The sequence below is a fragment of the Pistacia vera genome, unplaced genomic scaffold (assembly GCF_008641045.1).
Source record: "Pistacia vera cultivar Batoury unplaced genomic scaffold, PisVer_v2 Contig935, whole genome shotgun sequence".
Taxonomy (NCBI): Eukaryota; Viridiplantae; Streptophyta; class Magnoliopsida; order Sapindales; family Anacardiaceae; genus Pistacia; species Pistacia vera.
Genome location: NW_022196818.1, coordinates 190675 through 262763, shown reverse-complemented (window position 1 = coordinate 262763; position 72089 = coordinate 190675). Strand labels below are relative to the sequence as shown.

Below are 72089 nucleotides of genomic sequence, written 5' to 3'. Positions count from 1 at the left end.
AATCCTGATCTTGGGTTGCGATTTGTAAATATTTCCACATATTCGATGAAAAACCCTACAATCCGGTGTCACGTGGTTGGTACAACCACATTCTCTTTGCCATGTTTCAATCCCGGCGTGAGTTTCATGACAAGAGGTCGTCACGAATAACTATTCTCCCTCTTGATTTTGTTGTTGGTTTTCGACCACTTGAGCTTGTTGTTGAGGTTGGTTTGCATTATTCTTGCAAACCTTCTCAATATGGCCAAACTGCTTACACAACCTACACTGAATGTTAGGCCTGATCCAACATTTATTCTCAGCATGGTTTTTCTTCTTCCAATGGGGACATGGTGGATATCCCTTCATCCTACCATTCTTGCCTCATTGGTTGTTTGCCTTTTTTTTCCCCTTTCTATCTCCAGCAGGCTTTTTGTATCCTCTCTGAACTACTTTCCCTTTATACGAAGCCATCATGGCTCCTTCACTGCTATCCTCTTAACGCAATTGCCTTCTTTGTTCTTGAGCTTGTTGGGCATGGACAAGCTCAGTAAGGGTAATCTGGGACAGATCTTTTGAGTCTTCTAGGGATGAGATTTTTGCCTCAAACCTCTCTAGTAAACTCACCAACACTGTAATGACTCTCTCTCTAGCTAGTATACTCGTAAAATAAACAGTAAAACTCACTAAATATATATGTTTCAAAAATATACATGTAGATGAGTATAAAATAATGGGCCCAATTTTTCTTTATATATACAAAACTATACATAATGTAAATAAATTTCTCAAGAAGCTTGACAGTGTTGCCCGACCCTTCTGCATCCTGACATTCTAAGTGACCGCATCTCATCTACTACCTGCAAAAACATTGAAAACAGCAGGGTGAGCACTAATTGCTCCGTAAGTAAACCCATTATGCTACCCTTCTATCTCCGTTGCTCATATTCTGAATTCTTTCCTTACATCACACTTCTCTCTTCTTCTCTATTCTTTTCTATTCTTTCTCTCTGTTCTTTCTCTATTCTTTTCCTGTTCTATTTCTCTGTTCTTTCTCTATTCTTTTTTCTCACTTACTAACATGTAAGCACAATTGGAGAAACTAATTCTGAATAATATGAATGCCATAATGCATGTGCATAAATGCATAAAGAATGCAATTTCTTTTCTGTTTTCTGATTCTCTTCTTTCTATCTATTCTGTTCTTTCTTTCTGTGTTCTATTCTTTATTTCTATCTGTTCAGTTCTTTCGTTCTGTGTTCTACTCTTTCTTTCTTTCGTTCTATTCTTTCTCTCTATTCTTTCTTTCTTTTCTTTCTTTCTATGCCAATTGGACTCAGTTGAGGCATGGATTCGGAACCCTGGCCATGTGAGTGGGACAGTTCTCATCTACATGCACTTCTATCAGACTGTACAACTCTTCTTTCTGATTCTAAGGCCGCTCACTAAAGGCGACGTGTATGTAGGTAAATTATGTTGGTACAGTTCTCATCCACATGCACTTCTAACGAACTATATACTTACTTCTTTATGATTCTAAGGCCGTTCACTGAAGGCGGCGTGTATGTGGGACAATTCTTCTCTGTCACTCATGGGTTTCCCATTGCAACAACCTTCTCTTCTCTTATCTTTTTACAATTAATTCTTTTCTTTCTTTTTCTTTATTCTTTACTATTCTCATCCATGTGTATGTGCATGGAACTATGCTCATTCTTTGTTATTCTTTCTAAATGGAAATGTGAGGATGTGAGAATGCATTATGGCATATAAAAATATCATTAGAGAACTAGTATTGTTCTACCAACAACATTCCCATACTTGAAATCAATCATAAATTAATAAACTAAAAAATATTTTGAGGTAGTCATTCTGCACAGGTCATATTCAAGAAGGCATATCTCGAGGTATATACATCGTATTGCTACAATCTTGATCTCGTTTTAGAGCTTAGAGACAGGGCTACAACTTTTATGTTCAAGTATCAACCCAGTTCAATCGGTTACATGCCCAAAAATCACTCAGAAGGTCATGGCTGTGACAGGGCAACCATGGTAACATGTTTTCTCTTAGGATTTTCATCAAACAAATTGCATGCATACTCAAAACTCTTTTTGGCTACACTTCTACTTCTTTCTCAAGCCACCAATACTTGGAGCAAAACTCCATTAAATCAACACTAAACCTGTCCAGGAAACTACACTCTATAAAGTCTACTCAAACCCTTTCTAAATTCAACCAAACTTCCATCAATCACCATATAGGCAAAGTCTACATTCTCATGGCTGAATTTTAATCATCATCAAGTATCACTCTCATCAAAACTTCTCAAAAATATAAGCACATACATACATGTACAAATCTCTACAAACTTACTCAAATCAAACTTAGGGTTAGATTTACTTGCCTTAATCTTGGGTAGTTCCATACTAGAAACTCTCTCTTTGGGTAGATCTCCTCTTCTTCTTAAACCCTAAGCATATAACTATAAGAATTCAACACTTTGAGAATTAATCTCACATCATATTGCAAGAACTCTTACGTTTGGATGCTTAGGATTGAGTATCTACCAAAATCCAACCAAAAATCCTCTCAATTGCCTTGGAAATTTGATGAAGAAATGAGAAATTTGGAGATGAAAGTGGCGTGTGGGGGAGTAGAGAATGATAGAGTTTTAAAAAATGAACTCAAACTATCTCATTTATTGCTTCTACTTTCCCATTTTGCTCTTGCACTTTCTATGAAATTCCATCTATGTCCCTTGGTCAATTACAATAATGCCTTCATTTTTATTAACTTCTCCATGAAATTATATCTCTTTTCACTCCCCAGTTTTTCAACTAATTATGAGTGAAAAGACCATTTTACCCTTAATGAAATTTTAAGGCATTTTCTTCACACTTGTTCAAGATACCTTTAACAAAATTCAACTAAGGGTATTAGGGAATACGTAAAGCTACGTACCTCAATGTGGGCATTACAAGTCCCCCCCCCCCCCCAAGAATTTCATCCTCGAAATTCAAACGAACAACTCAGGGTGGCGGTTCCGTATATCTTGCTCTACCTCCCATGTTGCTTCTTCTACCTTATGATTCCTCCATAGGACTTTTACTAGTGGAATACTTTTGCTTCGGAGCTCTTTAATCTTTCTGTTTAAGATCTGTACTTATTGCTCCTCATAAACGAGATTCTCTTCTATGTCCACTTCTTCTACTTTTAGTATATGGGAGGGATCACAGACATACCTTCGAAGCATTGATACATGAGAACTATTGTGCACTCTATCCATATTTGGTTGTAGCACCAATTTGTAAGCTACCTTTTCCACTCGTTGTAGCACTTCAAAGGACCAATGTATCTAGGTGCTAGTTTTCCTTTATCACCAAATCGCGTTACCCGCTTGTAGGGGGAAATCTTAATGAACACTTTATCACCCACTTCAAATTCTACATCCTTTCTCTTTTATTCCGCATAGCTCTTTTGTCTATCTTGAGCTTGCTTCATTTTATGCTTGATCAGCTGGACATCTTTTATCATTTTCTGAGTCATCTCTGGCCCAAGAGCTGTATGTAACTCATCTTTCTCTCCTATCTCGTCCCAGTGTAATGGAGATCTACACCATCTACCATACAAGGCTTCATAAGGAGCCATCTTAATTGTAGACTGATAACTGTTAATATAGGCAAACTCCACTAAAGGTAACATCTCATGCTATATATAGCATGCTCTCAACATATCCTCAGTCTGACCATCTATCTGAGGATGATATGTTGTACTAAAGGCCAATTTGGTACCCAAGTTTCTCTGTAAACCGGTCCAGAAAGCAGACACAAATCTAGAATCTATATCTGATACTATTGTCTTGAGCAAACCATGGAGTCTAACTATTTCCCTGACATAAATCTGAGCCAGCTGCTCTGAGGTAGTCCTTTACTCGAAGAAAATAGGCTGACTTCGTTAATCTGTCTACTATCACCCATTTTGCATTATACCCCTTCTAAGCTCTTGGAAGGCCTGTAATAAAATCCATTGATATACTTTCCCATTTCCATTAAGGCATGCTAAGTGGCTGAAGCAAACTTGATGGTCTTTGGTGTTCTGCTTTCACCTATTGACAAACTAAGCACTTAGCCACATAATCTCCAATATCTTTCTTCATACTTGGCCACCAATAACTTTTCTTTAAATCTTGATACATCTTGGTTCCTCCAGGATGAGCAGTGCATGGTGTTTTGTAAAACCCCTCCCTAGCCGAGTATTTCCTAAGTATCCCTTGGTCATTGAGAACCTAGAAAACGCACGCCTAGGAAAGAAGTTTATTTTAAAATCCTATTTAAAGAATAAACTTGTAGTTTAAAAATATATCTATTTTTATTTTAGTTTAATTTCTAAATTATAATAAGTTTATTGTAGAAGTCAAAAATATAGTTTCCTTTCTTGGAGTACATTATAAAATTCATAGTAGTACTTACGAGAACATACACACTTTTACAAAATTTACTAGCAAAACCATTCAATAGTCATAAATAAAACATCCCTTCATGCTCATAGCGTCCCTCAGAATCCTCTCCCAGCTTCATGCCTTAATCCTTACCTGCAAAACATTTTAAAACATTTCGTGGGGTGAGCGCTAATCACTCAGTAAGGAATATGGCCATTTAAAAACTATTAAGGTTCATTATACAAGTATATTACTTAGGACCTTCCCTACCTACAAAACATAACCTTCATTCTTTGACATAACAAGTTCATAAAACATATCATACACTTTGGACTTTTCTCATAAACATAAGTCATAACATAACCATACATAATATAACATAGAACATATATGACTTATGAAATATTCATGTACATGGCATGCTTATTTCTTTTGTCTTTATACTTGATGGTTTCATTAGTCTTTGTTATCCGATCGGATTCATTTAAACCATTACCTTGTTCTTGGTCGTCACCTCAAAGGACTCATGGTTTCCATAAGAATTCCATTCCTCTGATCTTGGTTTATACCTCAAGAGACTCATGGAATTCATTCTTTAACATTTCATAAATTTTTCATAAGACAACTAAATAAGCTATATGCATTACCATTATGAATGCAAACACATGGACCAACATCTCCCATGCTCAATCTGACTATATTCTCCTACTAAACTTCTTAACTTAATTCATTCAATTTCTCATACAATACAAGGAATTTCAGTAGTAAGATTATTCAGGGGTTTATTAGAATTAGAAACAATTGGGAATTTCCATGAAGAAGGTGAATGCCATATAGTTTGTCACTTTTCAAGCAATTTTTCCCTTATCTTCCAGCTCGAATTGATTTTTGGCTAAAACATACAAGTTTTAGGTATATTTCTCCAGTTTTTAACACTTCAAGAATCAACTCAATCGACTTCTATAACTTCATTTATGACCGATTCAGTGAAGCATGTACAGTATAAGTCCTAAAAAGCCAAATCCGAATTCTATTCATTTTAACCATGTCACCTTCATTTGCACATTCACATCATTTGCCATGTCATTCTAAGTATAAAAGGCCATAAAAACCTCCCTTTTTACAGAACCAAAAAGTGCCAAAACATTATCCAACTACAAATCTCTTAATTGACATAATCATCCTCCATATGCACACATACACCAATCAACACACCCATTTAAACAATCCATAACCAAAACATAGCATCACACTCATATTAACATAAATAAATGTAAGTTCCATAAAACACTTAACAATTAAGAAATCCCATTAGGTAAATGACTAACTTACCCTTGGTGCACTTTTATGGATACTTATTACATATGGATTTGTATGAAAAGACCATTATACCCTTGGTTACCGTTTATGCCATTTAACCATATCAATCAACTTTGTGACCATTCTACCCTCATTTCTCTTCAATGACATCACCCCTTACACTTTATAATGGCCACATCTCGAAATACATGTAAATTGACCATTTTACCCTTCCATTAAAAAAAAAAAAATAAATAAAAAGGTAAATTTCATACCTTAGGGCATCGGAATAATAACGCGAGGTTTACATGTTTCATGAGCCTTTGCAAAAATCTTCTTCTTCAACTCAACATCTTCGGGCATACATATATGATTCTGAAAATGAAGGACACCATCTAACAGGTGAAATTCTGATATCTTGCCCTCAAGCACTTGCTAACTTATTTTCTGACACCACTCATCAACAAGTTGGTTTTCTTTAATCTTTTCCAGCAAAGTAGGCTAAATTTCTAACCTGGTAAGCCTTCCCGGTATCACCTCTATCTGTTCCTTTACTAGCTATAACCATCTCCTTTGCCTCATATTCAGCTCCCTTTGGGTGAAGAAGTACTTCAAGCTCTTATGATCCGTATAAATGTTGCTCTTTGCTCTATACAAATAATGCCTCCATATTTTTAGTGCAAAAACTACAGCAGTCAACTCTAGATCATGTGTAGGGCATCTCGTCTCATACTCTTTCAACTGCCAAGAAGCATAAGCTATTACCATACCCAACTGCATCAATACTGCACCAAGTCCCTGAAATGAGGATAGGAGTTGTGGTCAATCTTCTCTTTAACTTTTGAAAACTGTCTTCACAGACATCTAACCATATGAAAGGAGCCCTTTGTTTGGTAAGAGTTGTAAGCGACTTAGCTAACTGAGCAAACCCTGCTACAAACCGCTTAGAGTAGCTTACTAGCCCCAAGATGTCTTTGGCTTTTGCCATAATAGAATTGCTCTCACCTTACTCGGATCCACTGAGATACCTTCCTTTGAAACAGTATGGCCCAAGAAGATAACTTGATCTAGCCAAAACTCACACTTGGAAAATTTGGCAAATAGCTTTTTATCTCTCAATCGTTGTAGCACAAATCTTAGGTGTTCTTCATGCTCCTCTTTTGTCTTACAATACCCAGGATGCCATTAATAAACACCACTATAAATCGATCAAGACAATCCTAGAACACTCGGTTCATTAAGTCCATAAAGACTGCTGGGACATTGGTTAACCCAAAAGGCATTACCACAAACTCATAATGACCATCTCTAGTCCGGAAAACAATCTTGGCAATACCTTGCTCTACAACTCTTACTTGGTGATAACCCGACCCCAAATCAATCTGTGAAAACACAGCTGCTCCTTGCAACTGTTCGAACAATTCATCTAGGTGAGGTAACGGGTACTTATTATTCACTTTCACTTTATTCAACTCTCTATAACCTACACACATCCGTGAGGATCCATCTTTCTTCTTTACAAATAAAATTAGAGCACCCCAACGAGAATGGCTAGGGAAAATAAAACCCTTGTTGAAGAGTTCTTGAGTTGCTTTTTCAATTCTTGAAGCTCAGCTAGGGCCATCCAGTAAGGGGCTTTAGAAATTGGTGTTGTCCCTGGTGCCAATTCAATGCTGAATTCTACTTCTCTTTCCAGAGGTAAACCCGACAAAACTTTCGGAAATACATCTAAAAACTCTCGGACTATTGGCACAATCTAAATCTCTGGTTGTGGGACATCACTACTATGCACTACATGAGCAAAATACCTCGAGCACCCTTTTCTTGGCATCTTTCTAGCCTTTACACTGATAATTAACATACTAACATCAAGATTAAATCTTTCTTTCTTATTCTGGCAATAAATCTCTACTCCAAATCTCCCTAGGAAATCCATGCCCAAAATAACATTAAAATCGGGCATATCAAACATTATCAAATCCACTAGCAACTCCCTTCCAAGGATCACTGTGGACTCCCCTAGAAGCATCTCCTTAGTTACCATACTAACACCATCTAGTAACTCTTTCTTAATGGAATAGTTCTTGGCCTTTTATTCTGCCAAACCCACATGTTCTTCTTGGGTTGAAATCTTTTCTTATTTCTCACCTCTCTATTATTGGGGGCATCATCTTTAACAGTGTTGTCATATGCTCCACGGACCTAAACCACTTTTCTACCACTCAAGGGTCCGTCGTACCCTTGAATGTTGATGGCTGATGTTGACTAGGCAACCCATATATCAGCTCAATACGATTCTGCACTATCGGGGGTACCGGCCTCTCTCTCTCTCTCCTCTCTGGGGATCAGTATCTCAACTCTCTCCAGTATCGAGCCTCCCTGAGTCTCAACCAAGAGTTACTGTATAATTACGGATCCTTGCTTCATTGAGGACAGGGGAAGTAAATTTTGATGGGTTTGAAGGTTCACCCATACTCATTGCCTTCTTACTGCCTGCTCGAGTTCTACGTCTCATCTACATAACACCGACACTTTTAATCAACGCAATGAACCCATCTACTACAAGTAAGGAAAGAAATAACTTACAGCGGTTGGCTACGGAACATCAATGCAGCGAGAGAGGCACACTGTCAAATCCCAAAATCGTTGCTCTGATACCAAAAATGTAATGACTCTTTCTCTAGCTAGTATACTCGTAAAATAAACAGTAACACTCGCTAAATATATATGTTACGAAAATATACATGTAGATGAGTATAAACTAATGGGCCCAATTTTTCTTTATATATACAAAACTAGATATAGTGTAAATAAATTTCCAAAGAAGCTCGACAGTGTTGCCGACCCTTCCGCATCCTGACATTCCAAGTGATCGCATCTCATCTACCACCTGCAAAAGCATTAAAAACAATGGGGTGAGCACTAATTGCTTAGTAAGTAAACCCACTATGCTACCCTTCTATCTCTGTTGCTCATATTCTGAATTCTTTCCTTACATCACACTTTTCTCTTCTTCTCTGTTCTTTTCTATTCTTTCTCTCTATTCTTTCTCTATTCTTTTCCTGTTCTATTTCTCTGTTCTTTCTCTATTCTTTTTTCTCACTTACTAACATGTAAGCACAATTGGAGAAACTAATTCTGAATAATATGAATGCCATAATGCATGTGCATAAATGTATAAAGAATGCAATTTCCTTTATGTTTTCTGATTCTCTTCTATCTATCTATTTTGTTCTTTCTTTCTGTGTTCTATTCTTTCTTTCTATCTGTTCTGTTCTTTCTTTATGTGTTCTACTCTTTCTTTCGTTCTATTCTTTATTTCTTTCTTTCTATTCTTTCTTTCTGTCTATTCTTTCTTTCTTTTCTTTCTTTCTATGCCGATTGGACTCGATTGAGGCATGGATTCGGAACTCTGGCCATGTGAGTGGGTATAATCCTCATCTACATGCACTTCTATCGGACTGTACAACTCTTCTTTCTGATTCTGAGGCCACACACTAAAGGTGGCGTGCATGTAGGTAAATTATGTTGGTACAATTCTCATCCACATACACTTCTAACGAGTTGTACACTTACTTCTTTCTGATTCTGAGGCTGCTCACTGAAGGCAGCGTGTATGTGGGACAATTCTTCTCTGTCACTCACGGGTTCCCCATTGCAAAAACCTTCTCTTCTCTTGTCTTTTTACAATTAATTCTTTTCTTTCTTTTTCTTTATTCTTTACTATTCTCATCCATGTGTATGTGCATGGAACTATGCTCATTCTTTGATATTCTTTCTAAATGCAAATGTGAGGATGTGAGAATGCATTATGGCATATAAAAATATCATTAGAGAACTAGTATTGTTCTACCAACAACATTCCCATACTTGAAATCAATCATAGATTATTAGACAAAAAAATATTTTGAGGTAGTCATTCTGCATAGGTCATATTCAAGAAGGCATATCTCGAGGTATATACATCATATTGCTACAATCTTGGTCTCTTTTTAAAGCTTAGAGACAGGGCTACAACTTTTATGATCAAGTATCAACCCAATTCAATTGGTGAGATGCCCAAAAATCACTCAAAAGGTCACGACTGTGACAGGGCAACCATGGTAACATGTTTTCTCTTTGGATTTTCATCAAACAAATTGCATGCATACTCAAAACTCTATTTGGCTACACTTCTACTTATTTCTCAAGCCACCAATACTTGGAGAAAAACTCCATTAAATCAACACTAAACCTGTCCATGAAACTACACTCCATAAAGTCTACTCAAACTCTTTCTAAATTCAACAAAATTTCCATCAATCACCATATAGGCAAAGTCTACATTCTCATGGCTGAATTTTAATTATCATCAAGTATCACTCTCATCAAAACTTCTCAAAAACATAAGCACATACATACATGTACAAATCTCTACAAACTTACTCAAATCAAACATAGGGTTGGATTTACTTACCTTGATCTGGGGTAGTTCCACACTAGAAACTCTCTCTTTGGGTAGATCTCCTCGTCTTCTTAAACCCTAAGCATATAACTATCAGAATTCAACACTTTAAAAATTAATCTCACATCATATTGCAAGAACTCTTACCTTTGGATGCTTAGGATTGAATATCTACCAAAATCCAACCAAAAATCCTCTCAATTGCCTTGGAAAAGAGTTAAGCCATGTGTAGCGTACTGCATCGTTTAATATAATGTTATATTGTATTGGATAGTAACATATTATATGAGATATAGTAGTATGTTTGGTGCATCATTATATTGTATTAATTAATCTTTATTTTATCAATAAAAATTTTAACAAGTATTTAGTGAAATTTAATAATTCATTTAAAATTTAACTGTGCCCCTTTAAACTTAATTAGTTATCAATAGTTATTGAAAAGAATTAAAAATAATTATTTATAAACTATAAGAATTAAAAAATATATAATTATAAAAAAAAAAATTATTAAGTTATTTTAACTAAAAAATATTTATATATTTAAAATAAAAATTTTAAGTAATTAATTAATTTATTAAAATAAGTAAATTTTGCATTAAATACTTATATATTGCATTAGCTAATACAAGACAAAGATTCTACTCGATATTGTATAATATTATTATTTATTACTATATATTACTCTAATTTTATATTTCTAATTAGATGAAATGTTCTCTAACCTAAATTTTAAAGCTATGATGGTAAAGGGCTATAGATATAAAAAAAGTTGACATTATGAAAATATTTTCAAATATTTATAAACACTTTTTTTGGGGAAATTTTATATTGTTTACTTGAAGATTTCTTTTCCCCTTTTGTATTAGTTATATAACATTTGAATTTGAAGTACATTTGTTTAAAGGTATTTGATGAATACATCTCAAAATACACAACTTTAAGTAGGCATGGCAATGGGGCGGGGCAAGGCGATGGCCTTATTCACCGTACCTATCCCCGCCCTCAAAATCACTCCCCACTCCTGCCTCATCCCTGTTATGGGGATGACAAGAATTCCCTTTCCCCGCCCCATGGGGAATGTTGGAGGCCCGTCCCTGCCCCGTTAATTTTACATAAACATAAATTAATTTGAGTATTACCAAACACAATAGTTAATTCTTGTCCATATGACAAACACTTAAATTAATCGTTTAAACATAATTAATTTCACATAAACATAATTTTGAGCATTTCCCTGGATTTTCCTTACGAAAACATAATATGTGTTTATATAAGTAGGATAATTGTGTAGAAATACATGGGTATTAGTGAAAAGTAAATATATATATATATTATATATGGAGCAGGGCGAGGGAAAGACATCATCCACCCCCGACCCATCCCTAGGGACGAGGATTAAAACACCCCTCACTCCCGCCCCTATCCCCGAAAAAACCGGGGCTTCCTTGCCCCATATGGGGTAGGGCGAGACGGGTCCCTGAAATTCTGGGGAGCATTGCCATGCCTAACTTTAAGAGAATTGCTTGAATGGAAAGCAAGATACAAATAATATTATTAGGGTCATCAGAGATCCTAATTGGTTTATATCTACATTAAAAAATTTGGTTTCATTGAAATATCAGTATCAATGAATAAATCAATTGACTCTGATCACTTTGATGTCAAAGGTATCATCTCAATCATTAAATAAAAAATTAAAATAAATTCTAACATTGGCACATGATGATGTAGTAGATGTGGGCAAGGCCTAGGCCTAAGCGATCCCGAGCCTCGGCCCTCAAGGATTGGGCCCAAATTGGGACCGGTCCTTGAGGGCCCAAGCCCAAATCCTAAGGATTGGTCTCGGGCCCATAAGATTTCTCAGGGATTGGACTGGTCCTAGGGCTGGTCATGGACCCATAAAACCAGTCCTCGGACCAGTCCTATGGGCCTAGAAAATTTTATTTAGCCCCCCAAAATTTTTATATCTTTGGCTAAATAGAAAATTATGTAAGGGGGTTCATGTAATTTTTCAAGGGGTGATTTGTAAATATTTTAGTTAATTTGTAAATAAATATAAATGAATGGTTTTAATTTAAAGAGATAAATTAATTTTAGCTTCGCAATGTGACAATTTAATTTGAACTTAAACAATTAAAATAAATATAATGGATGAATAAATATATGTTCACAATGTGTAAATTTAATTTAAAATTAAACAAATAAACAATATAATAAATTTTTTTTACTAAATTATAAATTTATATCATCTAAATTTGTGTTTCTAAAGAGGTCAAGTAGTTTGAGATCTTTAGGGTTGTACTGTAGTCTTCTGTTTGCATGAGTCCAATCTCGTAAACATGTAATGACTTCAACCATCTCATTGGTTAAAGAGCATCTTCTGTCTTCAATAATGTGGCCATTGATGGAGAATGTTGACTTGGATGCAATTGTGGAAACTGGCACACATAAAATGTCATGTGCCATTTAGGCTACAATGGGGAATCGACTTGCATGTTGGCTCCAGCATTGAAGCACATCCATCTAGCGTTTCTCCTTTTTGGTCATGTAGGACATGTCCATTTGTAGATACCGTTGTAGCTCATTTGGTCCATGTCTGTACACGTTGGAGCTGCTACATTCACCACCACCACCACCACCACCACCACCACCAGTACTAAGTTCCATATATGTCCAAATGCTCGATCCCTATTGATAAATGTCTTCATCAGCTTCCTGCTGATCGTTTCTAGTGAGCGTTCCACTGTACCTACTCTGATATAAAGGAAAAAGGCTTTCTAATTTTCTGTTAAATTTTGTCAAATAAGAACTGTAGTCATGTCCTAAATGTTGGCCTATCTCAGTAACTATACAATTAAATATGTTTAATTTAAACCTAGGATCCACAATAAGACCTAATCCATATAAGAATGGAATATCTAACCAATATTTCCGATATTTTGCTTCCATTTCTAAAACAATTGAACTTAAGTCTGGATTATATCTATGTCTAGCAAAAGTTTTACAAATTTGAAGTAAAATATCTAATGCTAAATTAGTAGTAGGATAATAAATACCACTTAATGTATTAGGCGGAATCATAAAACTTTAAGAAATAAATGAAAAAGACTGCAAACTATCCAATCGAAATCGTTGATGACTTCGTGCACATAGTTCTTCCTACTGGTGAACTCGGTAATTCGCGTTGTAGTTGGCATAGCTCTTTGCAGCATCAAGTACGTGGAGTTCCAACGAACAAGCATGTTGCAACATAGCTTCTTTGGTTGAACAGGCAGCTCCTCTTGGAGACAATATTTGACATACTCATTCCATCTTGTATTGCTACCGGCAATGAATCAAATAGCCGCGTGCACCCTATCAATCCTCACGTGTATAGCTTCTAAACATGCTTTAGCAATCAAATTGATGATGTGGCAAGCACATCTCTAGTGAAAAAAATTGCCTTCACTAAAGGTGGAACATTTGGGCCGGGTTAGGCGGGTCAACACTAACCTGGCTCGTAAAAATGTGGGTTAAACCCAGACCGCCATCAGGTTGACCCTAACCCGATAGCAACCCCCGGGTGGGCCGCGTTGCATAATGGCAACCCGCAACCCAGTGGGTTGCTATTTTGTCTCTTTTGCAAGAGACTCGCCAACCCACCGGGTTGGCTGTTGTAACCCAGTAGGTTGTAACGGCCGCCCCACCGAGTTGCAATAGCCAACCCGATGGGTTGGCCAAAAATTAAAGTTTTATTTTATTTTTCAAATGACCCCTTTACCCTTGAAATATAACTGTTTTATAGCCGTTAGAGGGGTATTTTTCGTCATTTTTCTTTCCCATTTTTTCCTATAAATTGGCCCTAAACTCTCACATTTTTCTCACAACTCAAATTCTCTCATTCTCTCATATTCTCTAATCTCTAATCTCTCAATTATTCATTTATTCTCTTCATTCTTTGTTATCAATTTGCTCTTATTTTAATTTTTATTAGTTTTTGCGATTTTTAATTCATATTTCCAATTTTCCAAATTCCAATTTCCATATTCCAATTCTCTTTCTTTAATTTTTATTTCTTCTACATCAAATTTTTTTTTTTCAACTACAATGGATAGATATTTCTCTCCCATCAATTACAATGATGATGGAAACTAATATCCTAGTCCTACTCCTGCTGATTTTACTAACATAAATGCAGGAGGAGATTCAAATAGTCCCGCTTTCCCATTCTCAGAATCCGATACACCTCAAAATATGCCCCCGATTCCAACAGCTCCTGGTGGTTCTAGAAGTCGTCCTCGTAATCATTGTACTTATCCAACTTCATCTCAAGCTGAGGAGGGATCATCAACTATCATCGAAAGCGAAGACAGACACACATCAGACGTTTGGGCGCATTTCGACAAGTTTTACAAGACAGAAAATGGCGTTCAAGTCAAAAGCGAGATGCAAATACTGTGGAAATATTTATAAAGCTGATTCAGGTAATGGTACTAGTACTTTAAAAAGGCATGCTAATAAACATATTAATCAACATGGAAATAGAGAAAGCAATCAAACTCAAATAACTAATATAGGTACTAATTGGCGTTATAATTCTGATGTATATAGGGAACAATTAGCTTTATATATTGCTGCAACTGATCAACCTATTAATATGGCTGAAGATAAATATTTTGAAAGATTTGTTCAAAATTCATTTTTTCCAGGATTTAAAAGTTATTCTAAAACTGCAACTAGAAATGATTTAATAAAATTGTTTAAAAAAATGAAATTAGAATTAAAAAATAAATTTCATACTTNGTAAAGTGATAAGTTTAACTTTAGATAATGCAAGTTCTAATAGTAAAGCTATAGATTATTTTCAAAGTAATTATCCTTTATATAACAATTTGAAGTTTTTTCACCAACGTTATGCATGCCATGTTATTAATTTAATTGTGAAAAGTGGTATGAAAACAATTAAAGAAAATATTAATAGAATTAGAGATTGTTTAGCTTGGATTACTAGTAATAATAAAAGAAATGCTGAATTTCAAGACGCTTGTATAAAATCAAATATGTTTCCTAGAATTTTTGCATTAGACATGCCTGTTAGATGGAATAGTACTTATTTAATGCTTGATTTATGTTTACTTTATGCTAATATAATTAGTTATTTTGTAGCAAATAATAGGAGTCCTCATTATTTGGTAGAAAATGATTGGCAAATAGCTAAATTATTTTATTCTTTTCTTAAAACTTTTTACCAATCTACTTTACAACTTTCTGGTGTCTATTATCCTACTAGTCTATTGGTAATACATACAATTATAAAAATTTTCGAGTTATTTATAAAAAACAAAGACAATATAATTTTAAATGCACCAATAAAGGCAATGGAATTTTTTTTTTTTAAATATTGGAAATCCATTCCTTTTCTTTATTGTTTAGGTGCTATATTTGATCCTAGAATTAAATTAGCAGGTTTAGAAAATGGTTTTGATAATTTATGGGAAAATTTACAAACCAAAGTATATGCCAATCAAATAGGAGAGGTAAAAATATACTTTTCGAAGTATATTTCCAGTATGAAAACAGGTATGGGAACCCGCAAAGAGGCAAAACATTCAGGGAAGCTGCATCAGAAGAAACAAATGAAGACTTCTACTCTTGGGGTGCACTGAATAGGCCGAGTAATAGTTATCATCATATAATATATATATATATTATATATATATATATAATAGATATATATATATATAATATATATATTATATATATATATAATATAATTATATATATATATATATATATAAAATCCCACCTTAAATAATTTATGTTAATAAAGAGTCAGAAATTAGACATCTAATCTGTCTTATATAAATGAAACTAAAATTAATTAAAAAATAATAAATAATCGATTGTTAAGAACAATTCTCCTAAAGCTTAAGAACAATTATTTAATTAAAAGAAATTAAGTAATGAATAAGGGTATTTTAGACTTTTATAGAATCCTTCAAATAGTGGTTAATTGACAAGGACTAGAGGTGGAACATTTGGCTAGGTTATGGTTGACTATAAAGAAGCGAGTTGAACCCGGACCGTCAAGATGGCGGTCTGGGTTGAACCTAACCCGCAGCAACCCTCAGGAGGTCGGGTTGCACAATGGCAACCCCAACCCGACGGGTTATGTTTTGTCTCTTTTGCAAGAGACCCCAACCGGCGGGTTGGCTGTTGTCACTGGCGGGTTGACTGCTATGGAATAACGGTTGCAACCTGGCGGGTTGGCCCAAAAAATAAAAAAAATTGTTTTATTTTTTAAATTACCCCTTTACCCTTGAAATATAACCGTTGGAGGGGTCTTTTTCGTCATTTTTCTTTCCCATTTTTTTCCTATAATTTTGGCCCTAAACTCTCAACTTTTCTCACAACTCAAATTCTCTCATTCTCTCATATTCTAATCTCTAATCTCTCAATTATTTGTTATCTCTTAATCTCTTTGTTATCAATTGCTCGTATTTTAATTTTTATTAGTTTTTTGCAATTTTAATTCATATTTCTATTTTCCAAATTCCAATTCTCCTTCTTTAATTTTTATTTCTTCTACATCAATTTTTCTTTTCATTGCAATGGATAGATATTTCTCTCCCATCAATTATAATGATGAAGGAAACTACTATCTAGTCCTAATCCCGCTGATTTTACTAACATAAATGCAAGAGGAGATTCATAGTCCCGCTTTCCCATTCTCAGAATCGCTACACCTCAAAATGCCCCTGATTCCAACAGCTCCTGGTGGTTCTAGAAATCGTCCTCGTAATCGTCGTGCTCGTCCAACTTCATCTCAAGCTGAGGCGGGATCATCAACTGTCGTCGAAAGCAAAGACAGACACATCAGACGTTTGGGCACATTTCGACAAGTTTTACGAGACAGAAAATGACGTTCAAGTCAGAAAGCGAGATGCAAATACTGTGGAAATATTTATAAAGCTGATTCAGGTAATGGTACTAGTACTTTAAAAATCATGCTAATAAACATATTAATCACATGGAATAGAGAAAGCAATCAAACTCAAATAACTAATATGTTACTAATGCGTTTATAATTCTGATGTATTAGGGAACAGTTAGCTTTATATATTGCTCAACTGATCAACCCTATTAATATGGCTGAAGAATAATATTTTGAAAGATTTGTTCAAAATTCATTTTTTCCAGGATTTAAAAGTTATTCTAAATTGCAACTAGAAATGATTTAATAAAATTGTTTAAAAAAATGAAATCAGAATTAAAAATAAAATACATACTTGTATGTCAGTGTGACTCTAATGCCGATATTTGGGTGGTAAGCTAACAAAATTATATTTGTGTGACTAGTCATTATTTTGATAATGAATGTAAATTAAATAAATCTTATTAGGATTTAGATTAAGGATGTTGATCATATGGTGAACAAATTTATAATAAATTGTTAAAGTTTTAGAAGATTATGATGTTGTTAGTACAGTGAAAGAGATGAAAATGGTGTAATCACTGGCTTCACTATCCATCAGAGAGAAGGAATCTCTGAGAGCAAAGCCTCATACTTAAACTAATGAGTTGGAGATGAAGAAAAAGAAGACGAAGCTGAAATGGCGATGGAAGTGGAGGAAGCACAACCTAATGGTTGCAGCTATTTATTTGTTCACCCGTGGCCTAGTTCTGGTTCGTTTATTACAGATTTACCCTTGGTTTTTTATTATTATTAGTATTATTATAGGAAAAATTAATCCGCAAATAAAGAGCATCTTTAATGTACTTTTTTATTTTAAAGAATATTTTCATCAATTTCTAAATATAAAAAACAAAATTTTTATTCAAATCTAATTTACTCTTTAAATTTAATAAAAATATTTTTTATTTTAAAAAAAAAACTTAATAAGAGAGAGAATTAATAAATAAAATACATAAAAACTTGTAGTTTATTAATTAAAATTATGATAGAGATTGAAATTTGACTCTGTAGATGTGGAGAGTCAAACTCACTCTTTAATTTATATTTAAAAGATAAAAAATCTATTGAACGCTTATTTTTATAGATAAACTCTTTATAATAAAAAGTTTGAATCATATAATGAGTTCTTGCATGCAGCAAATGATGTAAAATTCTGTCAATAAAGTGATTGAGAGTGTAGAATAATTGTTAATAAAGTAGCTAAATATTATTTAAAGGGTCTTATTAAATAATAAGTGGGGTTTTAACAACATCGCTCTTTAAAATAAAATTTCGTGAATTTCATTACTCTTTAAAGAATTCAAATGCATACACACAAGAAAATATACACAATTCTAGGATCTTTGAAAAATAAAGGATCTCAATATTTATACAAAAAATAAATAAATAACCATTTGCACGTGTAAATTGTAACGCCCCACTTGAGGTACGTAGTTAATGCTTAATTTTTTGCTCTTTTTGAGTTGATTCATTATTATTTGGTTGGCTTTTGAGTGATATGTTGAACACTTGCCTTGATACTAGTTGAAAATAGAAGAAGTTTAGTGTTTCAGTCTTCGCCGCGGCGAAGAGGTGTTGTAGCCACAGGGAAGCTGCTGGACAGTTTCGCCTCGGCGAAAAAGGATTCCTCGCCGCGGCGACGTGCCAACCAAAATGTTTGTTAAGTTTTAGATATTTTCTTCCCTAAGGGCAATTTGACCAATCTACCCCTAATTAGCAGGAAAAATGGGGAGTAAAATGTAAGGAATTTTCATAGAGAATATGTTGTTATAGGGGTGTGTTTGTAATGAATCAAAGGATATAGATAGAATTCCCAAAGAAGAGTAAGGGCAAAATGGGAATGCTTGTGTATAAATTTCATTAAAAGGAATTAAGTCATTGCAAACCCTTCATTCTTCTTCTTCATCGCCACTCTCCTCTCTTGCTTCCTCTCAANTAATTTCTTATTTTATTTTTTAATAAATGAATAAATTTGATTATTCTTATATTACAATTTTAATGTATTAAAATTGAATTAATATTTGGAATGTTAACAAAAAAAAATTAATTTAATTTAATTATTGATATTTGAAAAGAAATTAACAATTAACTAAAAAAAATTACATTTATTCATTTATAAATTGTTAATTATTCATTTGAAAAGTTAATTAAACATTTAAACTTAAACAAAATAAAACAAAATAAAACAAAAAAAATCAAAAAGCGGGTTAACCCGGCCCAACCTGCGGCCTAACCTGCGGCCTAACCCGGCAAGTTAGGGTTGGGCCAGCCAATTCCCAAACATTGGCGGGCCTAACCCGGCCTGCTAATGTTTATTGGGTGGGTCAGGACTGACCCACCATTATCAGCAACCCACCGCGGGCTGGGTCGGGTCGGGCCGGGTGGGTTGCTTTTCCACTTCTAACAAGGACATAAGGTTGCATTTACTTTCTAGACTGGATGGGAGAATAGGTTTGGGAAAGAGAAAGGGAATGTATTAAGGAATAAAATATCATTATACTATTTACTAGATGAAATAAAATAAAATTTATGATTTTTGGATAAAAATATCCTCAAAATTAATTGATTATATATGTATGTTTTATCACATAATAAAATCTATTAAAAATTAATTAGACAAAAATTACTCCATGATTTAAAATTTTTCGTAAAATAATTAAATTAAAATTAAAGTTCAAAATAAAAATAAAAATAAAATAATATTTATATTTAAATATAATTTAAAACTTTTCTTACGGGTCAACGCAATGGACAACAACTAAACTTTACATATTGAAATCACTATTGGCGTATGAATGATCAACAATCGACAATTTGTCTATTTGGTAGGTTATAATTGTCGAAAATCATTATGCATGATGTCACTTTAACGATCGAAATTTGCCTAGATCGACAAATCACATAGCGGCTAATCCTTATGTGCCAATGGTGATGTCAACAATATGATTTCAACGACAATCATACTGACGACAATGGTGATGGTTGACTGACGGATTGTAATCGGTTGTAAAATAATAAGTTATCTCAATTATTAATATTAAATTAATTATTTTAGGGATAAAGTGGGAAATAAGATTTGAAATAGGGTCAAAGTAGGTTTTTGCCCACATAGTTGGTAGAATTCCCCCCTTAAATCTATTGAAGTAAACAAGGGATTGAAGTAATAAAGGGAATGGAGTTTCCCTTATATATTCTTCGAAATAAATATGGTCTAAGTTCTATTTAAAATTTTAATAAATCTTATTTTTATTTAGGCCAAACTTCATGACCAAACTGTAATTAACTCATTTTAGGAGCATATAATTTCATGTAGCCTAACATTGGAGTCGGCGGCCCACGTGTAAATTAAATACAGCCAATAATGGTTGGCAGCGCAAAAGTTTAAACCATTCAAGTAGCACTAAAAGTCTAAACCCCATGAAAGTTACACAAAAATTATTCTAATTGTACTCACTACACTTGTCACATTACATTATTATTACAATCAAATGTTGTTTACTTCTAAGTTCATGTACTTTATAATTATTTAAGAATAAGGTTTTATCATGGGTGGGGTTATGAATTTATAGATTCTATTAATTTTGTTATATATGTGCATGGTATTTGGTTTCGGTTTATAAACTTTGAGTCATCTTCTTTACTAAGCAATCGTGTTTTGTGGGGAAAACATAAACGTAAAACTTAGAAGTTTTGAGTAAATAAATAATATTTTTTTTTATTGGATTCAGACGGTTACATATTTCAATAATACTAGACATGCAAACAACTCTTATAAATTTTTTTATATAAATGGATATAATATAAAATGAATGAAAGAGTAAATACAAAATATCAAATTTATTATATTCACTCTTTCGTTTATTTTCTGCTATATCAGTTTGTATAGAAATCTTTATAAAATTTGTTTGTATGTAGTTTTTTTTTTTTTCTGTGATCAGGAGTGTCCAGACCAGCTTGCGTACACCTCAACATATTTTACTTTATTACTCTACATATTTTAGTTTATTTCAGATAAGTTTTACACTAAAAGGAACTTTTAATTAGAATTTAAGGAACGTTTATTGATAATTATACATGTTGTTTTATATCTACTAGAAGAAACTCCAAATTTAGGGTTTTCACATAATTTTTTCTCGAATTTAAAAGAGTTTATTACAGGGATATTCTTGTTTATTTTAAAATTTTGACTTAGGTCCTTTCACATACAGGGTTGAGAAACATTAGTAGTAAACAACGCTTAAAAAACTGAAAAAAAAAAAAAAAAAAAGTTAATTTTGCAAGCATTCATTATTATTGAAAAGTATTATAACTTTTAAAATAAAAAAAAAAACGCACATGATTATGAAAAAACCCCCGATAAAAATACATAATACTAATTACCTCTAGGTAGCTTAGCGTTTCGTTTGAGACTATTGAATGTATTACTCAAAAGGTCTTGAGTTCGAATCCCCACAACTATTAATTAGAGGTAATCACTGGAGGCTTATCTGACCGTTAACTTCAGGGTTCCAGAAGACTAATTGAGATACGTATAAACTGACTCGAATATCTTCATATACCAAAAAAAAAAAAAAAAAAAAAAAATACAGAATACCTTATAGTAACAACGAAAGCGTCGTTATTAAGCAAATTCACATAAATGGAATCAACCTTTTAAAAAAAATCATTGATTGAAACTGTGGTATGAAAAAATAAACTTTATTTCTGTTTTGCACTAAACTAATAGTAGCTATTAGATTTGACACATAGAAATTGGATTGATGTGGCTAAATTGATTGAAACCTTTTACCTCAACATACTTGAAAAAGAGTAAAATAAATAAATAAAAAATTTAAAATTACAAAAAGGGTATTTCTTAAAATATCCAAAATTGGAAAGAAAAAAATAAAGTTAACTTAAAAAATGCATGTTTGGTAAATGGAGTATTAATTAAAAAAATTGAAAAAGAAATTAAATCAAAGTCGTTTGAAGCTTTTACAATTAGGGCAGCCAGTCGTTTTCTCGTTGAATAAACTTTATAATAAAAATAAGAATCATTGGTATTTTAATGAACATGTGCAATTATTTAAAAGCTTACTTTAAAAGTACAACATGTCTAAGCGAAAAGAACTGCCCACCAAAGAAATTTACAAACTACTTCTACATTTCATCACATCATCCCACTTGTTTATTTATGTCACTATTATTGACCTTCTTAAAAAACTATTAAGGGGTCCGTTCCATTTGTGATCCAATTTTTTTTTTTTTAAAATTATAATATAATTCCAATTAATATTTAAAAATGTATTTGCTGTAATACTTAAAAATTGTTTTCAAATTAAAAAATATAAAATGATGTGAAAATTGATTTCGGAAATATTTCTACTCATTTACACCGAATGTATTTTCATGAGACTTGTTGTGTCATTTGTTTTTAAAAACTAAAAACTGTATTTAAATTATATATTAAATAGGTCCTAAATGTTTAGTGAATTCTATTTGATTAAAACTTATAAAAGTATGTTTTATTAAAGCAAATCCTATTAGAATATAGATCTATATGTTTGGTACAACTTATTCCCTTAAAGCTTTTACAAGAAGAAGATTATTAAATAACAAATAGATATATGCACTCGAGAGTAATGTTACTACCAATTAACTATCTTTGAGTGGCTAAGTGGTTCGATAGAGACTTTTAGGTGCATTACTCAAGAGATCCCTGAGTTCGAGTCCCTCCTCAGTTGTTAATATAGGTAACCATTAGAGCTTTTACCTAGCTAATAGTTTCAGGATCCCGAAAGATTAATTGATGTGCGTAAGCTAACTCGGACACTTCCAGTCATTTAAAAAAAAAAAAAAAAAAAAAAAGGGTTACTACCAATTTATATCATTAGAACAATTCAAAATGTAACAGGCGAAATTCAATTATAAAATTATATAGTAATCTTATCTTAGTATAATATTGTTATAACATGAATGGTAATCTACCACGTTATATTTTCTTTATTGAAATTTGAATGTCCAATAAGAAAATCCTTAATATAATGGTGGCATATTGTGTTATTATAATCTTCCTTGATGTAGTTTATTTATTATAGAGTAACGCCATTTACCCACCCAAGGTTTGGTGAATTTGCAAGTTCCCACCCCTGGTTTCATAAATTATAGATTCACACTCTTAAATTGACACCGTTAGTTTTCTCTCAAAATAACCCCCACATCTCAAATTTCTCTCAAATAACCCCCACAGGAGATCCCAGCCAAGCCAAAAATCTGACCTGATTCTGACACCAGTGGACCTCCTTGACACTACCATCAGTACCCCCTTATCCTCTTCACCAAAACTCCTAACTTTTCCACCTGAATGCACCCTGGCGAGGAACTGAAATTTGGTTGGAAAGGCGCGACAACACGTGAAAACCTAAGGGAGAGGCGGTAGTGATTGGCCGGCAATTGCGATCGGCGACGTTAGGGGTTTTGGTAGGGAGAAGTCGATGATGCTATTGGTGTGTCAGTGGTGGTTTTCGGTGCCAGGACCTGCCAGAATTTGGATGAAACCCATGATTGAAACTAAGGGTGGATGTTGGTGATTGGGGGGTTCAATCAGGCGAGGAGATTAGGGGTTTTGATATAAGGGTTGAAGGGATTGTAATGGTGGTGTCGGGAGGGGTTGACTGCTCCGACAATAGGCCAAAATGACCTAAAATCGCTAGTAGGGTGAATTTGAGAAGTGAAGGGTTATTTTGAAATTTTTATCTTTTGAAATGACCACTTTACCCTTTTAACCGTTAGATTAAACAATTTTCTATTAATTTAAAGGCGAGAATATGGAATTTATGAAACCAGGGGTGGGAACTTGCAGGTTCGCCAAACCTTGGGTGGGAAAATGTTGTTTACTCTTTGTTATACTATTTGATGTTATTAATTTCAAATTCAATATTACTTATGGTTACTAAGTTGGCTTTAAATACAATTACCTTCTAATTGTTTATCTAAATTTTATGTTTATATCAATGAATAACTAGTTATATAGATAGTATATTTAAGTTAAAAAATTAAATTATTATATGATTTAGGCTATTGGATACTAATATTAAAACCTTGTATTTGTACATAAATTTATTACTAATCATTCATGGAAATTAAAGATGTTGATGCTGGATTTTGACACCAACTATTCGCATGTGCAAAGTGCCAAGTGAACTTAGAAATTACACGTGAACTGGAAAATGAAACAAATAAAAGGGAGACAATTTTTAAAGTGGTTCGGATGCTCAAAGCGAATCCTACGTGCTATCTTTTTATTTATGGAAGAGTATAATCAAGTCCCATGCAGCGATCTAAGAGAACAGAAATACAGAGAGGGAGAGAGAAAGTTTATGTTATCAAAACTAGAATCCTAAAAAATGAGAGAGGAGCTCTTTATTTATGGTACGAGGTTTCTAGGTAATGATTATGGGTCTGCCAGCGGACAGGTGCCGTGCAGTTCCTACCCTGCTCCTTATTGGCCGGTTGCACGGAAGATATCCTTAAATCACGTAGGGCTTGGGCAAGTGGGTGACTCCCAGCCACTCACTCGCCAGGCCTTTACCTGCCAAGCAGATGACAACCTTACTCCTTTGTACTTGGACGACGTGGCAATGCAATGCCTTCTTGAATTCTAATTGGCCCTTGCTGACGTAAGCCCTGATTTTTTAGGCATAACAGAAGTCCCACCGTTCTTAAGGTTCAAGGCTTGAACTTTGAGAACTTCATGATTATGCTATGATTTGGCTCATCTCGAGGATTGCTTGCTCGAGCTGCAAGTGGAGGACAATTGAAATAACACGAAGTTCACGATTTTACTTGACCGGCGAACTGAGTGGAGGTTGCGACGTGGGCTTGGCGAACTTCACAAGCGACTTGAGATGATCATTCCCTAAAGGTTCAGCGACCTAGGGTCAGATCCTGCTCAGTGTTATACCAACATGCTTCAGACTTTGCTCATCGCCCTCGACCTAAAAACACTTAGAAAATTCTTGCCGAAAATCGGAGGTTACTTCGTTTCGAGCTCAATACACGAAGAAGAATGTTTCATTCAAACGACCTCTTCAGATTATCCGTTGCGCTTGACAGTTGGCCTGTTCAATAAAGTAAGATTTATCTGACAGACGTCTCTTTGCATAATAAGTGCCAGCCATGAGCATCAAATGCAAGCCATGCTGAAACGACATTCTCTTTTAAAGCATTAAATGTGGATGAGGGCGCATTCAATGCGATGAAGATAAACATGCCGACATTTGGTTTCTCCAACAGAGGGAAATATCAATTGATCTTCATGAAGCATGAAGGTTACTCTTCAGGAGGATTGGCGACACATAGTCGCATCCAACAACTAGGAACGCGTCTCGTCCAAATGTCGCTTGCAAAGAAAACCAAGCGTCGCCTTCTTCCCTATAAAAACCCAACTCCACTTCATGATTTTCACATAACTCAAATCTTCAGAGGAAAAAACAGAGTTTTTTACACTAAAAAAACCAGTTCATCATTCTTCCAGTTGATGCGCACTCGCCGTTACGACAGAACGTTCATCCCCAGTAACCAGGAGGTAAGGAATACTCTTCTTTTTCTTCTTTTCATTCTTGTTAAAAACTCGATTTTTTCACAGCAAAGGTGGGTTTGAACGACTTGAAAATTTTTTATGATGCACACCCTTTGGTAGTGTCCAACAAGGAACGCTCTTGAAAATCGAAATCCTAGAGCACAAATCTTTAGGAACCCATTCTCAAGGATGTTTAGGGTTTTTAGGGGCTAAGGAAGGAAAATTAGGGTTTTTTCTTACCATTTCAAGTAATCGTACGAAACACTATGTACGGAGACTGAGTCACCTCTTAGTGTCACAGATTTTCAGAATTTTAGGGCAATGGACGCTTCGGAGATGAGAACAGCTGCTGGAACCAGCTCGCAGCCCCCGAGCACCTCGACGGGTCTCACATAGGTAATGCTATCAGCAGCCACTGTGGATGAGATTCAAAAGGTGGTAAACCAGTTTGTAATCAACATAAACGTTTACCAGCATAGAAAGCACACCACTCAGGACTCTCTAGAGGGAATGGCTGCGATCTTAGAGTCAATCTTCAATTGCAGGGTGACAATACCTTTTCACCCCTTCACCAGATCGATCCTCGATCACTTCAAGGTCGCGCCATTCCAACTAACACCCAATGCGTAAATGATAGCGATTACTATGTATATCGCATACCGTGAACATGAATTCGACGAGTTAACAATGTTGGAACTTGCATGCGCTTACTACTTGAAGAAAAGCAAGGGCAATGATTCCTTCTATCTCTCGAAGCAATCTACGATCGAGGGAGGGATATTTGGTTACCCCAACAACGTTAGGCTTATGACACCAAATATTTCTTCTTCTAGTATGATGGTGTTTGTAAATTTAGGGAGCCGAGTAGGTTTTTCCTTTTTGTTTTCCAAACTGATTATCATTTCTTTTAATTCTCTTTTGGTAGTTAAGACTGGTGGAATTTTTCTTTTTCATAGAGAACAAAACGATCAAGTTGTCGGCTCTAGCAGATATTAGTTGTATCAAAGCGTTTGGTCATTTACCCGATCAGAGTCGCGATGCAAAACTGCTCGTGACCACTGCCAACCTGCGAAAGTATGGATTCTTCAGCCTCAAGACAGCTTTAGAAGCTCCAGCTCATAAGTATTTTCATATCCTGAAGAACTTTTAGCTTTGCACCAAGGATGGACTAGTATTCGTCTGGAAGTTTGGAGATGTCCATCTCAGGGTTCCTCAGCCGCAAGTTGTAAATGGCTTGTATTGCCTAGTGAGCAGCCGTCTTCTCGAGCTCAAGGTTTTGTCACTTCATTTGCTCAGTCAATGAAGCAACTCGCCCTTGAGGTGGACCGGCAGCTTCAGGTCTGCCTCCATCGCCCTCTTCTGCTTCTCAGAGTTCTCCCATAGCCGAGCCCGACTCTCCTTCACCGTCTTTGCGCGATTGATGCTCACCTTCAGCTCTTTCTCTCTTTCGCTCAGCTCCTTAGTGAGTCTTGCTACCGTCTGTTGAAACTTTTTGTTATCCATATCCCTCTTCTCGAGCTCGACCTTCTGAAAGTTTGGAGCTTGAAGTGCAGAATCTCTCTTTACCAAGTGCTGATTCGCCTGGATGTGGGCCGCTTTAGCCTCCGCATCCATGGTCGCGAGGTCTTGCTTCAGCTCGGCATTCTCCTCCTTCAGCTCGTGGAGATTGTCTACAGAGTCCATATCGATCTTCTACTGAGCTACGGTCAGGGTGATCAGCTCTCTATTTATTAAAAAAGGTTTCTAGGTAATGATTATGGGTCTGCCAGCGGGTACGTGCTATGCAGTTCCTACCCTGCTCCTCATTGGTTGGTTGCATGGAAGATATCCTTAAATCGCGCAGGGCTTGGGCAAGTGGGTGACTCTCAGCCATTTACTCGCCAGGCCTTTACCTGCCAAGCAGATTACAGCCTTACTCTTTCTATCCTTGGATGATATGGCAGTGCCTGGACAACACAATGCCTTCCTGAATTCTGATTGGTCCTTGCTGATATAAGTTTGCGTCAGCTTTGATTTTTTAGACATAACAAAAGAGTTGATATTATAAAAACATTCTAAATTTCTCTTTCGAAACTATTAAAGTATAAATATTGAGTTATCATATATAATCTTTAAATATCAAGATATAACCCAAAATTTGGGTCGTATCTCAACATCTTCTAATATTCAAAATCTATTTTAAAAGTTAAAAAATACGAAAGATAAGGGAAAAGGACCCTTGTTCATTTTCAAATTTGAAATGATTGTATCATAAAACTGTTTTTAGAAACATTTAAATTAAACATATTTTGTTAGAATTTCTTGTTTTTATTACTAAAAAAAAAAAAAAAAAGATTTAAAATTAAAATCAAACCGATGAGCGCACAAACACACACACACACACACACACACATATATACGTAAATATAATATCTCACCAGGCAAGTATTCACTGAGTATCTTATAGAGAGAATCTAGAGAATTGCTAGCTTAAAAAAAATGTTCATCTAAAATTTATATCCTTAATCTAGTTATAACATACTATTACACAATGATATTTCTCACATATATAAATCTACATTAAAATTTTTCACTGAGACAGTATGTGCAATCCTCTCACTAGCTTGACATCTCCCGAGCACTATAATCTAATACCTGCAAAAATAAGGGAAGCAAAGGGGTGAGCTATAAATGCTCAGTAAGTAAACCAAATCTAACTATGCTCTTACTCCGCTATCCCCGTTTTCGCTGTACTGCTTCTAAATTTCTGTTTGCTTTCTCTCATTAGTCTCAGGCGTACTACTTAGCAGTCTTCTATTTTTCTCAAATCTTTCTAAATCCTTCTAATGCTTTGCTATTCTTTATCATTTTATTTCTTTTCTGTACTAGATTATAACTTTATGTTTCTTTCTTTACTCAACACATCGCTAAGTTTCCTTGCTATTTATCATGTTTCTAATTTCTGTTCTTTTCTAGCATATATCTAATTTCTGTTCTTTTCTTATATATCTCTAGTTTCTTTTCTATTCTCATAGGCTTCTATTTTTTTTTCTTCTCTATTCTCATGGGTTTCTATTTTATTTTCTTCTCTATTCTCATGAGTTTCTATTTTCTTTTCTTCTCTATTTTCAAGGGCTTCTATTTTCTTTTCTTGGCTATTCTCATGAGCTTCTATTTTCTTTTCTTCTCTATTCTCATGAGCTTCTATTTTCTTTTCTTGGTTGGTCAGACACGCAATAATAAAACAAACTCTTTAATCTATGTATAAATGCATAAGATGCAATGCACATAAAATGTCTAATTCATATGCAAGTGATCATGTTCGTATTCTTTCTGAAAATTCTTTTCTAATTCTTTCTGAAATTCGTTTCCTTTCTTTTTGTTTTCTATTTCTTATCCTATTTTTCTTTCTTTTTGAAATTCTTTCTGTTTTTTATTTTTTATTCTATTTTTCTTTCTTTCTAAAACTCTTTTTGTTTTCTGTTCTGGTTTGTCGATCGAACTAGGCTAGGGTATGGATTTGGAACCTGGCCATGTGAGCGTATTCTGAAATTCTTTCTAGGTACAGTCCTCATCCATATGCACTTCATTGATGTTGGCGTGCATGTGGAAAACTTCTACATCTTTGTCACCACTAGCTAATGCAGCGAATGCTCATAGGTTCCTCATCGCAACAGCCCTCTGAAAACATGATCTGTAAACCTGCAAAATAACTAGCTAGACATTTTCCAATAATTTTAAATTTTTTGAAATATATGCTATGCTATGTCATGCATTTATATGCTGTCTATGCGTGATCCCCACATACGTGCCTGACTCTGGCATGCATTTTATTAATTCTAAGGCTTTTATTTCTATTCTTTTCTGGAAAGCCCAAAGTTCTATTCTAGCAACACACTTAACTTAAACATTTTCTATTTTATTCTTTATTTCTGAATTCTATGCATCGTGTGTACATACGTGATTCTATAAGTTCTACATAATTCTGTAATTTTTCAATTCTATCATGCTATGTAAAATGTACACGTACACAAGTACATTATCTCTCACAAATTCTACTCTTCTATAATTCTATTAGTGAGATATTAAAACGACACAATTCAACTAGGGAATGAATTCTACATTTTGGGCAATCTAATTTCTTATATAAAAAGCTATGCCACAACTTAGGTATCAAGTCTACTAACTCGCCCAATTATGCCACTAGATTTTCTCAAACTTATATGTCACATAATCATGTCATTAAACAACTCTCTAATATTTTTTTAATGTAACAAACATGCCTTGTACAACTTTCTAAATACAACTCTTAATGCAGTAAATTTGTGTTCTCTTACATGACCGTCAACTTCAATTGTTATACATGCCCTTCTTTCTTTTGACTACATTCTGTACATTAATCTATATTGTCATATTAATCATTGTAAATTCAATCTAACATATGGGCACAACATATATACTTTGGCTAAATTCTAATTTCTTTCTAACATTCTTAACTAAACTTTCGGCCAATACAAAATATTTTCAAGATCTTCTAGCAAATTCTATAGCTTGTAATATATAATAAGGCATGAAAACTATACTCATATCAATCAATTTCTAAAATTGTCATGTATTTATTATTTAATACATAAATTAAACTTCTATTTCTTTGATGTTTCTTTGATATTTATACTTGGAAAAACTTTTCTATTCTTTATACAATAAAATCACTTATTACATATTGTTTATAACTAATCTCAAAACAAGAAACAACAATATACTCATTTGGCCAAGCCATTCTTTGAATGATCTTTCTAATTTCAAGCATACAAGCTTGACAATTTATGGTGCATATTGTAATATTATAATATAATCACCCATCTTTTATTATCATCAATACTACACTATTGCAACAATTTAATATGCAATCCTTGCCATCATTTTTCTAAAGTCATAAGTTTCAAAACTCATAATTCAATGACTAAATACAATATGCCATTCAAACTAATGCTAAAAATTCAAGCAACTTGAACCATGCACTAAAGGCCATTCCTTTCATTGAACTAACATAACCAAGTGTTATTCTAAATTTTGGCATAACAAAATGCACTCTTGAATACTAAAACTTACACTTGGTTAAACTTAACATAACCTTTCAACTCTAATTCTTTCCTTTCTGAAACAATTTCTTCAACAAGATTTAACAAACTCATACATGCATTTCTCTTTGAATTTTCATCAAACAATTCACATGCATATGCAAATACTTGATTGGCCACACTTCCACATCTCTCCAAATCCACCAAAATTGGAGCAAAAACTCACCAAACTTAACTTCAATTCTGGCCGGATTCAACACTTCCAAATTCTAACATCAACACTTCAAAATATCATCCAAAGTTCAACCAAAACATCACATCTACATAACTACTCATCTTGGCTGAACTTCTACACATTATTCTCCATCAAACAAGCATCTAAATAGCCAATACTTCTTATCATACATCATACACAAACACTCAAGAATCAACTTACACATATACTACTCAAATTAAAGCTTAGATTGGGTTTACTCATCATTTTCCTTACCTTTTTCTTGCAAGAATCATTTTCTTTGCTTCATTTGCTCACTTTCTCCATTGATTCGTGCTAAAACACATAAATTCATGAGAACTCATACTTATAAAACACAAATCACAAACTTTTTCTAATATTCTTACCTTAGAAAGCCACAAAATGAACATATATTTACTTAGGCATGAATTCTCATGTAATTTTCTTGGAAGACTTTGAAGAAATAGAGGAGAAATGGGAAGAAGGTGGCGTGCCCAAGGGATGAGAATGGCTAGGGTTTTGTCAATTGAAACCTTATAACTAATAAAATAAATATATATTCCCATTTTGTCTTTGCACTTTTATGATAGTTCCAATTATGCCATACGTGCATTTACCGATATACTCTCACTTTTCAATGGATTTAACACATGTTCTTGTTCATTTTCACTCCCAACTTTTTCATCTAGTTGTGAGTGAAAAGACCATTTTACTCTTATTCTTTAATTTCTTTCTATTGTTTTACAAACACGTATTTATCTCGGTATCACATCACGTGTATTTTCCATAATCTTTCTACCACTCTATTCTTATGGCTAGCACACTTAATACATTATATTTATCATACTCATTTTTCACTTAAACACGTGATTTTGTGTGAAATGACCATTTTGCCCCTATTGAAACTTTTATGGAATTCTTCTATAAAACTAGTTAAATATATTCACTATGACTATAAAATAATTCCTACCATATTTCTGAATGTGGGTATGACAATATATATAGAATTGAAGATAAAAAATAAGATTTACATCCGTATGGGAAAACCCCACTCCTTGCACATGCAAAGAGAGCTTGTGGCTTGTGGCATTGGACACTTTGTAACCTCCCATGACTTTTTTTTATATAATCCTAAATTCACCTCCTATAGTTTTGAAATAATTTTAAATCTATTTATTTTACAAAAAATAAAAAAATAGATTTAAAGTTAAAATCAACCGATGAGCGTGCGCGCACACACACACACACACACACACATATATATATAATATAATTAATTAATTAATTAATTATATATGTGTGTGTTAATTAATTAATTAATTAATTAGAATTGAAAATAAAAAATGAGATTTACATCCTTATGGGAAAACCCCACTCCTTGCACATGCTAAGAGAGCTTGTGGCTTGTGGCATTGGACACTTTGTAACCTTCCATGACTTTTTTTATATAATTTAAATTCACCTCCAATAGTTTTGAAATAATTTTAAATCTATTTATTTTACAAAAAATAAAAAAATAGATTTAAAGTTAAAATCAAACCGACGAGCGTGCGCGCACACACACACACATACACACACACACACACACACACATATATATATAATATAATTAATTAATTAATTAATTATATATGTGTGTGTTAATTAATTAATTAATTAATTAGAATTGAAAATAAAAAATGAGATTTACATCCTTATGGGAAAACCCCACTCCTTGCACATGCTAAGAGAGCTTGTGGCTTGTGGCATTGGACACTTTGTAACCTTCCATGACTTTTTTTATATAATTTAAATTCACCTCCAATAGTTTTGAAATAATTTTAAATCTATTTATTTTGCAAAAAATAAAAAAATAGATTTAAAGTTAAAATCAAACCGACGAGCGTGCGCGCACACACACACACATACACACACACACACACACACACATATATATGACTTAGGGGTCTGGACAATCTTCCACGTATCTCAATCAATCTTTCGAAGCCTTGGAACTATCGACTGGGCATACACACACACANAAAAAAAAAAAAAAAAAGGCGATCTCCAAATAAAAAAAAAAAAAAAGAAAAAAAATGTAGAAAAAGAACAACAACCTTGTTGTGAATTCAAAGCGAAAGAGAGAAAGAGAGAAAAAGAGAAGAAGTCTAGTTAATAATAAACACAACTCGCACCTCTTGTTCTCTGTCTGCATATTCTTCGCATCTCTTCTTCTTCTTCTCGTCTCTCTCTTACTCACCTTTTAAACCACCACAATTCAAAATCAAATCAATTTGCTTTGAATTTACGACGAAGCTCAATCTCCGAGCATTACTACTAACTTGGTGAGATTCGTTTCTTTCACGATCTGATTTATTTCACGTTACGTTTTGCGATTTTAGTTCCATCTAAGATCTGATCTCTTTCTGCGGATCGAATTGTGGATTTCTAGATCGTCGTTTTTGCTCTTGATTTCTGAATTCCAGAGTTTTTGCTTATGTCGTGGCAAGATCTGATTGGTCCGTTAAGTTTTTGCTCTTTTTGGTTGCTGATACAATTTGGAAATGTGTTTTTATTCGGTTTCATATTGATTCAAGTTGAGATTTTGTGTTTTATGGAATTAAATTTGTTGTGTCAGTTGATGTCCTTGCTGTGTGTTTTGGAAATTTGAATTTGTGATGGTGGATGTGATGACTTACTTGGATTTTTTTTCTTTGGTTGTTTGTCAGATTCAATTTTGTACAGTGTATAACAAATTCTTTTCGGGTAAATCAATAAAAAAACGGGATGATAGAATGCAGCGTCTGCCATTCCAGATTGGTTTCCCCCACTACCAAATCCGTGTCGAGGGCTTACGATCGACACAAGAACAGGGTATCCTCAAAGCAACGCGTTCTCAACGTCTTCCTCGTTGTTGGTGATTGTATGCTAGTTGGTCTACAGGTAGATTCATTTTCCTTATAATACTTATTGAATTTGTTCCATCAACTACTTGATATGTTTTTTGGCTTTAAATTCTTCAAGCTTCGCCCAGGGACTCTTTTTACGAGGGAACTAATTTGAAATATGTACTTGACTATATGTTGATTTTTGTAACTAACTTCTTTTTTCCTTCCAATTACTGTCTTGTCCTGCGTTTGGCTGTGTTAGCTTTTCTGATGTTTGTGGGCAATTGATACCTTTTGTCTATATATATTTAGTGAAGGCCTCTGGCCATGCTATAATCTCAACTACTCAATCCTTGTTTCTTGATTATTGACACATTAAATTTTAAATTTTTATTTGGCAGCCGATTTTGGTATATATGTCCAAGGTTGATGGCCGTTTCAAGTTTAGCCCAATTAGTGTGAACTTTTTGACTGAACTTGCAAAAGTTCTATTCGCCATTGTTATGCTTGTGTTCCAGGTATACTATTTTTTCATCTACTCTTTAACTCGATAAATAGCTTGTTTCCTGCATTTTGTTGTTAATTTTCTCTGAATACTTTATGAAATGAGCTCTACATATGGAACGAAGGTGCTTTGTTAAGAGGATGATTTGACATTATAGGTTAATTGTTTAATCTTATTTGCTTCCGCACATGGTAGTGATTGTGCTTTGTTTTTACTTTTTATTATTAAAGCTGAATTTAAGTTAATCGAGAAATTTATTATATTGTGTGTTTGTGTGTGAGAGAGAAAGATAATAGGGGAGAGAAGTTGGTAGGTGGTTTTAGGCAGAAATGAGGCGGTTGTCTTTGGTAGCTGGTTCTACTCTGAAGTGACCTGAATTTCATTGTGGAAGCTTCTGAGTGACGTATGCTATGTTTTTATGCTGTGCATGAGGGTTAAATTGACCCAGTTAAGATTTTTGTTAAACCTGCAGGCCAGGCGTCAAAAAGTTGGAGAAAAGCCGCTCCTCTCAATGTCCACATTTTTGCAGGTACCAATTTCTCATTGATATTGAAATTTTTGCATTCAAATTTTGGATTATGAGGATAAGATTCTCAGATCTAGATCTTGTTTTATTGGGTTTGTTGTAAAATTTTTAAGCTTGCTATAATTTTGTCTTATGTATAACTTTTTTTTCTTTTTTTCTAAAGAATTTTTTATATGTATTATAATTTTGTTATGCTTATTATTCCCTGTTGATAAGAGATTTTGATTTTTAGTGTAAGAATGCTGACAACAAAAATCTCCTAATTGATGGCCTATAATCATCGCAATCTCCTATGACCTTATTGCAGGCAGCTCGCAACAATGTTCTTCTTGCTGTTCCAGCATTTTTATATGCAATCAATAACTATCTAAAGTTCATCATGCAGGTATAATTCTTTTAGTTGGTTATCTTAGTATAATCTTTTGAATAGCCAATATGATACTCTCCATGTTTGTATGTCTTTATGCAAGTTGACTTCATTTTTTTTCCAGATTTGTGTAAATATGTTGCATCGGCAGGAGCCTAGGTGCATATAGGTCTCTTGAATTCTTGTGAAGAGTTTACAAAATTTATAACCTTATGTATGCATAGAAACTGCTTAGCTACCCAGGCTAACATCTGAGCTAGGAGGTATAAGTGTTGAGGATTTTAAGGCATTTTAGAATCTATGGATGCTGATTAGCCAGAGTGAATTTAATGGGATCCTTTCTTGTTGGGGAGTTGACTGTTATAGGATAGAGCATATATGTTTTTATATTAAATTTTTTATAATTAAAATCTTAATTGATTGATGCTGTTTTCTTATTTTCCAGCTATATTTCAATCCCGCAACTGTAAAAATGTTGAGCAATCTGAAGGTATTTTTTTTTACACATAATGCTATCTTTATTGGCATCTTGGTTAAATTACACACTGTCATGCATTGATTTGCTTAGCTCCTGGGCGTTATTCTTTGCCTAATATGCAGTTTTATTATATTTAATTCTTAATTATGTTGTGTTCTTAAAACTTTACAATTTTTAAAAGATAGAAGAAGAAAACTTTTTGAACTTCCTGTCTTTTCATTTTAAAGAAAGTTCTTTGCAGCTGTAATTAGCCTTATGGCCGTGGCTTTCTGAATATTTTCTAATAATTTTTCTCACTCTTCGAATAGCTAAGGTATACTTGTTTATCAAATGTTAAATCTCTCTATCTCTAGTTTTGGGTTTGCAACCTCTAATAAGGTTTTCACCCTGGATTCAAGGTCTGATTTGGCAGCTTTTGTTGAAAATGAACTGCATACTTGGGGTGTCTGTGACTTATGGAAATGCTTGTTATTTCTCCTAATTAATCTGGGTTTATTTTATTTGCAAAAATGTTGGCTTCTAGTGTTCACTTTTTGGGCTTGACTGTGAATGTGCGCAGGTGTTGGTAATCGCCGTTTTGTTAAAGATTATAATGCGACGTCGATTTTCCATAATTCAGGTTAGTTCCATATTCTGGTTGGACTTATTTCCATATTTAGCTTTTTGAAACATTAGTGGGAGAAAGTTTAGTTATAATTATTTTGCTTTCACTATTGTGCATACACATTTCAATTTCATTGACTTCTTTTAATATGGTATATGCAAAAAATCGATCATTGGCTTTGCTACAGTGGGAAGCTCTGGCCCTATTGCTCATTGGAATTAGTGTAAATCAGCTACGTTCATTGCCTGAAGGGACAACTGCTTTGGGCCTCCCAGTTGCAACTGGTGCATACGTCTACACATTGATATTTGTAAGTGATATGTGTTGATTCTTGTTTATGGTAGTGCTGGCCGCTTATTTATCCTACATTAGGAAAGTGCTGGCCTAGAATTCAGCTAGGTCTAGCAGTTTTCCTTTACATAATGTATTATTATCTTAAGACATGTTCTGCAAATTGGAGGCTTAGGGGTTTATTTTACAGGTAACAGTTCCATCTTTGGCCTCTGTCTACAATGAATATGCTCTGAAAAGCCAATATGACACAAGCATCTATCTACAGGTGATGTACTGCGATTTAGTGGAATTTTGGTTTAGGTTGGGGAAATGATTTGAGAATTCTAGTCTGTGATTATGTTGTCATATTTTGATAGTAAAGAAGGTATAGTTTCAGCTAGTTATTCTCTAAAATCTTCTTTTGGCCTGCAGAACTTATTTTTATATGGGTATGGTGCGATATTCAACTTTCTAGGTATATTGGGAACTGTCATTATTAAAGGTATGGATTGGAATCTTTTTCCTTTAGCCCAGCCCCAACACCCCCCCTTTTCTTTTTTTATGTGAAACTCTGATTGAGAATACAGCTAATATATTGAAATCATGTATGTTTGGAAGGAGCTAGTGTTGAGTCTGTAATTTGAGAGAAATAAAACTTGAGGAAATTTATATTTTAATGAAGCTATTTCAATTGCTTGAAGAGTTGGGTTTTTAATTTAAAAAAAAATAATGTCTTTTTATCTACATACTTTAAGTAAATATATACTTTTGAAGAACTGATTCGGTCTTGATATGATGCTGATATGTTAGATTGTGATGTACTTGCCATTCTATTTAGTCTGCATATTTGTTAGCCTGAATGAGGCCTTTGCCAAAAGATACCTGATGCAATCTTTGCTTATAATTTTGTTGCATTTGTGTATGCTATGTTTTGATTGAAATTTGAGTTTTTTCCCTTATATCTTTGTTTTTTAAACGTTTCAGGTCCAGAAAGCTTTGATATCCTACAAGGACATTCAAAAGCTACTATGCTTCTAATCTTTAACAATGCAGCTCAAGGAATTTTGTCCTCTTTTTTCTTCAAATATGCAGGTTACTTTTATTTATCAATTACATGTGTTTTTTGATTTTCATTGTGTTTTGGTTCAAATTGAATTTAAGACTATTTTGTGTACAGTGCAGAGTAGAATTAAAGAATTACTATGAGCATCTTATAGAAATATTTCTATTTACATTGTTGCTTTGGTAGATCCTGTAAGAATATATCTATACACAAACTAATCTGTGTTCTCATTTGATTCATTCAGATACAATCTTGAAGAAGTATTCCTCAACAGTTGCCACAATCTTTACAGGCATAGCATCTGCTGCTCTGTTTGGTCATAAATTAACTATTAACTTTTTGTTAGGAATTTCTATCGTGTTCATCTCAATGCATCAGGTGATTATGTCTAATAGATTTCTTGAGTGGATAATTTAGTATTAAAAAATTGTTTTCCTGTTGTTTCTTTTTAATTTATGTTACTGTGCCTTTATTATCTTTGTAGTTCTTTTCACCCCTTTCAAAAGTTAAAGATGAACCACAAAATGGGATGAAGGAATTGAGAGAGGTTGAGGAGAACCCCAGGTATTTAGATCCTCTGTTCTGATCTTATGCATCTCTTGGAAAATCTTATAGTTGTGTTCTAACAAGAATATGCCAAAAAGCTCCCTGCTGTTGTTAATATGCCAAGAATAGCGTCTCTTGTATTTTTTTTTTTTTATTTGGGGCAAAAAGAATAGTCCTGGAGTACTGGAAAAATACCGGGATTTCTTGTCTTTATGATTAGAAATTTATTTCTTCCTGTCCAGGTCCAAAGATTCATTTATAAATATGACAGCTGGAGCTAATGAAGAGGTGAATTTTTAGTTCCTCTTTTTGCCTTTTCTGGGAGAAAGATTTTCCATTGTTNCAAGCATCTATCTACAGGTGATGTACTGCGATTTAGTGGAATTTTGGTTTAGGTTGGGGAAATGATTTGAGAATTCTAGTCTGTGATTATGTTGTCATATTTTGATAGTAAAGAAGGTATAGTTTCAGCTAGTTATTCTCTAAAATCTTCTTTTGGCCTGCAGAACTTATTTTTATATGGGTATGGTGCGATATTCAACTTTCTAGGTATATTGGGAACTGTCATTATTAAAGGTATGGATTGGAATCTTTTTCCTTTAGCCCAGCCCCAACACCCCCCCTTTTCTTTTTTTATGTGAAACTCTGATTGAGAATACAGCTAATATATTGAAATCATGTATGTTTGGAAGGAGCTAGTGTTGAGTCTGTAATTTGAGAGAAATAAAACTTGAGGAAATTTATATTTTAATGAAGCTATTTCAATTGCTTGAAGAGTTGGGTTTTTAATTTAAAAAAAAATAATGTCTTTTTATCTACATACTTTAAGTAAATATATACTTTTGAAGAACTGATTCGGTCCTGATATGATGCTGATATGTTAGATTGTGATGTACTTGCCATTCTATTTAGTCTGCATATTTGTTAGCCTGAATGAGGCCTTTGCCAAAAGATACCTGATGCAATCTTTGCTTATAATTTTGTTGCATTTGTGTATGCTATGTTTTGATTGAAATTTGAGTTTTTTCCCTTATATCTTTGTTTTTTAAACGTTTCAGGTCCAGAAAGCTTTGATATCCTACAAGGACATTCAAAAGCTACTATGCTTCTAATCTTTAACAATGCAGCTCAAGGAATTTTGTCCTCTTTTTTCTTCAAATATGCAGGTTACTTTAATTTATCAATTACATGTGTTTTTTGATTTTCATTGTGTTTTTGGTTCAAATTGAATTTAAGACTATTTTGTGTACAGTGCAGAGTAGAATTACAGAATTACTATAAGCATCTTATAGAAATATTTCTATTTACATTGTTGCTTTGGTAGACCATGTAAGAATATATCTATACACAAACTAATCTGTGTTCTCATTTGATTCATTCAGATACAATCTTGAAGAAGTATTCCTCAACAGTTGCCACAATCTTTACAGGCATAGCATCTGCTGCTCTGTTTGGTCATAAATTAACTATTAACTTTTTGTTAGGAATTTCTATCGTGTTCATCTCAATGCATCAGGTGATTATGTCTAATAGATTTCTTGAGTGGATAATTTAGTATTAAAAAATTGTTTTCCTGTTGTTTCTTTTTAATTTATGTTACTGTGCCTTTATTATCTTTGTAGTTCTTTTCACCCCTTTCAAAAGTTAAAGATGAACCACAAAATGGGATGAAGGAATTGAGAGAGGTTGAGGAGAACCCCAGGTATTTAGATCCTCTGTTCTGATCTTATGCATCTCTTGGAAAATCTTATAGTTGTGTTCTAACAAGAATATGCCAAAAAGCTCCCTGCTGTTGTTAATATGCCAAGAATAGCGTCTCTTGTATTTTTTTTTTTTTATTTGGGGCAAAAAGAATAGTCCTGGAGTACTGGAAAAATACCGGGATTTCTTGTCTTTATGATTAGAAATTTATTTCTTCCTGTCCAGGTCCAAAGATTCATTTATAAATATGACAGCTGGAGCTAATGAAGAGGTGAATTTTAGTTGCTCTTTTTGCCCTTTCTGGTAGAAAGATTTTCCATTGTTGTATGGACTCACATGCTTTCTGTTTTGCCCTTTTTCAGGCTAGTCACCGTGTAGGATCTGATGAGAGACAGCCACTTCTTCCCACTTAATATTTTAGAGTATGTTATGCTAACTTTATTCTTAGGTTGATTATATCTTATGTTGCATTTTGTGCCTAATCACACCTATAAAAGAGATGGGGCCTATTATTCTTTTTTTGCAGTGACAAGGAGATTTAGTGTCAAAGCCTTGTGATAGTTTATTCTTGGTTATTTCTAGTAACTTTCACATTGAAAGTGATGGTTCATAATTTTTGTGAAAGGTACACTTGGTGTTTTGGTGACATGTTTTTTTTATGCAAACAAGGTCTCGGAGATATAATAAAAATTCAAGTGGTACATAAAATTAGAATGTGGAATATGTCTCAAAATCATACTGTAATTTAAATGCTATTACTTGTTTCATATGTTACTTTTTCCAGGTAATTTTTCTGTATTTGTGAATTGTAAATGTTGATAGGAAGACGGTCCCCTGTTTCTTTGTTCAGTTTTCACCAAGCCAATATTCATTTCCTTTATCGAACCATATATTCATCGGCATTATACAACATTTTATTGCAGGAGTTTTCTTCAAAGAAATTCTTTTGGCAGGATACATTGGATGGTACAGGAGATGAAATCAGTTCTGAGAATCATTCAGTGGAATAATAATTAGAAACATATAAAATTCTTTATGCTTTTTCGAGGTCTCTTTATTACTTCTGGGGGCTGGATGGTGAAGAGCGATCAGGGACATGGCCGCCGGAGGTTTAGATAGAGAATAGCGAAGAACTTGGTTCCAAGCTCTCCCAAATTCCTCCTGCCCTGACATACACACATATATGGTGCTTCGTACTCTTATTTGTATTCTTTTATCTTAGACCAGGAATAGATTTTTTGTCCCCAATATATGAAATTTTCCTACGGAAAAATATAAATTTGTTTGTGTATGAGACTATAGTGTTAAAAATGGAAAATATTTCTTTGTTTTCCTACCAATATGAATATGTGCTATTTAAGTGTACTCTGTAAACACTATTACAACATTCCTTTGGTTTTGGTATAATAAAACAGGCCAGATTTTATCCTCCTTTCAGCGATACAATACTTTGTCTACAAAATATGCAAAATTTTTAGAATTTGAGGTATGCTCAAATCTACTTCAATGATCATATAGCAGAGTCCCACTCTTCAAATAATTGGGTTAATTTCGTTGAGGTTGTTGAGGCTAAAACGCGAGATTGCTACGCTTTTTGTTATTTTACAACTGCGAGAAATCGCTATTAATATTTTCTAAGACAATACTTGCAAATGATATTTCAAAATTTTTATACCAAATGATTTGCTGTTGACATATCATTTATCAACTTTTTATTTATACGGCAAACCACATAATAATGTGATATTTATTTTGTAAATGCGAGAAATTGTTATTTAATATTATGGTTTTCCTTTTTAGTCATTTTAAAAATAATAAAGATTGATTTACAATTCAATTTTACAAATTTTCTCTTATAACTCTCACAATCTAATCTTACAAACTTTCTTTTACAACCCAAACGTAACAGTTTACAATTAGATAGAGATGACCCAACTGACTATTTAGAAACTATCATATCAAGATTGTGAGAACAAAAATTTATGAGATTAAGTTGTAAGTGTAGTACTATCCTTTTAAAAATAACTAAGTTTTTGAAATTGACATTAAGTCTTACCAATTTTTCATGTGAATAAAATTAAAAGTTCCATTTGCAACTCAAATTTATTTTTATAAATATTAATTTTTTTTTACCAACTTTACAAAATAAACCAATTTAGGGTTTAGGGTTTATAAATCTCTCTTATTTTAGATACCTCATAGAATAAAAAATTAAATATATGAAATTTTTTATTATTTTATACTTAAAAAAAATAAAAAAATTCATTACTTTATACTTTTAAAAAATAATATAAAAAATTCATTGATAAGATTCTAAATATTATTTGTAGTTTCCCGAATAAATTAAAAAAAAAAAAAAAATCTAACCTTACTTAATTACACAGTGGCAAAATCCTGCCCAATGTGATGGGCCCTCTCAAACAAAACCAAAAACCTTGCGACTCAGAGAGCGCAGTCCCCACAAGACAAGTAACGAACAACGACCCTTTGCTTCCTCCGTCCTCGTCTTTTGCTTTCTCTCTAATTTATCCTTTCCATTTCCAATCTCCTTTTTTTCTTCGTTTTCATTTCATGCATGTAACTCTCAACTAAATGACCTCTCTCAACTCTCTCTCTTTCTTCTACTTCTCCCCCCTCAAATCTCTCCCTAAATTCATCTCCCCCCGCCTCTCCTTCCCCACACGACGGCTTTCTCGCCGCCCCAAACGAACCCTCTTCAACCCCCTCTCCAACAACGACAAAAACACCAAACCTTTTATTAAGCCCTCTGCAGACTTCGAAAATATCAATTTAGTCCTCGACTTTCACCAGATTTCAGTCCTGTCCTCCTCTTCCAAATCCCGCCTTCAACACATCCTCTCCTCCGCGGAAGAGGCGTACCACGACCTCAGAACTATAATTACCCTCGACGACAATGGCAGGCTCTTCGTCTCCTGCCGCAAGTCCTCCCTTCAGCTTTTGGGTGGGCTCTTGCTCTCTGGGTTTGTCTTGGTGTTCTTTTTTCGGTTTTTGGTTAGATTAGGGTTAGGGGTTAGGGATAGGTTTGGGGTTAGTAAGCCACGTGTTGTGGTTAGAAGAGATAGGAGTCTTGGAGGGAAAGAGGTGGTGGTTGGGACTGAAGAAGATGTCAGAAGAGGTTTCAATAAGCCTTTGAAGAACCCATTGGCTCCGGGTCGGGTGGATGATTATGGAGTTTCGGGTCGGGTAAGGAAGGGTTTCCAGGTCAGGAAGGAGGAGAAGTTGCCCCAGTGGTGGCCGGCAATTGTGGCGGCAGAACAGACCTTGGTGGTGGACAAGGAGGAGTATCAGAGAGAGGCCAACAGATTGATTCGAGGTCAGTGTGAAATAATTTATTTATATGGTTTTTTTCTTTTTACATTTAGTTAAAGCTGGCATAAAATCCTACTTGTAATTATTGCTTATACTTTTCTTGCAGGTAAAAATCCCTATTTTTAAAATTTTCATTATTGTTGTGCTTATGGTTTTCTGCTTCAAATGCAACTCATGAACTTGATTTCCAGCTATCATCGACCATAGAACGAGTGGACAGGACATTATGGAGGATGAAATAATTCAAGTCAGTGCTTTTGTGACCTTTCTGGTGTTATATGATTTGGTGTTATTGACAATGAGTTTATAGAGTTATCCGGTCTTTGACTTTTGCATAGAAATCCAAATTGAGTTAATGTAGCAGAGGATAAGTCAAAATGATATCATTTATTAATGTAGGCAATGCATGATTGATGATCATATATTCTAATATGTGTATGGTTGTCCCTGCTTCATTCCATGCATCGGAATCTGTTTTTCATTTTACTTGTAATATTTGTTTAAAGTTTCATTCTTAAACCTTTAAGTAACATCTTTTTATTTCTTTCTTTGCTTGTATTTTCTTGAATCACCTTACGAACTAGGAATATGCCATATAAATTTTCTAATAGGACTTGAACTAAGTTTACAATTTCCCTCTTTAATTTAATAATTGTAATGTGCGGTAAATTTTTTTCCATTGCGTCAGCTGATCCTTCAATGTGCACTGGACTTCTTTTGCCTGTATGGATGAGCAGTTACGTCGACTATGCAGGACATCTGGAGTACGGGTCTCCATTGACACAATAAATACAAGAGATTCCTTATATCGCACATCTGTTGATTTCGTTCTAAATGTTTGTAGCCGGTGAGTGAATTTAGTTCACTTAATCATTATTTACTTGTACTGGTTTTCTCTAATCGATTTTAACTTGTTTGGGAACTTTGCAGGGAGCTTGGTGAACCTACCTCTGTTTATATTTATGGTGAAGATGCCCGACAATTCATCGCTGGTCTTGCCGATAACATTGGGCTTGAAAACACTCGAGCGGCAAGGATGGTGTCTGCAGCTGTTGCTGCACGGACACGTTCATGTTTTCTGCAGGCATGGGTAAGGTCTCCAACTCACTTAGATGTCCTACCTTTTTTAACAGAGACAATTTTTCTTTTTCTTCTTACTGGCACTTGCGAACAGAAAGTATAGTTTTTCCTCGAATTGGGGTGAAAACTGTTTATTTTTATGTTTAGAAAACAGATCTTAACTTCTGTACTTCAGGGAGGTCTTTAAATCTTCTAATGCTTTTTGGAACAATTTTTATGGTATAACCTATTCTATAGGGATTAACAGAAAAAGGGTAATCTAAGATTACCCAATCTAGCTCATTCAGTGATGGTGTAACTTGATGTGCTGTATTTTGGTATCACTCTCTGATCAAGATATTGGTGATTGATGTTTATTTGGTGTAACGGTCATGAAACAAGAAAAATAGCATTTTTTTTTTTTTTTTTTTTTTATAAAATAAATACAAGGAATGCTATGTATAAGACCTGTCTTTAACCATTGTTTCCTTTTATCTGTTACAGATCTTTGAATTTAGGATGCTAATTGTCACGTGTTTTTCCTCTGAAAAACACATAATCCTGTCATAGCTGTTACATCTAGCTAAAATTTCTATTTGTTGATTATTTTTATTTCTTTGCAGGAACTAGTTGTAATCATTTTGAATATTAATGTTCTAACTGGTATCCACTTTTACAGGCTTTGGAAATGCAGGGTAACCATTTTGAAGCTGTGTCGGAGTTGTCAAAGATATGTCGTGTTCTTTGTATTTTTCCTCCTAAAGAGTCCTCTGTATGTTCTTATCTTAGTCACAAATTTAAAGATTTTTTGAAAATATGCCCTTTTATATAAATAATACATTTGATATCGAACACAGGATTTTATTAAAAAAGGAATTTAAAGATGTAAAAAGATTTGAAGAAGCTGTCCACATGGGAATTAAGAAGGAAAAACCTGAAACGTACCTTAGTATCTACTGCAAAAACTAAAAAGACCTATCATCACGCTTGGTATCTAATTAAAAGGGATGAGGGGGAACAGGGCTGTCCAAAGTATGAGTTGCAAAATCTGTATTTAGGTATATTAGCCTGTCTAAATTATTGATGTAGCAAGCAACTCTAAATGAATGTCTACTTACCAATCTTCTGGCGGATGTATTCGTTTATTTATGCAGTTCAGTTATAACAAATTTTGTCTTTTATGTGACCTTGTGTGATTAATGATGGATATGCTTCTGCAGCCTGAGATGGAGATGGTGGCACGAGGCCTGGAAAAACTCTTGAAAGTGGAGCAGAGGGAATATTTAATGAATATGCTTGTTGGGGTTTGCAGTGAAGAGAGTCAGAGAACCGCAGCTGAAGCTCTGGGTTTGGTATGCCTTTATGTTATTTCTCTTACTGAATTTGGTTTCCAGAAATTTTTAATGAAGAGAAATATTCAACTTTTATTATATTTATGAAAAATTAACCAAAATTCCCTCTATAGAAAACCATTCAGCTTTATTGTCATAGAATATGTATGTTTCATTTTTCTTGATGTTTAGCTGCATATCTAGGGTGCCTCTTGTGCTGAAAATTAAAAGGGATCTATATTTTCTTCTTTGATAGGAAACTGTATAAAATTATATATAGTGAGAAAAGAATTTAAAAAGTTATCTATAAAATGTTGTTCTCTGACCATTCTACATATTTAGGTACTAAGAACACTCAAGTAATCTTACTTCAGCGCAGATAACTAATTAGAAGACTTAGTATCACTGAAAACCACCCCAAAATAATATTAAAAAAAAAAAAAAAAAAACACACCCCACGAAACCGATATAATAAAAGGATTGTGCTACTGTACTGTGAAGAATCATTGCCTTTGTAATAATCAAAAAGTGCTATTTTTCCTAATTCAAATGACCCATAAAATAGCCATCATTATGCAAACATTCTAGGTCTCTTCTTTCATTTGAAGGCAGAACAGGTTGCAACTTAAAAATGTTTTGTTGTAGTCAAATTCCATGGCGCTGTCACAAAACACTAGCAACCAGTTGCTCGATTGATCTTTACTTAACCACCTCACCTTGTGTAGCAAAACAGTAATCCTATCTATACAAAGTTGGGATCTCAAATGATGTGGCTGTTGAGGTGTCAGTATCACATTAATGGTAGTATTTTGTGGAGTGATGTTGTGTTTTTTACAATTAATGTGGTGTTGATAAATAAGTACTCTCATTAGTTGGGATACGTAGGATCACTCTTTACAAAATACTGGCTTGATTTAGCGGGCAATGGAACCATGTCGCTGTTTGTTTTTCCGTAGCATTTAATTTATCTTGTGTTTTGGCCTTAATAGGTGGAAGAAATAGGAGGATGCCAATTCTATGGTTGTGACCTTTTCGTCTGTGTTGTTTAGTCGACTTAAATCCTGTATATTTTGTTCCTTGTAGGTACTCTCTCCTGAAGGGTATGGGGAGCAGCATGAAAATTAAATTCTTAAGAATACAGTTTATTTTTGTATATTGCTTCTTTTTCTTTGCAATATCAAAGTTAATTTTGTACCTTGGACAGTTTAATAATCTCATTAATTGTTCCAAATACCAAATGTAATAGTAAAATCTTATTTCAGTTATGTTTGGGTTCATTTTTTTTCTGGTTTGATGATCTCTGTGGGATTTCATAATTCCTTAAGAATCAACTTTAAATTGATCCATTTCCTCTCCTACCAAAGTCCATTAATTTTGATGAGTGGTGATATTTATTTAAAACCAGCTAAATATCTTTCTAATACCATTTTAAATAAAACTTACAAATAAAATTAAGATTTATACATCCTATCTAATTATTTCAAAAATATGTTTGTGTGTCTTTTTTAAGAATTTTGTGTATCATTTTTTTTATTTAAATATTGAAAATGATTGAAAAAGACGAAAAATCAAAAGGCGCTCAACATGTTTGTCTTTAAAAAAGAGAAAAAGAAAGAATGAAAAATACGAAATTAATCATCTTCCCATTCCCAATCGGTAGAACCCAAAGTATCATTTACTTTGTTTATCTCTAAGAGTTTCTCAAATCAAATGTGTTAGTGGTTGCAATTTTGTATCAAAAATCGTGATTTGAAATGAGAATTTTGTTTTACGAGAGAGAATAAAAAATATATACAAAAGAAAGAGAATATGTAATTTTTTATATAAAAAATAGGGTCTATAACATTTTTTATCCCAACTGTTTTCTTTATTTTCAACTAAAATTAAAAAAAATATATATATAAACAAACGAAAATCCCATGTTGAAAAATGGAAAAGAAAAAGGGTAAATTTAAAAATGAATAAGTCCCTCTTTTTATTTTATTTTATAAATTTCTTATTTTAATCGGGCACATTGTTTTCTATTTATTTATTTAACACTTATTGTTCAAGCTGCTTTTAATGTCCGATTTATACATTAAAAATAAAATAAAATTTCTCTAGGTTAAGGTAAGAAAAATGAAATTTCTTTTCAACAATGACTAATACACCCATCAGTAAGATACCACTCTGAATAGTGAGAGCTTATGAGTCAAGCTGTCAAAGGACAGCCTCACGTATACAATTTCGAAAGGTAATGCAACGGTTTCCTTGGGCCAGACGAAGATTGTCTCATATATTTCGCACTACCATCTAGCAAAGGCATGTGCTAGGCATAAGGGTATTAAGACAAGCTATAATTAAATTGAAAAAAAGTACAAATTTGAGTACATTAGGGATAATGTATAGATATTTTAAAGAATTTTAGTGCTAAGAATAATTATTAAAAAAAGTATCTTCTAAAACATCAAATGTCGTAGTTAATAATTATTAAAATATCACTATAATAATGGTAAATTTTATTATTATTATCATTATTAATTAAAATTTAAATCTTGGACATTTCATTTTCATTGTTGTTATGCCCAAAAAACCAGGGCGGACGTGAGCTTAAATCAACAAAGACTAATCATAATTCAGGAAGATTTTTTGAATTCCAGATGCAGCCACGTCCCACAAGGACGAGAGGGGTAGGGTCATCGTCAGTGAGGCAAGCGAATGTCAGACTTAGGAATGGCTAGGAATTGTCCACCTATTGAAGCCCTACGCGATTTAAGGATATCTTTCATGCAAACAACCACTGGGAAACAGGTTAGAAATTGTACCACACTTGCCCGCACACAGAATCATGATTACCAACTTGAATCCTCCAACTATAAATAGAGAGCTCTCCTCTATTTTATGGGATTGGCTCATCCACCACTCAAAACATATATTCTCTCTCTCTCTCTCTCTCCCTACATTTAATTTCTCTATTGTAGTCCAGTTCGCCGAGTGCGACCTAATTGTAATCCCCTATTAATATAATCACAGTGGACGTAAGATTCGCCTTAGAGCATCCGAATCACTTTAAAAATTGCTACCCATTCAACATCTTTTTTTATACTTCCATACCACGTGTGATTTCTAAGTCTGCTTAGTACTTCACACGCGTGAGTAGTTGATGTCAAATCTAGCATCAACAGTTTGGCACTAGAAGGAGGGCCTGATTTAGTATCTACTCTTCATCAGAAACCTTTGATCGATTCTGTCCGCCAACAAATGGCTCGTGGTTTCGAAACTGAGCAAACTGATCTTGACAATGAGGAAATCCCCCAGGTACAGAATGACACTTCTCCTGAAGTGTCGCCAGTCTAGTAGAGTATCATGGCGGATATTCCTTTCAGCTCACAACTCAACCCGGCCGTGATGAATTACCTGGAGAGGTTCAACAATACTCTTCAAACGGTCAGCCAGAGGCTAGACCATTTGGACTGAGTCGTGCTGCCAAAGTCTAACGAGGCGGTGCCGCTGCAAAAAACATCTGCAAGGTCATGGAAAAGGGCAAAGTCTGTACCGCGTGCACAACAACGTGTAAAAGTAAGGGGAAACAAGTGGCGAGCAGTGGACCAAAGGGCTCCAACGGGCTAGTGAACACCGATCGTGCAGTAGGTAAAATACCCGTGGCATTGTAACTTGGTGACATGTCGCAACATGAGCTGTCCCACGCCACGTCATATGAGCACACAAGTAAAAGTGCGAGGCGGGGAGATTCCCAGCCTCATCAAAATAATGGTCCTGACTATTATTATCGGGGTAACCCCAATCATCCATGGGTCGATTTTGACCACCGCGGGGGTCGGGAAAACTCCCTTAGCCATTCGCTACCCTCACACGACTCTAGCCAGCGTGTGTTAGGGTACATTGGAGCCTCCGACTGAGCAGCGGAAGGGCCCGACCTTCGATCATTCCTCAATTGCAACCATGAGTCGAACCCACGCTGCGGAAAGTAACCCCCTGATAGCTTCGCTATCTCAGATAGAGGAGTTGCAGCGATAATTGGATCAGCTCAAGGCTCAGCGAAACGAACAGGGGAAGATCGCTGAGGCGTCTCCCTTTTCTCTAGCAGTACTAGCTGCTTCTCTCCCATCTAGATTCAGGATGCCCAACATGTGGGCATTCAACGGGAATTCTGATCCGCAGGACCACCTTTACGAGTTCAATAACCTTATGGAACTCCACCAAATCTCTGACTTGGCCAAATATCGCTACTTAGCAGTGATGCTAACCACCCATGCCAAGCGCTGGTTCAGGTAGCTCCCCATAGGATCAATAAGCTCATGGCAACAAATGAGCTCGTTATTCTTGAGGCACTTCCAGGCAAATAAGAAGTTCTCAATGCCATTGAGCTATCTGAGCAATATATGGCAAGAGAGGGATGAGTTCCTCCAGTCTTCTATAGACGGATTTCACCGGGAACTCTACAAAGTGCCTCACACTCTTGAATAGTCTGTTAGGACTCTTATTATTGTAGGGGTTCGCCCGTAGACTAACTTATGGAAAGAGCTATAATCTGAGGATGATGGTTCCCTCACTCGCTTCTACGACCTCACCAAACGGTATCTCCGAATAGAAAATTCTATGGTTGCTCTCAATCGCCACAACCCCGGTCCTTCAACCAGTGTTCCTGACTGGGGGGAGAACAGTAAAAGGGTTGATCACGGTTGGGCTAATGACGATCGGCGGAAAGGAAAGAAGCAACGATTTGAGCCCAAAAAATCTTATGCCATAGTTCCTCGTCGCGATTGTGACAAAAATTAATACACTCTTTTGAATGCCTCAGTATCAGCAATTCTAGATAAGTCAGAGGAGGCAAGCCTGCTCGAAGAACCAGAGCCCATGAAGAATCCTCCCTCAGCCAAGAATAGCAAAAAGTACTGTTGCTATCATCGGGACAATGGGCATTACACTGATGAGTGTCGGGCTCTCAAGCAAGCAATTGAAAACCTCATCAAACATGGGCACTTCAAGGAGTATGTTGACGGTCCGACTCCCGTTCGGGAAAAGGATTAAGAGGAATAAAGGAAGAAGCGTCGTGGTCACAAAGGGCTCTATTGTGTAGGGATCATTTTCGGGGGGCCACACCTCGCGGGAAACTCTAGAGGTGCTCAGGAAAGGTATGATCGGGAAGCTCGCCATGACCCCCTGAGTGTAATGAGCATGGCATCGCGACTTGTTAAGATCCATAAGGAAAAAGAAATTACCTTCTCTAAAAAAGACACAGTATGATTGCATCACCCCCATGACGATGCACTCGTCATCGTACCCAAAATAGGCCGGTGTGAAGTCCACATAATGTTGGTGGACAATAGAGGCACCGTGAATATCCTATTTCAGTAAGCCTTCGAAAGAAAGCAATTGGACGAGGCAAATCTGAAGCTTGCCTCCTTCCCCCTTTATGGTTTTACTGGGGATCATCTTATTCCTAAGGGAACGATTGCGCTCCCCGTCATGTTGGGTGAAACCAATGAAATGACCAAGATTTCTTGGTGGTAGATTGTCCGTCCGCCTTTAATGACATCCTGGGACGACCTCTACTACGAAATTTCAAGGCTGTCATCTCTATCTATCATCTAAAGATAAGTTTTCCACCCCGATAGGGATTAGGGAAATAGAAGGATCCTAACGTGAATCCCGTGACTGCTACATAAGGGTAGTCTAGATGGCGTGCAAGGGAAAGGGAAAACCAATAGGCATCCCCGAGCAGGCCATGGCAATCAGTAGAATCGAGCCACGACCCGAACAAGCAGAGGATAACATGGATCCTCACATCCAGGAGTGCCCTCACAGCGGGCCAGTTGAGGACCTATTTGAGGTATCAGTCAATGAAAACAAGTCGACCAGAGTATTAAGAATCGGGAGTAATCTCAACCCCCAGCTCACCGAAAGCCTAACGAGCTTCCTCAGAGAGAATGTCGATATTTTTACATGGACTCACGTCAATATGGTCGGGATAAGCCCAAACGTAATATGTCATGCTCTAAACATTGACAGTGTAATCAAGCTGGTTTGCCGGAAGAGAATAGCAATGGATCTTGAACGTTATGCTGCCTTGAAAAGTGAGGTAGATAAGCTCCTCTTGAATGGGTCTATTCGAGAGGTGCTTTACCCAAGCTGGGTTGCCAATCCAATCTTGGTAAAAAAGCCCAACAAAAAATGGCGAACCTGCTTTGACTTCACCGACCTCAACAAAGCCTGTCAGAAGGATAGCTTTCCCTTGCCAAGGATCGACCAGCTCGTTGATGCTACCTTTGGGCACGAGCTGTTGAGCTTTATAGATGCCGGGGTACAATCATATCTTGATGTACGTGCCAGACGAAAAAAATACCTCGATTGTTACAGATCGGGGACTGTATTGTTACAAGGTCATGCCCTTCGGCTTAAAGAACGTTGGGGCAACTTATCAACGGTTGGTCAATCGTATGTTTTCTGAACAGATCGACAGAACGGATGGAAGTCTATGTTGATGACATGCTAGTTAAGTCGTATGTCGCTTTAGATAACATAGCGCATCTCATTGAAATGTTCAACATGCTCCGGAAGTACAAGATGAAGCTCAACCCTCTCAAATGCTCATTCGGGGTATCCTTAGGAAAGTTCCCGAGGAACATGGTTAATCAGCAGGGAATCAAAATTAACCCTAAAAAGATCCAAGCTCTCCTTGATATGAAAAGCCCCACCAGTAAAAAGCAGGTTCAGAGCCTGAATGGCAGGATAATGGCTCTAAGTCGCTTCATATCGAGAGCAACAGATCGTTGCTTGTCATTTTTTAATGTACTTAGGGCCAACAAGAAATTCGAATGGACTCCAGAGTGCGAACAGAGCTTTCAAAGTATAAAAGAACACATCAGAAGACCACTCCTCCTGTCCAAGCCTCTTCCCAAGGAAATTCTACTCTTATACCTGTCCATCTCCTAGCATGTGGTCAGTGCAGCTCTCATTCAGGAAGAAGATAGAGTTCAATGGCCAGTGTATTATGCAAGCAAGCGACTGTTGGACGCTGAGATGCGGTATCCAGAAATGGAGCGATTAGCTTATGCCCTGCTGATCACCTCCAGAAAGTTACAACCCTACTTCCATGCCCACACAATCCATGTTTTGACCAACTACCTGCTCAGGTAAGTTCTTCAGAAGTCGGAGGCTTCGGGTAAGTTACTTAAATGGGAAATGGAACTGAGTCAATTCGATCTACAGTACAGACCGAAAGCAACCATCAAAGGGCAGGTTGTTGTCAATTTCATTTCGAAACTCTAGTACCAACCCGATCGAAGACTTGAGCAATCGACCACTGAGGTCGTCCAAGAGACCGTTCGGAACCTATCGACTTGGAGCCTCTATGTCAACGGTTCCTCAAACAGGAAAAGGGCCAAAGCAGTCTTCTCCTCCTTAGTCTTGAAAGGACACACATTCATGGAATCCTCCGGTTCGGGTTCCAGGCTACCAACAATGAGGCCGAATATGAAGCACTATTTGCTAGTCTGCGACTAGTGAGAGAAATGGGATCCGATGAGATCAGCATTCACAGCGACTCCCAGCTAATTGTAAACCAGATCTTGGGAGAATACCAAGCCAAGAAAGAAAACATGATCAACTACCTGAAGAAAGCAAAGGCCGCACTCAAGCCTTTCAAGCACTTCACAATCACACAAATCCCAAGAGATAGTAACTCTGTCACGGATGCATTGGCAAAGATAACCTCATCGCTAGACTCAGGTGTGCAGGACAATATTCCAGTTCGGTACATAGAGATTCCTAGCATCAGCTCACTTGAACAAACAGTAGCCACAACATAATCAGTCTCCTGGATGACCCCAATCATTCAATATCTCTGAGAAGGGACTCTGCCCAGCGACAAGACTGAGGCAAAAATCCTGTGTACAAGAGCTGCTCGTTACATACTCGTCGGGGACCAGTTGTACAAGATAGGATTTAGTGCCCCTCTTCTCCGATGTGTGACCAACAAGGAAGCATATTATGTTATGAGAGAGATACATGAAGGGATCTGTGATAATCACACTGTCACTCGATCCCTCGCCAATAAGATTGTTCGCCAAGGATACTATTGGCCCTTGTTTCAAGAAGACACTTTTAACTTTGTAAAAAAGTGCGACAAGTGCCAGAGGTTCGCGAACATCCCTCGAGCTCCTTCCCACCAGTTGACCACAATGACTAGCCCCTGACCATTCTTTATGTCGGGAATTGACCTTATTGGGCATATGCTCACTAGGAAGGGGGGCGTCAAGTATGCCGTGGTTGCGGTAGATTACTTCACAAAATGGGCCGAAGCCGAGCCCTTGGCCACAATCACTATTAAAAAGCTTAAAGACTTCATTTTTAAGAATATAGTGTGCTGCTACGGGATTCCTCATACCCTCATCTCTAATAACGGAAAACATTTTGACAACAAGGAATTCAAGCAGTTTTGCGAAGAGTTGGGGATCCATAAAAAGTTTGCCTCAGTCGCAAGACCGCAAGCTGATAAGTTGCATAATTTGAGTGTTTTTAGGGTTGTTTTGATGTTAGTTTAGTTAACTTCTCATTTGTTTCCTTTGTTTTGATGTTTGTTTTTGTTAAGTTTGAGATATGAATGGTTTACCTATTGATTTGGATAACTTTTGTGTTTTTTTTAGGCTTTGATTGAGTAGATTGGAGTATTGGAATGAAATTGGGACTTAAAGCTTGAAGAAGTTGAGATTACCCTTTAGTCTTGAAGGCCACGGCCATGCCTTGGTAGTTCACCATGGCCATGGTGATGGAACAAAGAGAAAACAAAGAGACCAATAAGAACCACGGCCTAGGCTGTGGTGACTTAAATTTGGCCACGGCCAGGGTTCTGGCGGAAACTATTAGCTCGTTTTTATCAGTTTTTCTTTCCTTTTTCACTTAGGACTCTTTTGGGTATTTAAGTATAATTGAGATCAGTTGTCAAGGGACGAATTTTGCATATTTTTTAGAGGAGAAGACGTATTCTTGAGGCTTGAAGACTGAAGATCAGATTTAAGAGTTTGATTTTTATTTCTTTTCAAATCTGAATATGTTTTCCTTCTTCTCTATTTATTTCTTTGTTCTTAGGATGGAGTAAATCTCTTTTGTTAGGGGAGGATGAAACCCTAATTATGTTTTGAACAACTTTTATTCTTAATACCAGATTTATGTTTATGAATTTGTGCAAGAGTTTAGGTTTAATGCTTTATGAATGTTGGATTGATTCAATTACCTTGATGATGTTTTGAATAGAGAAGTTAGGGTTTATTGCTTAATTTATATTCATAATTGTTCTATGGGAATAACATTGCACAACATATTAAAACTAGAAGTAATCGAATAGAGATTCTAGGATTAATTTGTGGTCCATCTAATTCATAACCGAATAGGGCGAATTAGTCGTAAGGGATTGATGAATTTATGCTTCTTAATTTCAGAGTAACCGAATAGGGATCTGTATTAAGTTGAATATTATGCCTGAATAAGGATAATTGGCCTTAGAAGAATCCTACCAATTCATAGCACAAACGGGTATTAAGAGTGGTTGTCAAGCATAATTAGGGGGAAATCTGTACCCTAACTTCATTAATATTGCAAAGTTCATCACATTATTTATTTGTTTAATTTAGTTATTTTTAATCCGTTACTTTTACACTCTAAGATTTCGTTTTCTCAAATAACGTGTAAGTAGTTTTAAGTAATTACAAATATTCGCTTTGATCTCTGTGGGACGATACTCAAACTCATCACTTTATTACTTGAACACGACTAGTGCACTTGCTAAGGTTGATTTAGTCGCATCACAAGCCAATAGTCAAGTTGAAGCTGTCAATAAAACCATCAAGCACACTTTGAAGGCCAAGCTTGGCGCTGCCAAAGGTAATTGGGCCGATGACCTCCCTGAAGTTCTATGGGCGTATAGAATGACTCCGAGAACCTCCACTTCGGAAACGCCCTTCTTGCTAGCATATGACTATGAGGCAATGATTCTGGTGGAAGTAGGGACCGGTTCACTTCGGAGAGACTTGTTCAACGAAATGAACAACAAAACGCTTCTATGCGCAAGCCTGGATCTAGCGAAGAACATCGCGACAAGGCTCAGTTGAGAATAGCGTCTTACCAGCAGTGTGCGAAAATGTTCTTCGACTCCAAGGTCAAAAGAAGAGACTTCCAAGTCGGCGACCTAGTTCTGAAATAAGTCCTTTTCGGTACAAGGGAACCAAGCGCAAGGGTATTAGGACCCAACTGGGAAGGTCCATACCGCATCACCAAAGTGATACGACTAGAAACATATCACCTCAAGAGGCTTAATGGTTTCGAAGTACCGCGAGCTTGGAATGCTAAACATTTTTGCCTTATTATCAGTAATTCTGGGCTCGCTCTTAGTTTTCCATCTCCTTTACTTGTAAAGCTTTCCTTGTAACCTTTATGAATAAGATCGTTCTTCTCCACCTTAAATAAATGTCTTACGTGATCTTGTTCATTATAATATTTTTACAAGTTTCATGATGAGACGTGATGTTAGTTTTGTAAAGTATTCGAAATTGTAAATGTCTAAAAATGCTCTTTTCATATACGTAATTTACAAAAGTATAGTGTGCAGCCAAGAAGAAAGAGTAAGAAGAAAAAGCAGAAAAGGTGATCACTAGCCTCTACCTCCAGGCTTTGCGAGCACGACCTCTTCATCCTTCAGTTGGTCGCTGGCTGTCAGGTCAATCGTTAGATCCTCAATGACATATTCCTTCGGCTGATCATCATTCTCCAGAGGAGGCTATTGTTCCTCCTCCTCCCTGGCCTCATCATCAACTCGGGCCATGGAAGCAAGGATGTCTTGATATTCAGGTGGGAGGTCGGAGAGATCCATTCCTGGGTTCCTTGGTCGCAAGTTATAAATAACCTGAATTGCCCAATCAGCAGCCTTCCTTTCAAGTTTAAGGCTCTGTCGCTTCATCTGCTCAGTTAATGAAGTGACTCGTCTTCGGGAAAGCTCGAGGTCCATTTCCAGTGCTCTCTTCTACTTCTTAGAGTTCTCCCACAACCGAGCTCTCTCTTTCTCTGCCTTCGCAAGACGCTCCGAGTTTGCCTTCAACTCCTTCTCTTTCTCACCATTCTCTTTGGTGAGTCTGGCTACTGTCCTCTAGAGCTCTTTGTTCTCCTCGCCTCTCTTTTCGAGCTCAGCCTTTTGGAAATCCACAGCGTGAAGGGCAAAGTTTTTCTCCACCAGGTATTGATTCGCCTGGATGTTGAACAACTTCGCCTCTGCATCCCAAGCTTCGAGGTCTTTCTTCAGTTTGACATTCTCTTCTTTCAGGTCGTGGATCCCTTCAGCATAGTCTAGATTGACCTTCTGTTGGGCCATGTATAAGGCAAGCAGGGTCTGCATAAGAAATGAAGCAAGAGTTAACCCCCATTTTTTCGAAAATTATTAAGGCTAGAAAATCAACTAACGTTGAAGTCCTCGATGAGGACGAGCTGCCCTACCTGGCTTTGCAGCTAAAGTGCAGTGGTCATCGAGTCCGTGGGCCGGGAAGCCATGAACTCTTCGAAGGTCGAAGCCGATTGTTACTCCAGCAGGGTATACAACACCGGCTGCAAGTGCTCTAGGAGTTGCCCCATGGAATCCAACACTAGCGTGTTTTTCCCTATAGGAACTAGCAACTCATCAACCCGCTGTTTGCTCGCTCTCTTGCGAGTAACCACAGTCTCCCCCTCTCTTCTACTCTAGCTGTCGGGGATTGTTGAAGCACCCGGTGGGCGCCTCAAGCAGAAAGCCTGGTAAGGCGGCTGCACCCCTACACCCTCTGACTCGAACTCCGATTCTTTAGCCTACAACTGTTTTCTTTTCTTAGTCTTTTGCCCCATGGTTTTTTGCTTGGGGGTGCAAGTAGCCATGGACCGAGGAGTTTCCTCATGTCGCTCTGAGGGTGTTCGCCTTTCAGCACCAATTTGTATCCCTCCTGTGGGGATATCACCAGGGACCACCTCAACTGGCTCAGTCAGAGCGACCTAGGGAAATAGGAACTTTCTCGGAACCTTGGGCAACATGATCGTTGCGCACCATAGAAGTATGTTAGTGAAACAGGTCACCGCAGGTAACCAAAAAGCGTTCTAAGTATGGGGATACTCATGGTCTGACTCCAAGGACGCTTCCAGATAAAAAAGGTCGTACTTTCTCAAGTTGGCAGTAGTCACGAGCAGTCTCGCGTCACGACAATAGTCTGGAAGATGACCAGACGCAAAGATTCGGTTATAATCCATCAGAGTTTCCAACTTGGTCATCTTATTTCCTGCAAAGAGACAAAAAGGTTCGTTAGATACAAAAACTAGAGGAGGAACAGTTTGCAAATGGAAAGAAAAAACCTACTTGGCTCCCTAAACTGGCAGACACCATCATATTCAAAAAAGAAAAATTTGGTTTCATAAGCCCCGATGTTACTGGGGTAACCAAATACTCCTCCTTCGATCGTAGATCGCTTCGAGAGGTAGAAAGAATCTTTATCATGCTCTTCTTCAGATAGTAAGAGCATGCGAGTTCCAGTGCTGTCAGCTTGCCAAGGCTGTTTTCGTCGCATGCAATATACATAGCAATGGCTATCATATATGCATTAGACATTAATTGCATTGGTGCGACCTCGAAGGGTTAAGGATTGACCTAACGAAGGGATGAAAAGGTATTAGCGCCCTACACTTAAAGATCGTCTCCGAGATCGCGGCCTTTCCCTTTGGGGGGTTCCGAGTCGTACGAGTTTTGTGAGTTTTGTGCTGATAGACATTCACGCTAAGCGTGTACTGGTCCACTGCCTTTTGTATCTCCTCTCGGGTGATCACTGACAATGTCTTTGGCACGGGACCCGTTGGGGCGACTAGCGCCTACGATCTCGTGCCCTCGGCTGCCCTGGTTACTGAGACGTCCATTGCTCTTAAGGTCTAAAAAAGGGGCGACAAAAAAATAAATTAAAATATATATATATATATATATATATAAAGAAAAAGAAAAAGAAAAGCTTAGTCTTCGTATAGTGTTCTGTACGATGACGTAAAAGAGCAAAGGAAACCCTAATGCATCCTCTTAAAACCCTAAAAAACCATTGAGGGTGAACCCCCAAGGATCTGTGCCCTAAGTTCTCGTCTTTTAGAAAAAATGAACCCCTCTCCTCACCATTGTCCAGGAACACGCACCGCAAGAGCTTACCGGATAGCCCATACCTACCATTACTGCAAAAGTCGAGCAACTAAGCTGAATAATAAAAGAAAGCGATGAAGAAACCCTTCTTACCTCTTGACGGCGAGGGAAGAGCTTTTTGTTGTAACGGACGGTGCACATCAATGGAAAAAGACGGATTGACTTTGCGAGAGCTTCATTTTTCTTTTTGAGAATGTGAGTTTTGTGGCAAAAGTCTGAAGCAAATCCAGGGTTTTATAGGAGGAAGCGACGATTGGTTTCCTGAGCAAGCAACATTTGGGCGGGATACGTTTCTCGCCATTGATTACGACCATATGTCGCTAATCCGCGAGAAATGTAACCCCCATGCTTCGTAAGTGCCAATCGACGTTTCCCTCCATTGGAGCAACCAAACGACGGCACGGTTACCTTCCTCCATATTAAGTGCGCCTCCATCTGCATTTAATGCCTTGAAGGAGAATGTCGCTTCAGCATGGCTTGCATTAAATGCGCATGGCTGGCACTTATTGTGTAATGGACAAGCCTGTCAGAATAAAGGTTATTTTATTGGTTAGGTGAACCATTATGCGCAACGGATAACATCTGAATAGGTCGTTCGAATAAACACTCTTCGTCATGCATCGACTTCAAAACGACGTGATTCCTTGCCTTTGGTAAAAGATGTGCTGAGTCTTTTTAGGTCACGAGTTATGATCGAGACTCGGGGCATGTTGATATGGCATTGATTGGGATCTGACTCAAGTCGTTGAACCTATCAGAAAAAACCACATCAGGTTGCTAGTGTAGTTCTCAAGGATCCATACAGCTCGATCGACTCGATCAAGCGTTATCTAGGACATACTGACTCGCGTCATAATCGTGAAGTTCTCAAGGTTCAATCCGTAACCTTAAAATTGGAGGGCTTATATATGCCCAAAAAACCAGGGCTGACTGGCTTAAATCAGCAAAGACCAATCAGTGCGCCTCCATTTGCATTTATGCCGAAGGAGAATGTCGCTTCAGCATGGCTGATTAAATGCGCATGGCTGGCACTTATTGGTAATGGACAAGCCTGTAGAATAAAGGTTATTTTAGGTTAGGTGGGCCATTATGCGCAACAGATAACATCTGAATAGGTCGTTCGAATAAACACTCTTCGTCATGCATCGACTTCAAAACGACGTGATTCCTGCCTTTGTAAAAGATGTGCTGAGTCTTTTTAGGTCACGAGTTATGATCGAGACTCGGGGCATGTTGATATGGCATTGATTGGGATCTGACTCAAGTCGTTGAACCTATCAGAAAAAACCACATCAGATTGCTAGTGTATTCTCAAGGATCCATATAGCTCGATCGACTCGATCAAGCGTTATCTAGGACATACTGATCGGTCATAGTCGTGAAGTTCTCAAGGTTCAATCCTTAAACCTTAAAAATTGGAGGGCTTCTATTATGCCAAAAAACCAGGGCTGAGTGAGCTTAAATCAGCAAAGACCAATCAGTGCGCCTCCATCTGCATTTAATGCCTTGAAGGAGAATGTCGCTTCGCATGGCTTGCATTAATAGCGTATGGTGGCACTTATTGCGTAATGAGCAAGCTAGAAAAAGGTTATTTTATTGGTTAGGTGAACCATTATGCGCAACGATAACATCTGAATAGGTCGTTCAAATAAACACTCTTCGTCATGCATCACTTCAAAAGACGTGATTCCTTGCCTTTGTGTAAAAGATGTGCTGAGTTTTTTTAGGTCACGAGTTATGATCGAGACTCGGGGAGTTGATATGGCATTGATGGGATCTGACTCAAGTCGTTGAACCTATCAGAAAAACCACATCAGGTTGCTAGTAGTTCTCAAGGATCCATACGCTCGTCGACGTCGATCAAGCGTTATCTAGGACACTGACTCGCGTATAATAGTGAAGTTCTCAAGGTTCAATACTTAAACCTTAAAAACTGGAGGGCTTCTATTATGCCAAAAAACCAGGTTGACGTGAGCTAAATCAGCAAAGACCAATCAGAATTCAAGAAGGTTTTCTGAATTCTGGATGCAGTCAGTCCCGCAGGACGAGAGGGGTAAGGCCATCGTCAGGAGGCAGTCGAACATAGACTTATGAGTGGTAGGAATGTCACACTGTGAAGGCCTTACGCGATTTAAAGATATTTCTATGCAAACAACCAAGGGAAGCAGGTTAGGAATTGTACCATACCTACTCGCAGCAGAATCATGATTACCAGTTGAATCCTCCAACTATAAATAGAGGGCTCTCCTTATTTTACGAGATTGGCTTATCCACTGCTCAAAGCAATATTCTCCTCTCTCTCCCTAAATTTATTTTCTCTATTGTAGTCTAGCTCGCCGAGTGCAACCTGATTGTAATCCCATTAATATAATCACAGTGGACGTAGGATTCGCCTTAGAGCATTCGAACCACTTTAAAAATTGCTACCCATTCAACATCTCTTTTATACTTCCACCACGTATGATTTAAGTCCCTTAGCACTTTATACGCATGAGTTGGTGTCAAAATCCAGCATCAACAATTGTTAAACAAATATCTGCGTGTACAATTCTCATGAAATGCCCATTATGTTATTATCTCAACTTTCAAGACGATTTTTCCAACTCTATACCTACTTTTGTTGTCTCACCAGTCTTATTCTTATGTGAAGATTTGGCCACCATTAGTTTATTTTTTATATTCATCACTATATATCCAGAGGCTTTAACAGTCTCTAAACTCTGTGCCATAAACAAACTTAAGGCATACAAAGAGATACCGATAGCATCGCATTAGATGTTTATTCACATTTGCCACCAAATGCACATAAAGAGTATAATGTTGGAAGCTCACAGGATCATGATAGGAAGCTCATTATCACTTCAATAAAGGGGAAGCATCACCATTATTATCAGAAGTCTGTAAGTAGTTATTTGTTACATGCATAGAAATAGATTTCAAAGCCATTAATTCTCTATTTCTATCTCTTCTCTCTAAGTTATGGGTAACTTGTTACAGTACTGATGGGATCAGTTAGTCAAAACTACCACCTACTTTTGTACCAAGCAGCAGAAAGAGGTGATTGGAAAAGTGCTAGAAATTTGGTTGGGCTGAACACAAAATTATGACATCACGGATCACAACTCAAGGATTGACAGTACTAATGGCGCTGCAAGAGCATGTCAATGGAAAGTCATCCATAAGTTGGTGGAATTAGCGCTTGCCGTGCAAGATATCAATGGATGCACAGCTCTCCACTATGTTGCCTTAGGTGGAAGCTAAAGACTGCCAATGCATTGGTGAGAAAAAACTCTTCGTTACAACAAATAACCAACAATGAAGGAAAAACTCCACTACTAATTTGTCTCCTGCGTCCACATAAGAGGTGGTGTGGTACTTTCTTTGGCAACTAGAGATGTGCATCCTAGCTATCCCTATGCTAACTGTGTGCAGGTTTTAATGGAAGTATTTAGGGTGGTTTGGTTCAATTAAATCAACCCTAGAAATTAGGAAAAAAAGAAGCGCTTATGCAAGATGGTCTGACAATTCCTATTTTGCTGATGTGCCATAATACATAAGAGAACATTTATGCACAGGGGTACTGCATCATTTGTGCCACCTTCAATATATCATTGCTACATATTTTAATTAATAAACTACTAACCACATTTATTATAAAGATCCAGGAACGTAAATATTCAATATGACACAATCATTGGTTAGTTTTATGAATAATGTGATATTCTATATATTCTGGATTTTTCAATACGTATGAGCTTATCACATCAACATAATGAAGTAGTGAATCTGTCTCGCTTAAACATTCATAGAAGATTAAGACATTTTCAATTGTATGATAACATTAATACCTTAGTGTTTTGACTACAACAGATATAACCATATATTTACTCCGTCGGTACCCTAGCTTAGCATTTGCTGCATGGAATGGATCTCATCTTTGGTTTGGTTGTCGCAGAAACCTTCTTTCTTCCTCAGTGGAAGCGAGATTACACTCTGGGAAAGATTGATCTATAAATGTTAGTTTTCTTATCACCACTTTGTGCCCTTTGGTTTTACCCCGTATAGATATACTTAAATCATGATTTTTCCTTTTTGTATTTACAGTTGTTAGTGTGGACATCAGATATCCACCACATTCACCGACGCTCGATGTAGAGAATTCCCTTGGAAACACAAGAGACCTTGCAGAAATGGCTACCTCAGTACAATCAGAAAGCTTGATAGCTCAAGGCTTGTAATCTACATTCCAGTACATTCTTGTTAAGAACTTAATATTTATTATGTCCTGTGACAAGCTGCTTTGCTGCATTGTTATTTGTTTTTTTCCTTCAAGGATCATGTAAAGAATATGTATGCTGTATTTGGGGACGGACCCACCCCACTTATATATGAGTAGGGCTGGTGACCTCTATTTAGAAAAAAAAAAATTATTTAATCTGATTTGATTTTTATTATATTTTTAGATTTGATACTATTCATTTAATTTAAATTGCTTCCATAATGTAATTTGTGAGTTCGTCTCTTAACTATATTTATTCTATATTTCATCGACACAAGAAACTATATCTCTAATTATCTTTTGTTCCATTTCAGTGCTTCATTCTCTCAAACTATTACTTGGGAAAGCCATTGAAAGCTTAGTAAGTAACCATACATGATAATTAACAGTAAAACGTAAGTACAACCGCAATAGCTTTGACATTTTTATTGATTTTCACTTGCAGTACCCCAAGTAAAACGGGTTCGAGATGACAAGTTGCAACACATATGTGCTATTGAACTCGTAAATCATGTTTGCAAACAGCTAAATGTCAACATGAACTTATTCGTTAAAATGTCATGTACTCCGCCACAATATATCAGGGATTGTTGAAATCGTGAGCACCTGTCTTCAAAATTTTCCAGATCTGATTTTCGAGACAGTAGCAAATAAACGGAACATCTTGCATGTTGCAATTGAATGCCGGCAAGATAGATATTCAATCTAATAAACGAGTGCCTTTGATAGCACATTATTGGTTAATGCCTCAGATGGAACACAAAACAACATCTTACACCTGACAGCAAAATTGGCACCTTCTTCTCAACTTTTATCAATTTCTGGTACTGCTCTACAAATGCAAAGAGAGTTGCAATGGTTAAGGTCATGATCCAATAACTTTATTTAAGTATATGTAATTGTAAACATGATTATTGTTTGCATATATGATTATTTTTACTCTTTTTACGCGGTTGAAGAACTTATTTAGGAACTCACAACCTCGACTTGATACGGTGAGAATGTGTCAATAATATAGTAACATATGTCATCGCCACATATTTGCCTTTTTTTTTTTTTTTTTTTTTGTTTTTTCATTCTTCATTACCATGATTGATAGATAGTTACCTATTATCATTAATTAAGAAACATTACTATAAGAGGTGGTTTTGAAAATCAATAAATCTATCCTTACAAAGAAGTCTACAAATAAGCTTACAAAGTGAAGGAAAAAACAAAGAAAAAACGGAAAAAGAGAAAGAGAGAGAGAGAGAAATGATGAAGATGAAGGGTGGAGGTTAACTTTGTATGCCTCCTTTGTAGACTTCTTTGTAAGACTAGCAATGCTGTTTGAAAATTAACAATATGTGTCTTTGTTTTATTGGATAAACTCACTACATCAGCCAAGTGAGGTAATGAGATCTTCTCATATTAGTATTAATTGCTCTCAAAATTATTAACAAGTGATATAAGAGCTCATTGATTTCATAGTGATTAATATTTTCATAATTTGACATTTAGTTTTGATATTCTACTAGGAGCTGGAAAAATTAATTCTCCCTACCTCTAGAGAAGAGACAAATGCAGATGGTAAAACAGCTGAAAATGTTTTTCTGGAAGATTTCCTCCTAACATTACTTAAGAGGTTTAGGGTTTAGGGTTTTTGTTTATTGTACTTGACGAAAGATGGCGATGGGTTTCCAATCCAATTATATTACTGGCTTCTATTCCGGTAACAATATTTGCTAAGTTGCAACTTCCGTTGTTCATTGATATGGTCCAATCAACGTATTGATCTGGTATTTTCGTAAAACTAGTTGGTAATGTATAGAACTTATGATGTTGATTTCAAAAGCAGTTTTGAATTTCCTAAGGACCAATTAATGTGCCATCTATTAAGTATTATCTATTGATGTCGATTTTGGATGTGTTTATTGTAGATTTAGCATGAAAAATACTTATGTGATATGGTATTTATACAACTTATTTTTGTATATGATGTAAAATATTTGCTGTATGCATGAGTTTATAAGAATAAATAGGGGTGAGCACAAGTAGTAGGTAGAACCAGAACCGGAATCGGAACCCAACCAGAACCGACACTGTGCGGGTAGGTTCCAGTTCCAATTTTTTAAAACCAACACTGTGCTGATCCAGTTCTAATTCCTACATGTGGAGGAACGGGAACCGAAACCTATGATGAGAACTAGAAGCGGGTACCTGATTTGGAATCTACTTGGAACCGAGGACGGGTACCCAAATTAGAACCTGTCTTGGAACTAAGGTTGGGTACACAGTATGGAACTTGCATTGGAACCTGAGACTAAAATGAAATATCTGTAAACAATGGGGGGTCTAGTAATTTTACATAAAAATTAAAAAATGGGACTGCCAGGTGTTTTAATGTTATATAAAAAATTAAATTTTTACAATAATCTAATTAAATATATATACAATCATACATATAAACTTCACCATATAAAAAACTTTAATACATTATAATAACCTAATCAAATATAAAGTAATACTTCACTATATATATATATTATAATATATTAAAATTTTTATATAGAAAAAACTTTAATATATTATAATATTAAAGTTTTGATTAATTATTTAATTAATTAAGTATATAATTGGAATTATGATCCATTTAAAAGTGTTTTAATGTCATTAAAAGAATTGTTTTTGAATAAAATAATATATTTGATTGAATAATATTTAGTTATTTACTTCAATTATCAAGTTTTAAGTATATTTATAATAAATTAGTAATTAATTAATTATATATGATAAATTGATAAACATTAGTATATATATTACTAGTCAAATGATTACTTAATTAATTATAAATTTATAACATTACATTATAAATATTAGTAATCTACTACATTAGTAGTTTAGTGCATTACTAAATTAAATTATTAGAAATTTAATTAATTATAACATTACATTATAGATTTATAGTATGATTACCTAATTAATTATAAAATTACATTATAAACATTACTANTATATATATGTTTTAAACTACAAGTTTATTCTTTAAATAGGATTTTAAAATAAACTTCTTTCCTCGGCGTGCGTTTTCTAGGTTCTCAGTGGCCAAGGGATACTTAGGAAATACCCGGCTAGGGAGGGGTTTTACAGAAGCCCTACGCGATTTAAGGATATCTCTCGTACAGACAACCAATGGGAAGTGCCGCACTCGAGCCTTTCAAGCACTTCACAGTCACGCAAATCCCGAGAGATAGTAACTCTATCGTGGACGCCTTGGCAAAGATAACCTCATCGCTAGACTCGGATGTGCCGGACAATAATCCAGTTCGGTACATAGAGATTCCTAGCATTAGCTCACTTGAGCCAACAGTAGCCACAACAAAATCAATCTCTTGGATGACCCCAATCATTCAGTATCTCCGAGATGGGACCCTACCTAGTGACAAGACTGAGGCAAAAATCTTGCGCACCAGAGCTGCTCGTTACACACTCGTCGGGGATCAGTTGTACAAGCGAGGGTTTAGGGCCCCTCTCCTCCAATGTGTAACCGACGAGAAAGCAGATTATATAATGAGGGAGATACATGAAGGGATCTATGGTAATCACACTGTCACTCGATCCCTCGCCAATAAGATTATCTGTCAAGGATACTATTGGCCCCTGCTTTAGGAAGACACTTTCAACTTTGTAAAAAAGGTGTGACAAGTGTCAGCGGTTCGCGAACGTCCCGCGAGCTCCTTCTCACCAGCTGACTACAATTACCAGCCTGTAGTCATTCTCTATGTGGGGAATTGACCTTATTGAGCCTATGCCCAACGGGAAGAGGGGCGTCAAGTATGTTGTGGTCATGGTAGATTATTTGACAAAATGGGCTGAAGCCGAGCCCTTGGCCGCGATCACTACTAAGAAGCTCAAGGACTTCGTCTTCAAGAACATAGTGTGCCACTACGGGATTCCTCATACCCTCATCTATAATAACGACAAACAGTTCGACAACGAGGAATTCAAGCAGTTTTGTGACGAGTTGGGGATCCACAAAAAGTTTGCCTCAGTCGCAAGACCGCAAGCCAATGGTCAAGTTGAAGTTGTCAACAAAACCATCAAACACACTTTGAAGGCCAAGCTTGGGCGCTACCAAAGGTAATTGGGTTGATGACCTCCCTGAAGTTCTATGGGCATACAGAATGACTCCGAGAACCTCCACTTCGGAAACACCCTTTTTGCTAGCATATGGCTGCGTGGCAATGATCCTGGTGGAAGTGGGGACCGGTTCGCTTCAGAGAGACTTGTTCAATGAAACAAACAACGAAGCACTTCTACGTGCAAGCTTGGACCTAGTCGAGGAACATCGTGACAAGGCTCAGTTAAGAATATCATCTTACCAGCAACGTGCAAAAAGGTTCTTTGACTCCAAGGTTAGAAGAAGAAACTTCCATGTCGATGACTTGGTTCTGAAAGAAGTCCTTCTCAGTACAAGGGAGCCAAGCACGGGGGTATTAGGACCCAACTAGGAAGGTCCATACCGCATCGCAAAAAGGATACAACTAGGAACGTATCACCTCAAGAGGCTTAACGATTCCGAGGTACTGTGAGCTTGGAATGCCGAACATTTTTGCCCCTATTATCAGTAATTCCGAGCTCACTCTCAGTTTTCCATCTCTTTTACTTGTAAAGTTTTCCTTGTAACCGTATTGAATGAGATCGCTCTTCTTCACCCTGAATAAATATCTTACATGATCTTGTTCATTGCAATATTTTTGCAAGTTTCTTGATGAGATGTGATATTAGTTTTGTAAAGTACTCGAAATTGTAGAAGTCTAAACAAGACAACTCTTTTCATATATGTAATTTACAAAAGTACAGTGGGCAGCCAAAAGGAAAGAGCCAAAAGAAAAAGCAGAAAAAACGATCACTAGCCTCCATCTCCAGGATCTGCGATGTTAGTGTATATTAGTGTATGCCGTAGAAACCATTCGTGTTGTCGGTTTCAAAGCATTTTGTCTTGTATCAATATATATCATAAATAATAGAAGAAATAGTTCTTCAATTCATACATATAAATTGCTTCCTTTATTTAGTCATGCATTTAAAATAAAGTATGTATATGAATTGTCCAGTGTAATACCCAAGATGTCAAAGGTATGTTCCTAACTCAAAATAGTCCTTTAAATGTTTATTTTATGTTAAAAAGCATAAAATCTAACTAAGGGCAAAATAGTCAATTCATTTGGAACGGTATGAATCAATTATCCATAAAGAGGCTTAGGGGCAAAATGGTTATNTTACTTTTATACTCTAAGATTTCATTTTCTCAAATAACGTGTAGGTTGTTTTAGGTAATTACATATATTCGCTTTGATCTCTGAGGGACGATACTCAAACTCATCACTTTATTACTTGAACAGGACTAGTGCACTTGCTAAGGTTGATTTAGTCGCATCACAAGCCAATAGTCAAGTTGAAGCTGTCAATAAAACCATCAAGCACACTTTGAAGGCCAAGCTTGGCGCTGCCAAAGGTAATTGGGCCGATGACCTCCCTGAATTTCTATGGACGTATAGAATGACTCCGAGAACCTCCACTTCGGAAAGACTTGTTCAAAGAAATGAACAACAAAACGCTTCTATGCGCAAGCCTGGACCTAGCGAAGAACATCGCGACAAGGCTCGGTTGAGAATAGCGTCTTACCAGCAGCGTGCGAAAATGTTCTTCGACTCCAAGGTCAAAAGAAGAGACTTCCAAGTCGGCAACCTGGTTCTGAAATAAGTCCTTTTCGGCACAAGGGAACCAAGCGCGAGGGTGTTAGGACCCAACTGGGAAGGTCCATACCGCATCACCAAAGTGATACGACTAGGAACATATCACCTCAAGAGGCTTAACGGTTTCGAAGTACCGCGAGCTTGGAATGCTAAACATTTTTGCCTTATTATCAGTAATTCTGGGCTCACTCTCAGTTTTCCATCTACTTTACTTGTAAAGTTTTCCTTGTAACCTTTATGAATAAGATCGTTCTTCTCCACCTTAAATAAATGTCTTACATGATCTTGTTCGTTGTAATATTTTTACAAGTTTCATGATGAGACGTGATGTTAGTTTTGTAAAGTATTCGAAATTGTAAATGTCTAAAAATGCTCTTTTCATATATGTAATTTACAAAAGTATAGTGTGCAGCCAAGAAGAAAGAGTTAGAAGAAAAAGCAGAAAAGGTGATCACTAGCCTCCACCTCCAGGCTCTGCGGGCGCGACTTCTTCATCCTTCAGTTGGTCGCTGGCTGTCAAGTCAATCATTGGATCCTCAATGATGTATTCCTTCGGCTGATCATCATCCTTTGGAGGAGGCTCTTATTCCTCCTCCTCCTCCTCCCCGGCCTCATCATTAGCTCGGGCCATGGAAGTAAGGATGTCTTGATATTCAAGTGGGAGGTCGGAGAGATCCATTGCCGGGTTCCTTGGTCGCAAGTTATAAATAGCCTGAATTGCCCAATCAGCGACCTTCCTTTCAAGTTTAAGGCTCTGTCGCTTCATCTGCTTAGTTAATGAAGTGACTCGTCTTTGGGAAAGCTCGAGGTCCATTTCCAATGCTCTCTTCTGCTTCTTAGAGTTCTCCCACAACCGAGCTCTCTCTTTCTCCGCCTTCGCAAGACGCTCCGAGTTCGCCTTCAACTCCTTCTCTTTCTCGCCATTCTCTTTGGTGAGTCTGGCTACTGTCCTCTGGAGCTCTTTGTTCTCCTCGCCTCTCTTTTCGAGCTCAGCCTTTTGGAAATCCACGGCGTGAAGGGCAGAGTTTTTCTCCACCAGGTATTGATTCGCCTGGATGTTGAACAACTTCGCCTCTGCATCCCAAGCTTCGAGGTCCTTCTTCAGTTTGACATTATCTTCTTTCAGGTTGTGAATTCCTTCAGCATAGTCTAGATTAACCTTCTGTTGGACCATGTGTAAGGTGAGCAGGGTCTGCATAAGAAATGAAGCAAGAGTTAACCCCCATTTTTTCGGAAATTATTAAGGCTAGAAAATCAACTAATGTTGAAGTCCTCGATGAGGACGAGTTGCCCTACCTGGCTTTGCAGCTAAAGAGCAGTGGTCATCGAGTCCGTGGGCCGGGAAGCCACGAACTCTTCGAAGGCCGAAGCCGGTTGTCACTCCAGCAGGGTATACACCACCGGCTACAAGTGCTCTAAGAGTTGCCCCATGGAATCCAACACTGGCGTGTTTTCCCCTACAGGAACTGGTAACTCATCAACCCGCTGTTTGCTCGCTCTTTTGCGAGTAACCACAGTCTCCCCCTCTCTTCTACTCTAGCTGTCGGGGATTGCCGAAGCGCCCGGTGCGTGCCTCAGGTAGAAAGCCTGGTAAGGCGGCTGTACCCCTACACCCTCTGACTCGAACTCCGATTCTTTAGCCTACAGTTGTTTTCTTTTCTTAGTCTTTTGCCCCATGGTTTTTTGCTTGGGGGTGCGAGTAGCCATAGACCGAGGAGTTTCCTCATGTCGCTCTGAGGGTGTTCACCTTTCAGCGCCAATTTGTATCCCTTTTGTGGGGATATCACCAGGGACCGCATCAACTGGCTCAGTCAGAGCGACCTAGGGAAATAGGAACTTTCTCGGAAACTTGGGCAACATGATCGTTGCGCACCATAGAAGTATGTTAGTGAAACAGGTCGTCGCAGGTAACCAAAAAGCGTTCTAAGTATGGGGATACTCACGGTCTGACTCCAAGGACGCTTCCAGATCAAAAAGGCCGTACTTTCTCAAGTTGGCAGTAGTCACGAGCAGTCTCACGTTACGACAATGGTCTGGAAGATGACCAGACGCAAAGATTCGGTTATAATCCATCAGAGTTTCCAACTTGGTCATCTTATTTCCTGCAAAGAGACAAAAAGGTTCGTTAGATACAAAAACCGGAGGAGGAACAGTTCGCAAATGGAAAGAAAAAACCTACTTGGCTCCCTAAACTTGCAGACACCATCATATTCAAAAAAGAAAAATTTGGTTTCATAAGCCCCGATGTTATTGGGGTAACCAAATACTCCTCCTTCGATTGTAGATCGCTTCGAGAGGTAAAAAGAATCTTTATCAGGCTCTTCTTCAGATAGTAAGAGCATGCGAGTTCCAGTGCTGTCAGCTCGCCAAGGTCGTTTTCGTCACATGCAATATACATAGCAATGGCTATCATATACGCATTGGACGTTAATTGCATTGGTGCGACCTCGAAGGGTTAAGGATCGACTTAATGAAGGGATGAAAAGGTATCAGCGCCCTACACTTAAAGATCGTCTCCGAGATCGCGACCTTTCCCTTTGGGGGGTTTCGAGTCGTATGAGTTTTGTGAGTTTTGTGCTGATAGACATTCACGCTAAGCGTGTATTGGTCCACTGCCTTTTGTATCTCCTCTCGGGTGATCACTGACAATGTCTTTGGCACGGGACCCGTTAGGGCGACTGGCGCCTACGAGATCGTGCCCTCGGCTGCCCTGGTTGCTGAGACGTCCATTGCTCCTAAGGTCTGAAAAAGGGGCGACAAAAAAATAAATTAAAATATATATATATATATATATATATAAAGAAAAAGAAAAAGAAAAGCTTAGTCTTCGTACAATGTTCTGTACGATGACGTAAAAGAGCAAAGGAAACCCTAATGCATCCTCTTAAAACCCTAAAAAACCATTGGGGGTGAACCCCCAAGGATCTGTGCCCTAAGTTCTCGTCTTTTAGAAAAACTGAACCCCTCTCGTCACCATTGTCTGGGAACGCGCACCGCAAGAGCTTACCGGATAGCCCATACCCACCATTACCGCAAAAGTCGAGCAACTAAGTTGAATAATAAAAGAAAGCGATGAAGAAACCCTTCTTACCTCTTGACGGCGAGGGAAGAGCTTTCTGTCGTAACGGACGGTGCACATCAATGGAAAAAGATGGATTGACTTTGCGAGAGCTTCATTTTTCTTTTTGAGAATGTGAGTTTTGTGGCAAAAGTCTGAAGCAAATCCGGGGTTTTATAGGGGGAAGCGACGATTGGTTTCCTGA

General features: G+C 36.4%; 2 protein-coding genes across 2 annotated transcripts; both read left to right on the top strand.

Annotated features, from left to right (window-relative positions):
* Window positions 1-33081: 33081 nt before the first annotated feature.
* Window positions 33082-41194, top strand: LOC116120457 (CMP-sialic acid transporter 2). Its single transcript, XM_031406404.1, has 16 exons — window positions 33082-33297; window positions 33682-33895; window positions 34242-34358; window positions 34818-34874; window positions 35179-35256; window positions 35684-35728; window positions 36276-36335; window positions 36508-36630; window positions 36802-36879; window positions 37026-37095; window positions 37578-37685; window positions 37901-38034; window positions 38141-38220; window positions 38445-38490; window positions 40266-40325; window positions 40827-41194. Exons 2-15 carry the CDS (start codon window positions 33740-33742, stop codon window positions 40314-40316), a joined length of 1203 nt encoding a protein of 400 aa, XP_031262264.1. The 5' UTR covers window positions 33082-33297; window positions 33682-33739; the 3' UTR covers window positions 40317-40325; window positions 40827-41194.
* Window positions 41195-42326: 1132 nt separating this feature from the next.
* On the top strand, window positions 42327-46888 carry LOC116120459. Its single transcript, XM_031406406.1, has 7 exons — window positions 42327-43237; window positions 43425-43480; window positions 43971-44080; window positions 44164-44323; window positions 44972-45064; window positions 45513-45644; window positions 46707-46888. The coding sequence occupies exons 1-7, from the start codon at window positions 42496-42498 to the stop codon at window positions 46746-46748; spliced, it is 1335 nt and encodes a 444-aa protein (XP_031262266.1). The 5' UTR covers window positions 42327-42495; the 3' UTR covers window positions 46749-46888.
* Window positions 46889-72089: the final 25201 nt, after the last annotated feature.

Coding starts and splice junctions, on each gene's coding strand:
- LOC116120457 (XM_031406404.1), top strand. CDS start 33,740: ATGATAGAATGCAGCGTCTGCCATTCCAGATTGGTTTCCCCCACTACC. Junction 34,359..34,817: donor TTGTTATGCTTGTGTTCCAG/GTATACTATTTT, acceptor TTAAACCTGCAG/GCCAGGCGTCAAAAAGTTGG. Junction 38,491..40,265: donor CAGCTGGAGCTAATGAAGAG/GTGAATTTTTAG, acceptor GCCCTTTTTCAG/GCTAGTCACCGTGTAGGATC.
- LOC116120459 (XM_031406406.1), top strand. CDS start 42,496: ATGACCTCTCTCAACTCTCTCTCTTTCTTCTACTTCTCCCCCCTCAAA. Junction 44,324..44,971: donor CATGTTTTCTGCAGGCATGG/GTAAGGTCTCCA, acceptor CCACTTTTACAG/GCTTTGGAAATGCAGGGTAA. Junction 45,065..45,512: donor TTCCTCCTAAAGAGTCCTCT/GTATGTTCTTAT, acceptor ATGCTTCTGCAG/CCTGAGATGGAGATGGTGGC.